Source organism: Temnothorax americanus, unplaced genomic scaffold, assembly GCF_048541705.1.
Source record: "Temnothorax americanus isolate GAGA-0224 unplaced genomic scaffold, ASM4854170v1 Scaffold202, whole genome shotgun sequence".
In the NCBI taxonomy this organism is placed as follows: domain Eukaryota; kingdom Metazoa; phylum Arthropoda; class Insecta; order Hymenoptera; family Formicidae; genus Temnothorax; species Temnothorax americanus.
Window position 1 is genome coordinate 469 of NW_027509342.1, and position 72,089 is coordinate 72,557.

A 72,089-nucleotide genomic window follows, 5' to 3' on the forward strand; every position below is an offset into this window, starting at 1 on the left:
CCTCCTGTGGTACCGAATTCCTACATCTCTCTCTCTTTATCTGCTCAACTTCAAACATATGTACTTTCCAGAATAATGTTTTATTGTATCTTTAACGGTTGCGATTTTCAGGTCTCTACGTATAATTTTCATTGGGTACAAACCAAGGCGCGTTTACTAGTATTTGAAGGACTTTGGACTAAAATCTTTCTAGGATTTCTATGTTTGAATTCGAGGCCGATCCCCAAAGTTGAATTCCGTATGTCCACCCCGGAGTTAAGATTAATTTGTAGAGCAGTACTTTATTGTAAAGAGAGAGTTTGGATATGCGTCCTAGCAGCCAGTACATCTTTCTGATTTTATGATCTAGTTGCATCTTTTTTTTTCCATATGTGAGTTTTCCACGTTAGTCTGCGGTCCAGATGCATACCTAAGTATCTGACTGATTTATATTGCGGAATTTCCTTGTTGTTTAGTTTGATCGGCAAGCATGTATCTTTGTTCAGAGTAAATGTTACATGAACAGATTTTTGCTCGTTTACCATTATGCGCCAGGTTTTAAGCCATACTTTATGTAAGGATAGAAGAGCTGTATTGTTAGCAAAAGTGAATGTAGTTGTCTGTTGAGTTGTTGGTAAATCGGATGTAAATATGAAATGCAGCAAAATGTCCAGAACACTACCTTGTGGGACTCCGGATTTGATGGGCCGCAGTTCTGAGTACTCTTCCTGATGTTTTATTATGAAGTATCTGTCTGTTAGGTATGACTTTAATAATAGATACAGTTTGTGTGGCAGGAGTTTTTTAATTTTATAGTTAGTAACCCCGGATGCCAAACTTTATCAAAAGCCTGGGTTATATCTAAAATAACGTCTTTCCGATATGAACATTGAACATTGTGTGAATCCGACAAACCAAGTTGGCTCACAGTTTTTCAATGTTCATATCGGAAAGACGTTATATATATTGCCAGTCAGGTCGATTTAAATTACTCTAATTGTTATTTTATATACTGACGAAAAAAATTTATTATTCTGTTTATACATATAGTACTGGAAAAAAAAGGAAAAAGGTGATCGTCGCGTTTTTTTTCACAGAGACGGGCAAACGTGAAACTGATTGGGTTCACGTTGCCCGACTAACTCAAAAACTCGGATGCTACAAAATATCTAGTTTTTATCTATCGGGACTTTAGGATGCCGCGAATGCTGATATCAAGAATAATTATGATTTATCTTAGTGGAGTACGTACATCTTTTCGGCTTAGAAACAAAGACGATGACGACGATGACGATCAAACAAACGCTTCCGTTCTTGTCCCAAAATTGTTTTCGTTTTCTCTTGTAGCGAACGTTTCGAGGAATTTGCTTACGACGGTTTGTTAGCATATATGTCTCGCGGTAATTAACGATTATACGGAGCCGTCATATTTTCCACAACGCGTAGAGAAAAAATTGAATGGTTTCTAATATGTATTCAGAGAATGTTGATTCATCATATTATTCTTTCAAACTTGCTTTCCTCCTTTTGAAAATTTACACCAAGATTACTTCATACTGATTTTTTTTAACATCTTTATTTCTTAAAAGGGAAACGAAAACCGTAGAAGAAAATTATTAAACTTATCTTTATCGTGTTGGGAATTCATTCAATTTTATCGCTACGTGTCTCAACTTCTCTTGTTAAATACAAAAAAATAATTTATAGCTTTTGATTTTACATATAATTGTTAAATTTTAGTTTTGTCAGATACGATTTGTGCGAGCTTATTTCGTGGAGCAAATATTTTGTTGCGTTTTCGAGAAAGTATTTATCCGATCATTAGCGAAGCAACGCGATGCATTTATAAACAATCACGAGGGACTATGCGCAAATTTTCGCATTGTTTGCGGATTTTATAACTTTAATGACGAATATAAAATTTAAGATCTTTCGCATAATTGATTTACGATTAAACTCGCGCTTTATTGAGATGTACACCCGTCTGTATCACGTCAATAAAAATCTGGCAGCAAAACGTCATGAATTCATTCGTTTAGCAAAGGATGCGCGTTGACCTTAGAAGCGCACGTTGGAATTTCATCCGGAGGGAAAAAAACTTTGTCGCGTTTTTTTAATCTTTCTGATTCTCAAAGTAAATTCTTCGTGTATATTTTTTTGTGCTCAAAATATTATTTGATTTTTGCAGATTAATTTTCTTTTTGTGAAATATATTTTGGCAACTATGCCGTCTATTGAAAGAAATATGTCGGACTGTGATAACTTGGACCACGTGCGTTTGTGACGTTTAGATATTAGTGAAATTCGGTTAGTGATTGAATTCTCTTAGAAAACAAAAAATTACCTGTCTCGTTTCTTGATAGACATTCGAGATGGTAAATACTAATTTATTGGGTGTTATCCTTGTTTTACACCTGATGAGCGATAAAGATAGAATGATGCAATAGCGCTAATAGCGCGCTTCCCGAACGCAGCCATTGTATTATAAATTCGACGTTCGCTTGTCGTGTGAGACTGGCATCGGCTTTCTATCTCGCTAAACGGGCCTTTTTCAGTCGGATATGTTTCTTTCATTTTAATATAGAGAGGAAAAGAAGCTAGGGATAGGTATAAACATACATTTTGTACGACAATATCGAGGGTTTATCGTTTGTACAATTATTTTTTCTCTGGGCCCGGGGCCTCGATCGTCCACGATAACGATGTCGCGGACACGGGGCGTCTCCAGGATAGTGCTCCAATTACTTTGTACTAAGAATAATTCTGCATAAACTCCTTTTGTGCTTTTATATCATATGTATTTTTCAAGCAAAGTTCATTTGCCGAATTTACGCGATGGAAGATATATACATATACATATATAAACACGTGTGTGTGTGTGTGTGTGTGTGTATATATATATATATATATATATATATATATATATATATATATATATATATATATATATATATATATATATACACATCTTCAGTCGCGTAAATTCTGCAAAAGTATTTTGTTTGAAAATTGCATATGATATAAAGGCACAAAAGAAAAATTTATGCAGAATTATTCTTGTACAAAGTAATTGGAGCATGATCCTGGAGACGTCCCGTGTCCGTGATATCGTCATCGTCAATGGGGCCTGATGGGTCCCACAGAAAATCTAATAAGAATGATATATGTATGTGCGTATGCGTATGTATGTGCGATTACGTATGCGTGTGCGTGCGTGTATGTATATCTATGTTCAATTGCATTTATCGCCCTAGTTTTATGTAATATTATTTACTTTCGACAGTAACAATAAAAAAAATAATATATTTCATTTATATATGTATTTTCGTTTATATTTCCCAACATTTTATCAACGAAATAATAAACGAAATAATAAAAACGAGAAACGTATGCGCAAACTCTGCTCTAACAGAAAGGCTGCAAATTAATTGGCTATCGCACAGTTTTTAGCCAATAAGCTTGCAGCTTTTTTATTAGAGCAGAGTTTACGTATACGTTTGTCGATAGAGAATCGGCCCCTGTACGACATATCTGTCAAAGCTCGTTCTTTGAAACGGCTTTATAGATCGCAAAATCCTTTTACAGGAGTAAAGTTTAGGTACTAATGAGGGGTGGAATTGTAAAATAATTAGTAATAATTGAAAAAAAAGTAAAAATGCCTAACAAGATATCTGTACCACATTATCTTTCAAAGCTCGTTCTTTGAAACGGCTTCATAGATCGCAAAATCCTTTTACAGGAGTAAATTTAGGTACTAATAAAGGGTAGGATTGTAAAATAATTAGTAATAATTAAAAAAAATGTAAAAATGCCTAACGAGATATCTGTATCATATCCCAAGCAGCATTTTTCGGTTAACTTTCCGACTAAGGACTACTTTTCTACTAATCACAACGTTGTAAGCGGTTCAAGAAAGTTATAAAATGTAACTTATAATTACTAACGTTTTTTGGACGTTGTCTAAACGTTAAAATTACGACGTGCTTTTTTTATCACTTTCCCAACGTCAAATTCGAAACAGTTTAAGTCCTATTACCCGACGTTAAGGTATTTAACGTTCACCTGACGTTACTCTGCACTACACTTTTCGAGCGACTTCAATACGTAATTTCCAACGTAAACCAACGATTTGTTATCAAACGTTGTAAAACGCAGATTACTGCTGCGTCAAGCGGGCATCGTCGACGGCAATTCGCGGCGTCGTGCGTGAGCTACGAGGACTATGCGACGAATGTTGACGATCCACGGCCGAACCGGTCCATCTCATCTCACGCGGTTCTCGTCGCGTCGTCGGGAAACAACGCGCGCGCGCCGCGCGGTTCACAGCTCGAGTGCGCGTTCGCTCAGCTGCACGGCTGCCATAACCATGCTCTAGATCACCATATAGATGGTATTGCATAGGTCGGATTTGGTTAAGATATACGACTCATTCGCAAATCTAGTATAGAATTTTCAACTAATTGATACTTTATCGACATGTTAAGTCAATTTGGCGACCTTGTTAAGACTTTTAGTCAATATAGGTACAATTTTGCCTAGAGTGGTATACTACTTAGTTTGGAAAAGTCTGAAAAAGTTAATTATTTTATACAAGAAGACAAATTTTAGTAAAATTTATCGCACCTTTTACTACGTAAAGTTTGATATAGTGTGGAACGCTGACTTCGCCATTTTCATTCCTTAAAGAGGAAGGCAAATAATCCGCCATTTTCCAGTATATTTAGATTTATATTTTTTAACGCATTTTATTAACAATTTAAAGCATTTATATAATATCTGTTGTTAAGGTTTTGACAACATATTTATCTTAAAAGTAATTTTAATGAAAAAAAAATTAAAATCTACACTTTGGAAAATTTTAGTTATTTATTAGAATATTTAGTAAATTGGAATATTTTAGAAAAGATTCGTCTAATTTCGACCTATCATTTCCACATTTATCAATAAAGTGGGTTTTGTTATATAATTTCAGTGCTGGGTTCGTGTATTTATGGCAAAATTACAATAATATCAAAGACTGCGCAAACTATATTTTTCCTATAAAACCATTTTATTTGTGCCAAATTGATAAGTACGTATTATGATACATTTATTACACCAATGCCGTCATATGGTTTGAATGGAAGCACGAAAACTACACCTAAAATGTACGTTGTGAAAAAATAACCTCAGGTCTAGCAGAGTGTACAAAATCAAAGTTTACATACCAACGTTAAAACTGGTGGAAAAAATGTAACCTCAATTTAACTTATATAAGTCGGATTCCAACGTTGGTACAACCTAAATTTGATTCCCCAAATTAGTGCAAAAGAAGTTTGAAACGACGTAGCGAAAACGTTGGATACCAACGTTAAGTGTGTTTATCTTAACGTCGGGCGGACGTCAAAATGCTGCTTGGGATATCTGTCCTGGTTCGATTGCTGTGTAGGAACCAGACAATGTAGCCAACCCCGAAACTGCCCACAGCTGCGTGCGCCATCGCGCCATCTCTCGCAAGATCCGTGAACTACTGCTGTGACATGATTGCTGCTCTGCGTGAATATTTTTGTGAAAAATATACACGATCGTTTCAAAGCTCTCATTTTTATTCCAGGCTTTCAATCTCAATTTCAAAGGTACGTTATTGTTTGTGCACGTCTTCTGAAGGGTGGGAAAGTTTAATTTTGTACTTATTCCTTATACAACTGTTTATATTAGAAAATAAGGTTATGAGGCGACAGCATTTTTTTCAATTATTACTAATTATTTGACAATCCTACTTTCCATTAGTACCTCTACTTTACTCCTGTAAAAGGATTTTGCGATCTGTAAAGCCGTTTCAAAATGAGACCTTTAAAATGTAATTGTCGGTAATTTGGACGGCTTTAGCATCTCCTTAAGAATAACTAATATAATAGACTCCAGATCAAAAAAACCTCTTCCATTATTTTTCATTGAGTTACAACAACAAGATAACAATAAAGACATCTATGAAATTAAACAACTTCTAAACACAATTATAAATTTTAAACAACCATTTAAAAAAAAGGATATCCCACAATGCATTAGGTGTCAGGCATTTGGCCACACAAAAAACTATTGTTTTAGACGCCCGCATTAAATGCGCGGAAAACCACCTGATCTCCGACTGTCTTAGGAAAAACAGATCTAATGAAGTAAAATGTCATAACTGTGGAGGCAATCACCCCGCTAGCTACAAAGGCTGCGAGGTCCGCAAACAATTACAACAAAAGCTTTTTCTCAGATTAAGAAAAAAAAAGAAAGAGAAACTTATTGCAGGTACGGAAGAACCACCAAGCAGACCAACAGTTAAACTCACCCAGCCCAACGTGAGTTATGCACAAACAGTAAAAGAAGGTAAAGCGTCAGCGCAACAACAATATACGGAAAACAGAGACACAAATAATAACAATAATAACCAAACTAATATAAAACTAGAGGAAATGATCATTAAACTAATGGAAAAAATGGACATTATGCTCAACCTGCTTGCTACAGTAATTGCTAAAATAAAATAATGGCTAGCATACTTAAAATCGGTGTATGGAACGCTAATGACTTGGCTCAAAGAACTAAAGAGTTAAAATACTTTCTTTACGAACAACACATAGATGTTATGCTAATCTCAGAAACTCATTTTACCAAAAAAAATTATCTAAAAGTATATTATATACGGTACGTATATTTACAGTACGAGTACAGAACATTCGAATGATATCATGTGCTATATGGGCAATTTGCTTCAAACAATGATTTATTTAATATTCGTAAAATTTTTTCAGCAACAATTTATGCCCGGAGGTTCTATTGGTGTGTTCATTGGTGTCATTGGTGTTCAGTTTACATATTATTGATGGAAATAAATTACATATTGTTGCTGCAAACAGTTTGCAGCAACAATTTTCATATCTTTGCTGTAAAAGCATCATATGTATGAATTCTAAACAATATACGATTCATGTTTACGCAATGTTTGTGGCAACAACACATAAATTGTTTTCAGTAACACGTTTGCATGATTTTGCACACTCATGTTTTGCTATCAAGGTAACTTCAAAGTATTCTCGAAGTGTGCCGAAGTGATCGAAGTGTTATGCAAATATCTTTTTATTTAGAATTAGCACGCAAGAATTCTCAACGTGTCAATTCTCAACGTTTCTTGCTTCTGATAGTACAGGCGAGATACAGGAAAAAGGGGTGGTAAATATTTCTTTTTACACAGCCAACCTCGATGATCTTGACCTTGACATATGTTGTCAAGGGCATGATCTTGATTAAATTTTTCTTATAACTTAATCGTCACTCATTGCTTGTTTAAAAGTTATGAACAAAAAAAGTTTGAAAAATATACAAATTTATGTCACTATTAAGGGAGGTAATTTGCTGATATGTGTGCTGATGTGTGTATAGACAGTACACATATAAGTGGGAGAGGGCGGTGCCATGTTTAATACGTTGCTGAATGATTGTAATTAACGTATTTGCAATATGATCTTTTACTGGAATAATAATTGTGCAACTATGTTACAAACAAGGTCTATTATTGTACAGTTTGGGTTTTCAACTTTCCACGCAAACCGAGGTCCACCCCTACCCCCTGCTTGCGGGGGAGGGGCAGTAGTCTCATTAAATATGCACCATCTTCTTTCTCCAAGAAAATCTGCCATAAGCCTGCCCTCCCTATTCATTTTTTGTCCTTTGATCGTCTTATTCCTAGATTCCCTGTCCCCTCATTTTCGTCCTTTTCGCCTACCTCCCCCTTCCTCTTCTGTCCTCGCGTTAAAATTGCCCTTATCAGTGTTCTAACTCCTGCTTTTTTCTGTCCTCCACCCACTGCTTCAAACCCCACAGCGCCTTTTCAATGCCCTCTCCTGCATGAACTCCCACTATTCTCTATCTCTCCTCCTCACTATCCCTTACCTCACTCTACCCATCATAATCCCATCTCCATCCCTACAATCCTTTTTCTCTTCTCCACCATAAACACACACACACACACACACACACGCACACGCACACGCACACGCACACGCACACGCACACGCACACGCACACGCACACGCACACGCACACGCACACGCACACGCACACGCACACGCACACGCACACGCACACGCACACGCACACGCACACGCACACGCACACGCACACGCACACGCACACGCACACGCACACGCACACGCACACGCACACGCACACGCACACGCACACGCACACGCACACGCACACGCACACACGCACGCACACCGCACCCACACACACACACACACACACACACACACACACACACACACACACACACACACACACACACACACACACAACTTCTTTGTAATACCCATAACCATTCCTCCCGTAGCTTTTTTCTTTCTGTTTTTTCTCTTTGCCGCTTGCGCTCTCCACTCACCTTCCTGATAACTTTTTTTTTATTTTTTTTCACCCTCTATCATCTAGCCATGTTTCCAACAAAACCATTACATCCCATTTCTTCAACACTGACCAAAACTCTTTATCTTTATTTTCTAGCCCTGCCACGTTCCAAAAGACAACACTCCACTCTTTTCCTCCCTACCTCTTCTCTCCCTTTCTCTCTCTTCTCCACTATTCCTACTCTGCTCTCCCCTCTCTCCCCTTCATCTCTTTCCTTCTTTTCTTTTCTTTTTCATCTTTTAAAACCTCCTCTTCCTTATCCCGTTTCCAGCATTGCTCATTTATCCATAGCTTTTCGTATCCGATCCTCACCCTTCTTCTCCTTCTTTCCTCCTTTCTCGCGATTTCCTCTAACCTCCATCTCATTTTTCTCTCTTTCCACGTCCAGTCTTCTATAATCCTCTCCTTCCTATCTTTCAACTCTCTCTCTCTTTTTCTTCATAATTTTCCCCCTTTGTTCTTCATCCCTCATCCTTACCAGAACCATCTCCCTATCCTCTTCTCTGTCTTCCCAATTCTTTTAACCTCTTCTACGTTTTTTCTCATCCTTAAAACGCTTAGCACCTCCTTCACCGTTCTTCTCTTCTCTTCCCTTCTTTTACCTCCAAACCTTTTATTATTACATTCTTCCTTTTCTCTTCACGCTCCTTCTTTTCTAATCTCCTTTCCAACTCTCTTATCTTATCCCCCATCTCCCCCCTCTCCTTTTTTGCTTGCCTTATCTCCTTTCCTTCTCCTCTCTCTATTTCTTTCCAACTTTTCTACCTTTCTTTCTAAACCACTAAATGCAGTTCATTATTTTCTCCCTCTCCTCTTTCTATCTCCTCTCCTTCTTCTCAGCTCCTACATTTCCTCTCTCAACCCCTCCCCTGCTCTCTAAATCCCTCCTTCACCTTCTCAAAGATTCTCCCCAGCGCGTCTGGTGACCGCAAGTTGAACTGACGTAAATCAGACAGATTTAAATTGTCATGTAAAAGCTAAAATTCGTAAACGATGAATACTAATAGCTTTTTGGAGCAAATTCTTATTTTTCCCACATCATGTTATTTTAAGATATGAATAAAGAGAAATTAAGAATAGTTTCTTTAGTAAAGAGAGTTATAATGGAAAGTTGTAAATAAGGATGGTACAAACCAAACTTTCAAAGGAACAGCTAACTAGTAGTGAGCATTAACATTAAAAGATATTTTGTTTTGGGAATGTTTTATTGTACAAAACTTACCAATTTTATATCACATAACTAAATATTGTTATAATCTTTAAATCAGTGGCAACCCTAAAGCAGTACAAAATTTTTTAAATATTATAATTACACATTTATTAAATTTTCTAACACAACTATTTGTACAATTTAATTTGATTTTATTTAATTTTATTGAAATTTCAATTTTATTTCTTTTCATTAAAAGTAAATAAACTTATAGTATAAAGTCATAACAATTATTAACATAATTATGGCAAACATCTCATCAAATTTATTTATTATTATGATTAGTGGTGCAATATTAATAGAAATGTAAATAAATCAATAAAAAAATTAGGAATTTATTGATATTAAAATTTGTAATAGTATGGCTATGAGAGTCAAACGCAGTTGTCTGTGCGTATAGATGATCAGAATCACTGATTTATTCCAAATCCATTCCAAATGAATTACAATTGAACGTTTCAGCTCATAAATCGAGCCATCTTCAGCGATATCAAACGACAAATAAGATTAAAATATTGAATTTCCAATTTCGAGAGTCCTAACTCATTATTTTATTGATATGAGTTGAACCACAACTAACCTACGAACAGTCTGTCTGTTTTACGCCAGTTTCACATTTTGCCACCAGGAGCGCTCGCGAAATCTTTGCGTCTCCAATAACTGGGGAATTTCATTGATAAGCGATCACTTTTTGTATTACTTTGAATCATTATGGGTCCTTACTTGACACAAGGAAGAAAAAACTGACGTGCAATGCGGAGTACGGTTGAATTGCGCGAACATAAATGAACAAGAAAGATCAAGTCAAACCAGGTATTTTCTATCTAATCACCTCACAATTTTGATATATTATATATTTGTGTTACAATTTATTTATTATAACATACATGTTTTTATTTGCAAAAATAATGTTGTAACGATGCACCCCGTTGCGCCAAGCATCGTTCCCGGCTAACCACCGCCAGATGCCGCCCGACCGACGATCAGTCGGGCGAAGACCAGGGCGCGGTGCGCCCACATTTTTATTTTTTATCCAAATACACCGTATGCGCGGGCCAAGCGCGGCACTGGTGCCTCCCGACGAACGACGACGGAAGCCGAGCCTCACTGAGGACGAGCGCGCGGCGTCGCGCCGCCCCACCACAGCGCCCGACGATCGGCCTCCCTCCTAGCGAACCCGCCGCGCCGAGCGCTATATAATCCGACGCTCCGGCGAGAGAGACACTTCGTCTCATATCCAGCGTACCGCTATTCCGGACGAAACCTATCCCGATTCCTAGGGAACACGCCAACAAGGTCCGGTGCTCCGAGCCTCGACTGAGGGCTCTCAGGTGTCCCCGCACTCCCTCAGAACTAACCCCGAAGGCACGGTTACGCGGGGTCGAGCACGCTCGGCCTCGCAACGAGGGCTCTCGCTGCCGCCGCCCCGGGACTCCGAAATCCTCTGCTTATACACTACGCGGTCCCACACGCGCTAGCAAGCAATTGTAATACCGCGTTTCCGCTACCGCGCCGCGTCGCGCCAAGTGCGCCTGCACTACCCCGCCGTTGTAATATACCGAGTCCATAAGATATTGTAATACCGCGTTCCGCTATCGCGCCGCATCGCGCCGAGTACACCTGCACTGGGTAGTGCAGGTAGGTATTGCGGTAGGGTTACCGTTGTAATATACCAAGTCCGTAAGCAATTGTAATACCGCGCCCCGCTATCGCACCGCGTCGCGCCGAGTGTGCCTGCACTATCCCACCGTTGTAATATACCGAGTCCGTAAGCTATTGTAATACCGCGTTTCGCCTTATATCGGTTAACCCCGCCCGTTCCGGACGCGTTCGACCAAATACCGCGCTTACACCATTTTGTAAACTAAACAGAATAAATCATTTCGCATGCAATCACACTGATTATTGTCTCTGGGCCTTTCAGTCGAACTCCCGTCCCAGCGAACCAGTCTGCGTTCGACGATAAAGTTAGGCCGTTACAATGTTAATAAAAAATATTTATTTATTTAAAAAAAATTGTTTTAATAAATAATTTTTTTAAATTGTTACAACAATGCATAAAAATAATTATAGCACTAATAAAAATTAAAACAATATAGTAATCAAATGCGTATACATTGCATAATTCATTTCTTTGATTAATATTAACCAGATATCAGTTTCTTGTAAATATCTCAAAAATTATAAATTTTAAGAAAAAAATGACGAAGTACGTTTTGTAGATCTCGATCAGATCTACAACTTTAATCTCTTGAGTTTTTTTATATTTTTCATAGTTTTTTAGAAAAACTCATTTGTTTACATTTTCACGTATATTTTGTCTTAAAAACATAGAACGGCAAAGGCGATTTTGGTGGATTTTGGATATGTTATTCAGTATATTTTTCTGAAAATTTTAAGCCTAAAAACGCGCGTGATGCAATTTTTTCGGGTCAAATCGTATCTCGCCTGTACTATGACGTCATCAAACAAGAATATAAAAGCCGCGAACACCCAAGAGTCTGAAACAACCTAGCTTAATTCCGAAGCGCGGATTTAGCTCGCGGCTGGTCAGGGTTCGGAGTAGGCGCGAAGAAAGACACAAGACTCGGTTAAAATATAACAAAACAGAAAGGTTTATTCAATTATATGCGCAGATACATAGAGATGCTCGCGGGAGCGGCGAGTATGTACACAAGATCGCGGGCGCGGTTTGTAACGGCGGCGGTATGTGGAGATCGCGGAGTCGATGGGTACGTACAATAGATCGCGGACGGGGTTGTTAACGGCGGCGGTATGTGGATATCGCAGGGTCGCTGGGTACGTACAATAGATCGCGGGCGCGGTTTTTAACGGCGGCGGTATGCGGATTTCGCGGGGTCGCTGGGTACGTGAAATAGATCGCGGACGCGGTTACACGGGCGGTGACGTAAAGGTATCGCGGAGTTTACGGACGTCGGGGAACGCGGAGTCTCGTGGACCGGAGGGCGCGCGGACTCGCTGAAGTGCGGGGTATGATTTCGGCGCGGGTGACGCGGAGTCGCGGCTGGGACAGCGGCGGCAGTGAGGTTGTAAGGCGGTTGGATCGCGATGGGACGTGATATCGAGCGGCTAAGACCCTTAGCGGAGATAGAGAAGTACTCTCTAGCCCCTGGCGCACCGATTCGTGTAGGCGGGAGGCGGCACCGGGTAGCCAAGACCCTTGGCGAGTAAGAGAAGAACTCTCTTACCCTGGTTCACTCCGGTGTTACAGGTGTGCGTATGGAAGTTCGAGTCAACCGCCCAGATACTTTACTCGGCAGAGGCAGAGAGCTCTCTCTACCTCCGGGTTGTTCGACTGTGGGATTTCGGGATCCGTGAGTAGCGGAGAATCGGTCAGATCGGTTTGCTAGCTCACGGTGGAATCTAAAACTAAGCAACATTGCTCGGTTTATATACGCCCGCGATGGCGTGTTGGCGTAGCGGGGGTATACGCGACGGCAATCGCGCGCGCCGAGATGGAGCGGTGGAGCGTTCGGGAAGTACGGCGTCCCGACGCCGCGACTGCGTTCGGCGGCTCTCGGCCGTTTTCGGCAACGCTCGGCGCTCCGAGTCAGTTGCCGCGCTAAGTCCGTTTGTGGACTGATACCACAGTATATACAGTAGCGCAACTCTCTGTCGGCACCTTTGATGTTAGTGTTGGCCAAAATGGAGTGCGCATGCGCGAAATAAAGCAGTATTCTGTCTCACTTCTTTCTTCATCATCTCTCTCCTTCCTACTCGTTCAGTCCATATTGAGGTTAATTTAACGCAGTTGGCGCGAGATACAACCGTGTCTGTTAGTTTCAATAAAAATTATGCAGAATTATTGTTAACAATGTACAATGTCATGCAATGCGCGCGTAAAAAAATGAAAGAAATTAAAATATTAAAAAATATTACATATATAATAGATGAATCCGTTAATGATGCAAAATAATGACATATAAAATATTAATATATGAAATATTATACTAATAATTAAAATAATATAACAGTATGTTATATAAATAAATAAATATATATATATATATATATATATATATATATTATATGATAAGTCAGGAATAAATGTAAAATATAAGTATATAACATATATAATATATAGAATAATTTTCTCGCATAAAAGTATACACACAAAGAAATTATGTAAACATTTAAAATTAATATAACACTTTTTAGTTTAAATGTATACATTTATATATTTTTATAAAATATGTCACATTTTACAATATATTATTTATTAAATATATTATACATTTTGTGTGTGTGTGTGTGTGTGTGTGTGTAGTAATATAAACTCAATTTTTTAATGATACAATAGTATGTGGTCAATATATATTGATAAAATTTTTACATTTTATTTTATAACATATATGTAGATAAATTTTTACAAATAATGAATATATATTATTGAAAACTTTACTGATAATGCTAAGCTAATGCGCAAAAGAAATTGCATTAATAATATTAAAAACTTATTAATATTAAAAACTAAATATATGTATAATTCGCGCATTGTAATACTAATAAAATACATAAACTTCTTCAGTTTTTTGAGTTATGTGTTAATTTAAATTTAATTTTTCTAATATTTTTATAATAAATGCAAAAATAGCTTACAAATTATTATTTTCATTTTCCATTGATATTACATCTGTTGATACTGTAGAAGCTGTAGTACACTGCTGTAAAATATTATATTTTTAATTATTTTATATTACTATCAAAAATATTTTTAAGTATCAAAACTAGATTTTTCCAAATAAAGAGTAATTAAAACTAATATAAATGAAAACTTACTTATTATTGGTAAACTCTAAACATCTTGTTGGTACAGCATCTGGATGAAGGCGAGCTCGACTTTTGACAATTTTATACTGATTTTCTTCAAAATGTACATGACACAATCCACAATTGCGGTGAGCATACTCGGGGCCTTTTGGTATTAAATCCAATCTTCTGCATGCTTGAACCCATGCCAACCACCTGTGTATGTCAGAATAATTAATTAAACTACGCAAATAATGAAATAATGATGTAAACAATTATTAAAATAGTATTGTACCTATCATGTTCTTTTGGAAAAAGGAAGAAGTGTCGTTTTTCCACATTTATGGTGCTCATACATCCTGTCACTGCACACCAATGACTTTCTTTTTTAACGCCTTTAATAGTTTTTTCCATTTTCTAATTCCTTCTCGTAGCAAAAAATCTGAAACAAAGCTAAGATCAAAGTGCTTTCAAAGAAAAAGAAACCTGTATAAAATTTATACAGGTTAACTTTCCTTTCTATACTTCCAATACACAAATCACTTCACAATCACTTCACAAATCTCTTCACAATCACACACTTTACAATCACACAATTTACACAATTTTTTTCCGACTTTTATCAAGTCACTCTATAGCTGTCTATAGCACTTTAACGCCTTAGGCATTTAAATGTGCCTCTAAATCCGTTAGAAAAGGAAAGACAGTAAGAAGAAAAGAGACAGAAATAGTGCTTTATTTCGCGCATGCGCAATCCGTTTTGGCCAACACGAAATCAGAGGAGTTGCGCTACTGTATATACTGTGCTGATACGCGCGATAACTCGTTTAAAAAAGGGCACATCGTGCCTTGTCTCGCCCGGCGGGTGTTCGGCCGGGCGGCATTCGGCTGATGTTTGCCGGGAATGATGCGTTTCGGGGCGCATCGTTACAAGTCTTAATACTTTAAAGTAATTAAAGTTTATATCGTATTAAAGTATATATCGAACGAAGATACTCAAATCAAAGGGATCAAGTAGCACAGTTGAATTTATTGCAATTATACATTCTCCTTAAATACAACATTGATGTGGCATATCCCAGACAGCACACGATATCCTATGAATGTCTTTTTTATGTCCGGAATGCCCATGGACGTTATATGAATACCCATAGGATATTAGTGCTGGGTATATTTCACACAAATCGTTTTAAAAAAACAGGATAAAAAGTTTTTATTGGTTCATTTTGTACATTATTTTATTTTATTAGTATGACAAATTCGCTAATCTTAATTTTAATCTTCTTTAGCATTTAATTGGTCTATTGTTTGTAGAGCATCGAGCGGCAATTTTGTTTTTCAAACCTTCATTCTTTTTATACAAAAGATATAGCGAATAAGTGCACATCAAAATATAAGATAAAGGACCTAAACTTAACATTTATTCTTTGATATGTAAAATGATGATACTACATAATATATACACAGAGATTTGATTTATGAAGGATTTATACTAAAATGCAAGCGAGTCATCTATATCAGTAAAACCGCAAATTATTTATATCTTTGATAAGCTTAACTTCTCGATTTATAAGAAAAACTCTATTTTTAATCAACAACATTTGGCAATGTCGTAACAATTCGACCCAAATCCTATGGTCGAAACATAATGATTAATCCGACCATATGGTCGAGTTGTCACGACATTGCCAAATGTTGTTGATTAAAAATAGAATTTTTCTTGTTAATCACTTTTGGCGGAACAAACATATACTTGTTTGTGATTATACACCGTTGACCTAAAAATCGGTGTTTCCATCTTAGTATTATTCATCTTAAGATGTGTTATTGCGAAAAATATTACCACATGCCTCAGTGGTCAAATTGGTACGACGCCCTACACGGAATGAGGGAAGTTCCAGGTTCGAATCCTGGCTGGGTAATATTTTTCGTAATAAATTTAATAATTTAATTTAATAAAAATGAGATGCATATACATAAGTATGTAGGATTATATCAATTTAGAAAAGACCAAATCCCATAGTCGAAACGTGACGATTAATCCGACCAAAACCAATGGTCGAATTGTCACGACATTGCCATATCCGTCCTTGTCTAACTATTGATATCTGTCCTTGTCCGATTGCCACGCCATTCTCGCTACACTGCTCATCCTATCAACCTGCATGTGCCTCTGTTTAATAAAACTTTATTAAAGAAAATCTTTTTTTCTAGGCTTTGAATCTTAATTCTATTTGCACAATATTGTTTCTACGTGTTGTCCCTAGTGCAATTGGGTATCATTTTGTATATATAAACTGCAGTATTTTTGTTTAAGCAAATATTGTCGGCAGGTGACAGCTGTATGTGCTCAAATTTTTAATTTTTTTTTTGTTTTTGATATGAAATCCTGTGTTATGCCCTAGATTTTTATGCGTACTTTAATTTTATAAAAAAATTTTGCAATTCTGTAAAGCCAATTTAAAGATTTTTTAAAAAATAAAGAAATGTCAGTAATTACTGCCACTAGATAGATAAATGCATACCTTATTTACCTCAAGGGATCTCAAAGGGCGTTTTTAAAGGGACGTACCCAACCCTGTACATTTCATACATTCTTATTTCCTTTCCTGGCCTTTCTGCGATCTTACAACTCATTTACAAAAAATCTAAATCTAAATTTAAATTTAAAAATAAATCTAAATCAAAACCAAAATCAATCTCAAAATTTAGATCAAAATCAAAATAAAAAAATCAAAAACATTGTTTAATCCGGCCGTATTCTCCCATAATCTCCTCCTCCTGACGTTTGCTAGATTTCCTTCTTCCTTATTCGTTCTTTGCTTTCCCTTTCTTCCTTTCTTCTTCATCCTCGTCTGTGTCCATCAGCAGGCTCTCCTCTAGTTTGCTTGTTATCTCCTTTTCCGCAGATCTTCTTAGTCTTCCGCCATCCTCCTCCGTCCTTCCCTTTCTTTTTTTCTTCTCCTCTTCTTCTCTGAGTCTCCTCTCTATAGATTTGTCCTCGTCCATTTTAACCTTTAGCCTGCTCCCTTCCTTCCTCCTCGCGCCTAACACCCTCCATTTATCCTCCTCGCTTCCCATCCTCACCAGCATCGTCAGCCATTCTCCTCTCAGCCCTATCACGCTTACTTCCTTCACTTCCACCCTTATCCTCAGGCACTTTGTAAACAGCTGCTTCACCTTCTCCCAGTTTCCTTTCCTAGCCATCTGTTCTTCTCTATCCCTATTATCACGTTCTTCTTCCTTCTCTCGTCATCATTCTTCCCATCGTCATCGGACCACCATTTCCTTTCCTCTAGCCTGTCCCTGCTCTCTTCGCTATCGTCTCTTTTCCTTTTCCCTGTGCCTTGTTCCAGTTTACGTACTTTTCTTACGTTACTCTCTCTGATCCTTTATTTCTTCCTTCAGCCCACTCATTATCTCATTTGTTTGTTCATTTATCAACTTTTCCAGTGTCTCCTTCTCTACTATCACCTTCGCTCTGCACTCCATTCTTTCCCTTTGTCACGTACTCTCCTTTTTTCTGACTTTATCTGTAATTAAACGATTATTCTTACCATCTACCAAGTAACCTCCTTTTCCTTTCTCCTCTCTCCGCCCTGCCTCATCTCCTCTATTGCCTTCATCCATTCTTTCCCCTCTCCCTCTTCGCCCAATATTCTCTCTACCATCGTCCTGCCAACTCTCTCCATCCTAAATCTCCCATCTTGAACACTTTTCCCAGACATGTTCCCACGTCTCTTCCTCCTTCTCACATATCCTGCATTTTCTATTTTTCTCGTTTCCCTAGTATAGTCCCTCCCTAACTTCGTTGCCTAGTCTAAACCTTGAAATTCTGTTCCATCTTGCTTCCTCTTATCCTTTCTTTAGATAATCCGGAATCCCGTCCTTCCTTATAAACTTATACCACCTATTGTATCTAGATTCCATGATCTTTTCTATTCCTTCATGTCTTTGTTTCGATTTCTCCTTATATTCCAATACCTCCTCTACCAACTCCTCCTCCCTTCCAACTTCTACACCGATCCCTTTCAAGTAATCTTTTCTCTCCTGCTCCCATCTGCCTATTATTCTTTTCTTCTTCCATCTGTCTTTTATTTCTTTCAAACATTTTCTTGCTATTTCTCTTCCCTTACCTTCTTCCAGCTTTTTTTCGAAGTTTCATGCTTTCTTGCTTGCTCTGGCTCTCATTTTTTTCCTTTCCAGTTCATTTCTAACCATGTACCCTGGGGTTTTCCAATTTAATCCGACTATTCATCTGATATATTTCTCATGTATCCCTTCTACCTCCCTCCTTTCCTTTTATCCCCATATTTCTGCCCCGTATCCCATCACCGTCCATATCAAGGTATCGTATAGCCAGATCCTTTTTTTCCAATCTTTTTTCCACATCCTCTTTCCTATCCCCCAAACTTCTCTTATTACTCTCTTGCCGCCTTACTTCTCCTTTCTAATGTCCGTTTTCTGCCCTCCATTCTCCTTCAATGTGTACCCCAGATATTTGAACTCTTTAACTTTTTCTAATTTTTTTTCCTTCCATCTCTAATCATATTTCTTCTTCCTTTCTCCTCCCTTCCTAAATCTTATTATTTTTGTCTTCTTTATATACTCAGCGTTAAACCCTTTTTGTCTAAATACCCCTCTAGCTTGCTTATCATAGATCTAATGTCCTGTTCCTCCTCCGCTAGTACTGCTATGTCATCTGCATACATTAAATCTGCATACATCCACCCTTTTTCATGTAATCCTCTATGTCTGCAATTAGTAAATTAAACAGTAACGGGCTTAGCGGGCATCCCTGTCTTAATCCCTTCGCTACCCAGAATGAGTTCTCTCTTTTTTCCCCCCTTCTCACGCTGCTTTTGGTTTTTCTCAACACTTCCTCTACCCTGTCTATCAATCCTTGCCTCACTCCTCTCTCTTTCCTTGCCTTAATTAAGACTTCTTTATCTACTGAATCAAACGCCGCTTTCAAGTCTACAAATAACACTGTCATCTTCCCTTTCTCATTTCCCAGTTGTCTGTTTATCAGGTAGTTCAGTGGAAATATTTGATCCATTTCGTCCCCATTTCTTTTCTAAATTCTGCTTGGTTGTCGGGAATCAAGTTCTTCGTTTCTGCTTCTTTCTTTATCTTTTCTGCTAGAACCGCCGTGTATATCTTGTACATCGAAAACATGATTGTTACCCTCTGTAGTCCTTCACCTTTCTTCTTTCTCTTTTTTTTACTATTGGTATTATCTCACCTTCTTTCCAATGTTCCGGCCAGCCTTCCCTCTTTCATACCCGTTTACATATTTCCCATATCCATCTCACTATCTTTTCTTCTCCAAATTTCCATGCCTTGTTTGGAATTCCGTCCTTGCCTATTGCCTTCCTTGTTTTCAATTTTTTATTACGTTTCTTACCTCCTCCAGTTCTATCTGTTCCTCTTCTTGTCTGTTACTTCTTTCTTCTCCTTTCACAACCCTGTTCTCCACGCCACCCATTAGCTCCATGAAGTATTTCTTCCACTCTTCCAGCTTTATCTCTTCGTTCATCCTTTTCCTTTTTTTCCTTACTCTACCTATCAACTCCCATACCTTAACTTCCGTTCTCGCTTCTCCTATTTCTCTGATCATCCTATCCTTCTCCTCCTTTTTCTTTTTTTTTACATACTTCTCTATACTTCTTCCTCCCTTTTCTATATCTTTCCACCTCTCCTTTTCCTTTTCTCCATTTTCTTAGTTCTCTCCTCACTTTTCTCTTTTTCCCCTTGCACTCTTTATCCCACCATCCTTTTCTGTTCTTGTTATCTCCTCTACCTTTCTCTTTTTCGTTCTCCTCTAATACTCTTCTTATCTTCGACGTTCCTTCCTCTATCTCATCCTGCAACTTTCTATTTCCTCCTATCTTCCATAGCTTCTCACTGAATTGCATTCTTCCTTTTTCGCTCCATATTCCTTTTTTTCTTATTTTTTCCACCTCTTTCTTTCTCTGTTTTCTCCTTGCGCTACCTCTTATCCATAGTATTAAATGGTGATGGTCTGAGTCTACCCTTTCTCCTACTTCTAATTTTTCCACTTTTCCTCTAATATCCTCATCTCCTATAATGTAGTCAATAACTGTTTCACCTTTTCCTCCTGTGTATGTGCATTCTCTTTCCTCATCTCCTTTCGTACCTCCATTTAAGATCATCCATCCTCTTTCCTCGATAAATTCTAGTAGTGTCCTGCCATCCTTATTCACCTTCTTGTTTTTAGATTTTCTCTTTCTCTCTTTCCCTTTTCCCTCGACTTCCTCCTCCTATCCTCCCTCCTCTCTCGTTTTCGCATTAAAATCTCCACCTATTATGGTCCTTACTCTTATTTCTCCCTCCTCCGTGCACTCCTTCAAGCCTTCTAGTTTCTTATCTATATCTTTGTTTACATATACTCTTATTATTCTCCAGATTTCTTCTCCTATTCTTCTTCTTATCTTAACTTCTATTTTTCCTTCTTCTTCTTCCCTCTTTCTTCCTTCCTTTATCTCTTCTAACCCACTCTTTATTCCTACTAACATGCCTCCGCACGCTCTAGCTTTCCTATTCCTCTTGTTCGCTATCGTACTTTCTATCTAAATACTTTTGGTAACTTTTCTTTTACCTTCTCCCATCCTTTCTTATCCATCCATGTCTTCATCATAACAATTACATCCCACTCCTTTATCCCTTCCCAGAAGTCCTTATTTTTATTTGTTATACCTGCTACGTTCCAGAAGACCACGTTTCACGTCTCTTCCCCCCTCCTGTTTTCTCCTTTTTCTCTTTTTTTATTTTCCTCCTCTTCCTCTCTATCGTCTCCTCCAGTAGCTTTCTCTTCCTCCTCGTTTATACTTCCTCTGTTCTCCCTGACATCATCTGTAGTGTTCAGTCTTTCTTCTGTTTTCTTTCCCCCTTCCTGTCTCCCCTCCTGTGTCTCCTCCTTCCTTTTCTTGTTTCTTGTGCTTTCCATTTTTTTGTCCTCTTTTTTTTATGCCCTATGAAAGTCATTCCTCTCCTCTAATCTTCTTTACTCTCGTTCCATTTCCATTCTTTGTTGTCCTCCCATATCTTTTGGTAACCAATCGTGATTCTTTTTCTTTTCTCTCTCTTCTCCCTTGCTATCTTTCTTATCTCTGTTTGTATCTTTTCTTTTTGGTGAGATCATCATCCAAAAAACTTTCATATTTCATTCCTAGTTCCTTCTTTTTCTTCATAATGTCTTTTTTGGATTTCCAGTTTTTGCATCCCCGCAACCTCATTTTATTGCCTCCATATCCTATTTCTTGTATTTCTTCAATTATCTTTTGTTTTGTTTAATTCTTCCATCAGCTTTTCGAATTTTTCTTTCCTTTTCTTGTCGTTTCCTACCTTCTCTTTTTTTACGATTATGTTGTTTCTCCTCTTTCTTCTCTCCGTCATCTCCATACTTCTTTCTATCTCCTTCATTTTCCCTATCAACTCCCTGCCTTCATTCTCTTCTGCGTCCTTCACATCAATCTTCTCTATCTTCTCTTCTAGCTTTTTTACCCTTTCTTCCAGCGCTTTTCTTTGCTTCTTCCATATTTCCTCGCTCCTTTTTAATTCCTCCTTTAATCCCTTAATTTGGTTTTTATTTCCTTTTTATCTTTTTCCTTTCCTTCTCTTGTTCCTCCATTTTCCTTAACATTTCTTTTAACAGATCTTCTGCCGCCATGATTTCTTTACCCCCTTCTTCTTTTTTAATCTTAGCTGGCGGTGATCTGTTGACCCTTCTTGCTTCGTTAAATTTTTCAAAAATTTCTTTCTCTGCTCTAGCCGTTTCTTCCTCTATCTCTTTTCTTTTTCTTTTCTGGATAAGATCTTTGACCAATCCTAGGCTGTCCGTTCTTCCTCTTTGTTTGGCAAGCTCCTCCGCCTTTGTAGGCCTGCCTCTTGCTTTCTTCTCCCCTTCGCCTTCTCTCCTCTTTCCTTTATCTCCCTGCTGTTTACTCTCTATTTCTATTTCCTTCTCTATTTCCATCCGCCGCTTTTACCTTTGTCTATCCTTCCCACTCGTTATCTATCCTATGGCTGAAAGCACTTTTAGTAGTTATCCCTTCTATATCCGAACTAGCCTACGCTCGCTTGCGCATCACTGCTTTCCGTTTTATCGTCCTTCTATATTATCTCACGTATATGTCGTAACGGTCACCTCTCTCCCGTCATTTTCTTTACCTTTTCTCCTTTTTATTGTTTTCACCCCTTCTCAACCTTATTGTCTCCGCCTTCTTGCACCTCCACACCTCCCTACTCTCTGCTCTCGTTCTCTCCAGCTCTTTCCAGACCGTACTTTTGCCACAATCTTTCGTCAGCGTACCGGCAATATAATTTCAATTACTGCCACTGTAAGATCCCTTTAAATACTATATATTATTAAAGTTTTGGACCGTTTTTTTTTAAATATCCTGTAGAATTATTTGTATATGTGGATGCATATCATAATGCAAATTGCAGGTGTCGCGGCAATACCGGCAGACAGCTACACAATGCCGATAGCCTATGCGGTCGGCAGTATATTGGTGATCCTGATGTTCTGTCTGATCTGTCACCGTAGACTGCGCCGACGATCGCATAACATCCCGATCAATGAGTTATCGCCGCAGCGAGTGGTTGATGATCGGGGCCATTGCTACCATCATCATGACCTGCTATATCATCAGCACCAAAATCACGCATCAAGGCAAAGCTTTAATCAATATCAACTAGAACAGCCAAGTCCATCAAGCGAAAGTGACGAGGGTGAGGCAGAAGAACTCGAGCCAGACTGCGACCAAGAGACCAGCAGCCCTGATAGTGTGTGATATTAATTACAGCGTCCTATGTGCAAATTATTATTATCATTGTTACACGCTGCAAAAAAGAAAAGTCAAGAAAAAGTGGAAAAAATTAGTGTGACATTTATCGTTATGTATGCGTTTTATAACAGTGCATTGTAAGTTTTTTATGGTACACGACGTATGTAGTACGTGTGCATGCGCGTGCGTATGGTACATACATATAAATATTTAGTAAGCAAAAGACTAGCAATATGCCAGTAGTTCGCCAACAAATTTAAACAGAATATTGTGATAGATTGTAGTATCAACAGCGTTCATTAATCTTATGTTGTGCCAGCAAAGTCTATTGACATAATCTGATAGTAGATTTCCAGCAGAAACCGAGCAGAATCTGTCACTTCATAATTCATTTAAATGAAGTGAACTAAGTACTGCAATCAATTTTATTATATTCTGTTGAAGGATTTTGTTATGTTCATACTGATTTGTTTTCCCAACAAAGTTTGTAGCAGACATCGTGTATTTGTTTTTATTAGATTTAGTTATCTGGGTGTATATGTTAAAGATATTCCACACTTAACTTGAACATTTTAAATACCTTACTTGTTTTTAATGATACTAAAAAATGTCAAAAAAATATTATATATTATTTGTTTATATTGTTTTGAAAGGAAAAATATTATAACAGGCAAAAAAATTGTTCTCAAGGTCATATTTTTCGAGATTTCAGGGTTATCCATATTTTCTTAAATAGGACAGCATTATCGCGTTGTAATAGCTGAAATAAAGATCAATCCAGTGATGATCTATAACAACATGATTCGACTTTTATGTGACTTTGAGTATGACAAATCCAAAAATGTATAAGAACAGAGACATAGGCAATGAAATAATTATTTTAGAAAGGTTGGTAAAAAAAATTGATTTTAACAAATGCTCAACTTAATGCCTTTGATACATTTTTGTAGATGATAAGTGATCGATTCCTTGATTTCTCTTACAATTTCCTGATTAATATTAGCATATGCAGTTCTAATATATTCTTTTATTTTTAAAAAAATATATAACAATATATATAATATAATATATGTAGAAATATTATTATAAATGACTGCTTTGGTAGTCCTTCTCAGAACACAGAAACTAAGGCTCTATAAATGTGAGTATTCTCGTTCCGCCATTTTAGATCCAATCGTCTGTGAAAACATAACCTTTTTGTAAACGTCAATACGCTTTTCGGTCTCGGGATTAATGTAAAAATTTAGCTGAAATATCGATTCTGTAAAATTGAAACTGAAACTGAGAATACGAGACCGAAAAGCGTTTTGACATTTACGAAAAGGTTATGTTTTCACATATGATTGGATCCAAAATGGCGGAACAAGAATACCTACTTTTTTAGAACTCTACAGAAACCATGCGGTAGCGTAAAATCAAATAAAGGCGAAAAGACTATGAAATATATAAATTATTTAATACAGGCTATAAATGCATTATGAGCTGGATATCCATTGATACTACATCTGATTTCTTTGAACTATGGAAATTTTTTGTAATAGTTTAGGTAACTCCAGTGGTCAAAAAGTTTACATATTTTTGCTCATTCAAAATGTTATTAATACGATAATGTAATCAACACACAGAGATAATTTTTTCTTAGAATTTACCTTAAAATCATGATAATTGTGGGACAATATGTTACTATAAAGAATTTTATGCGAGCTATTCTTATCAATATCTACCAATAAAAAATATTAATATCTATTACATTAAAATATAAAATATGTTTGATTAATTTTACTAAAATATATCTAGGAAATTTCAATAATTTTTTAAAACATACCAATATGCTTGGTAATTTTTATCACATTGTTTGTAAAATGTTTTTTGTATATTTCAAAAATTCCTTAGTTGCCATCAAGTTGTCCCAAGTTTGTAGTAAATTTAATGATAAAATATAACAAAAAATTCTCTTAGTGCGAGAGTACCACAGCATACATTTATACTCTACGGACGCTGGTGTACAACTTGTCAAAACTATTTTGGGTTTTCAAAGGAACATTAATGTATATTGCTTCTTCATAGAGGAAGCTTTGTTTTTGTAAACTTCGTATATGGACCTTTGATCGCGTATAAAGCTAGGGGTAATCAACCAAATCTTAAAGAATTACATAGGGTGTTCTAGGGTTAAATGTCCTAACTTAAAATATAAACTTAGAACCTCAAACAAAAAAAATTTCCTCTAGAGGTATGCCCGTAAACGCTTTGTTTAAGAGATATTAACATCTAAACATTTTCATTATAAAATTTTATGAAATTTTTATCAGGTTATAATAAATAATGTAATAGTGTGCTTCAACTACTTTATTACTAGAAAATATGAAAATTTTTACATAATTATAAATTTTGTTCAATGTGACGGCTTTGAACATTGTGACAGGCTTGGCGTCTTTCTATGACGGCAACCGTAGCAGAGCGGTACTTGTGAGTAGCTGCTATTATTTTACATGCTTGAATAATTCTTCGTTGTAAAGAATTAATATAAGTCGTTTTATTTCGACCCAACTGGCCAATTGATACAAGAATTGCACGACGTTTTGACCGAATTCCGGTCCTTATCAAGTGCTGTTATATTTTTGTTGGAGAATTACGCAGGGATAGAAACAAGGCTACTCGTCAAGTTATTACTTTAGTATAATTACGGACTGTATTTAAGACAATAATGGATTACAGAGAGAGACCGTATATAAGTTCCCGCGCTCGTATCGAGATACGTCCTATTACTAGCCGGTTCCGAACGAGAGTGTCGTTCCGCACGCGCACGCGATAACACGGTCCCGCAATCCCCCTGCTTCGGATCGCTAATTGGTTCCTGCCGATAGTCGCGAGATGTCTCGCGAATGTCCTTAGCCGGTTTCGATCTCGCAGCAGTTAGACCCGCGTTTGAACGCCCAATATACAACATCTCTTCCCCCTGTAAATTGAATGTCAATAAACATGTCTAGGGGTAGAGCTGTTCGACACAAAAGACTGAAACTTGACAATATTTATCTTAGAAGCTGTTCAAATAAGTTCCGTATCTTTCTGGAGGCTTCCTAATCCGCTGAGGTCTGCCTTTATTTTCGGAATTTACGATGTTTTGGTTACCTTCGGACGTCCGTTCGATGATGTGTTTACAAGTGGGACACTGGCTTCCACAGTTTCTCCTTCCTCGAAGTCTGTTGACTCTTTTTCTTGCGAGTCATCCGAAGCATCAGAGATGAAATTCTGCGGCTCCTGTTCTCACTCGCTATTTGTTTCGGAATTTACAATGTCGTAGCTTGTATGCCATCGCTTATCATAGTCGCTATCGTTATCGCTTTCATATTTGGTAATGTCTTTTCCTAAACCTCGCATTTGATTTATGTGGCGTTTCCAAATTTTTCCCTTGTCTAATTTGATTTCATAATGTAATGTACCTAATTTCTTTATCACATATCCAAAACGTATTCTCGTACCGCAACTCTTTCTCCCTTTGTAAAAACTTTTGACACCTTTATTTTTGACATATTGGACACCTTTTTATCGGTTTCCGGGAACATTAGGTCCAATCTGCTTCTTAACTTTCTCCCCAACATTGCTTCCGCGGGAGATTTCCCAAGCTCTGCGTGGGGAGAGTTAATCTATAATGAAATAAAAATTTCTGCAAATTGTTTCTAATGTTTCCGTCTGTTACGTTTAATTTGCGTAAAGCCTGTTTGAGTGTCTGTACAAATCGTTCTGCTAAACCGTTGGTTGCGGGGTGATAAGAAGCAGTGCGCTTATGACAAATGCCGTTGCTTTTAACGAATTCTTGGAATTCTTTCGAAATAAATATTAAGTATTAAATTCTGCGTGTTTATTTTTATTATTAGTATGTAGCTTTGAGTTTGCGACAGAGCGTCGATGGAAGAGCGCCATAATGTGTTCCATGCGGGCGCGATTGTATGTGTGTAGCATATATATTGTTTTTTCGCTCAGTGCTTCTTTCCGCGCGTACTTCCCGCTAATTCTTCCGCCATCTCTCACACGTACAGCCACGCATTTTATATACACCTTTATAAGTCTCAGTTCTTTTGCTATTATTGTTACTTTTGCTATAATAAAAGTGATCACTACGGTCAACAGTTCTCTAGTTATTCCTTCGCTCTGTACAAGTGCATACTCCTGAGATCCAGGAAAGATAATCTCTACAGGTTATGGGCCCAGACCACGCGGTATAAGCGAAGAGAAAAAGTACGCGTCGTGAAATCGTTTCATCGTACTACAAGGACAGCGAAAATGAGCGCATCCATCAATCTCAAGAATGTGGCCAAATTCGATGGCATGAATTTTCAAGCATGGAAATTCCAGATGAGGGCGATCCTCATAGCGAACGACATTCTAACCATCGTGGATGGATCTGAGAAGAAGCCGGAAAAACAAGCACAAAAGAAAGCATGGATTCAGCGGGACGCCAGGGCCATGTTTATTCTCTCCTCTTTAATGGATACCTCGCAGCTAGATTATCTCATCACATGTGAATCATCGGCAAAAATGTGGCAAAAATTACGTTCTATTCATGAACAGCAAAGTGAGTCTAATAAATTAATTATAATAACTAAATTCCATGAATACAGAATGGCCACAAGCGACTCGATTACGCAGCACATTGCGAAGGTCGAGAACATGGCACGGCAATTAAAGGACCTAGGAGAAACGGTTTCCGACGTCACCATAATGGCGAAGCCTGCTTGGCAGCCTGCCGTCAAAATTTAACGCATTAGTTACAGCGTGGGACAGCGTGGACGCGGACAAACAAACATTGCATGGTTTAACGTCGCGACTCATTAAAGAAGAGAATAGGATGACTGCAACTGATGAATCAACTAGTGCACTAGCAGTGGCGAACAAAAGTAAGTCACAAACCGCATCGAACGTCTCACACAAGCCTGCTCAACATAATCGACAGTCAGTGGAGTGTTTCTACTGCCACAAAAAAGGACACATGGCAAAGAACTGTCGAAAGAAGGAGAGAGATCAGAAGCAGAAGCAGACGCAGAAATCGGAAAAGGACAAAACGTCGGCAAACGTAAGTGCCTTTATTGTAATGGGAGATTCTGCAAACGTAACTAACCTAAACGAGAACTTTGCATGGTATTCGGATAGCGGGGCATCTAGACACATGACCTTCCAAAGAGAATTTTTTCAAAATTTTGTTGAAAGTGGCAACGCGTATGTATCTCTTGGAGACGGAGCTCCATGTGAAATTAAAGGTCATGGAACAATAAATATCAAACTGAATATCAATGGAACCTGGTCTGATGGAAAGCTTGAAGATGTGCTATATGTACCCTCACTCAATAAAATTTTATTTTCAGTGGGAGCATGTCTGAAAAAGGATTACACTGTTGTTTTCGAACATGATGCCGTTAGAATAAGCTCAAATGGCGTTCTCAAGGCTGCTGGAATAAGAAGAGATAATAATCTATTCCAGATGTTGTTTCGTGCTGTCTTAAGAAATGAAAATTGTGTAGCTACCGTCCCTGATCTACAGATATGGCACGAGCGTCTCGGACACGTGAGCTGCAAAACCCTGCATGAGATGAACAAGCAAGGATTGTTGCAACTAGGTGACATGCCTGAAAATGTTAATTTTTTTTGTGAAGCCTGCCATTATGGCAAACAACACAGACTTCCGTTCAAAAAATTTATTCCTCCAAGAAACATGCAACCTGGCGAACTCATCCATTCTGATGTGGGCGGACCGATGTCAACAGAGTCTGTTGGAGGATACAGATTTTATGTCAACTGGATAGACGACACTTCGGTTACAGACATCTATACTTCATGAGACACAAGTCAGATGTCTTCGAAAAGTTCCAGGAGTTCCACGCCATGATACAAACTAAGTTTGGTCGATCGATAAAAATCTTAAGGATGGATAACGGCAAGGAATATATTAACAGTAACATGTTACGCTTTCTTGCAAAAAATGGAATTCAACTAGAGACCACTGTACCATACACGCCAGAGCAAAACGGAAGATCGGAGAGGGACAATAGGACCGTTGTTGAGTCTGCAAGATCGATGCTGCACGCGAAGAATCTTCCTACTCGATTATGGGGAGAAGCCATGAATACAGGGATCCGGAAAAAGAACGTCATTAAGTAAACGAAGCGCGAGGCCATCACCTAAGAGACAGAAATAAGATAAAAAGGCCTGAGAGATACAAAGCTAATCTGGTGGAGTTAAGCGAGCCGATGACCTATGAAGAAGCAGTTACAGGTGAGAATGCCGAACAATGAGGTAAAGCGATCAAGGAAGAGTTGCACGCACACGACAAAAACAAAACCTGGAAACTGACATCTCTACTAAGAGGTAAATCGACCATAACATGCAAGTGGGTATTTAAGATCAAGGGAACATCATCCGAGAACAACCTACGCTACAAGGCTAGACTATGTGCAAAAGGATTTACGCAGAAACCTGGCATCGATTACGAGGAAGTCTTCTAACTGGTGGTTCGATACGAATCAATACGAACTCTCCTGGCTATGGCAGCAGAACGAGACCTGGAAGTAGAGCAGTTCGACATTAAAACTGCGTTTCTGCACGGGGATCTCGACGAAAAGATCTATATGGACGCACCAGAAGGTATCAACGCAGACAAAGGTCAGGTATGCCGACTACAGAAATCATTGTATGGTCTTAAGCAAGCCTCGAGAAAGTGGAACGACAAATTTCGCGATTTTTTAAAATCTTATAACTTTGTACAAAGCAGCGTGGATCCATGTATATATATAGGGCGTTTTAAGAATGTTTTTGTTTTTCTAGCTCTATTCGTTGATGACGGGTTGCTACTTGCCGAGTCAGGGGAGGCGCTCGATGAGGTACTTGATGCACTTAGAAATTCTTTTGAAATCACTGAAGGAAGTCCGAGTTCATTTGCAGGTATGCAGATAGAGCGCGATCGAGAAAAAAGGGTAATCTTTGTTCACCAACGTTGCTACATCGAGCGCATCCTTTCTCGGTTTGGTATGATTGATGCAAGACCTGTGTGTACGCCAGCAGACCCGCATACTATTGCCTCATTAAACAGCGGAAACGATAGTGATAACGAAGTAGATTTTCCATATCGTGAAGCGATAGAATCCTTAATATTCCTCGTACAGTTAACACGTCCAGATTTAACATACATTGTTAAATAATAATAAGAGAAATAGGATCGTAACGATATACAAAAGATTAGAATCAAAAGCCATGCGATCCAAGCTTAGGTCTATGACAGCCTTATATTAGTTTCTGTATACATATATGTCTATATATATACATATAATTTTTCCAACAAACTGCGCGCCGATTATTTGTCGGACTTAAAACACAGTAATTGTTAGAATTAAAAACCCTTTCCTCTCCGGAATTAAATCGACTCGATTTAATTATCTAAAAACTGTAAAGAAATTTATTGCGAAAAATATTACCTCAGCCAGGGTTCGAACCTGGAACCTCCCTCATTCCGTGTGGGGCGTCGTACCAATTCGACCACCAAAGCATGTGGTAATATTTATCGCAATAACCGGTTAATAATAGTTTGAAACGTTTTTCTCAGGCGACGTGAATAAATAATAATAAGAGAAATAGGATCGTAACGATATACAAACGATTAGAATCAAAAACCATGCGATCCAAGCTTAGGTCTTTGACAGCCTTATATTAGTTTCTGTATACATATATGTCTATATATATACATATAATTTTTCAAACAGGTTTTTGTCATGTCCTTCAGACGAACATTGGCGTGCCGTAAAAAGGATTTTCCGCTATTTGCGTGGCACGATGAACCTTGGAATCAAATACAAGGGATGTGATAATGATGTAACGTTGATAGGGTATTCGGACGCAGACTACGCAGGAGACACTGTAACCAGGCGATCTACTACCGGTTACATTTTTATGATCTCAGGAGGAGCTGTGTCATGGACGTCACAGCGCCAGAACATGGTTTCCTTAAGTACAACGGAAGCCGAATACGTTGCGGCTAGTGCAGCTAGTAAAGAATTAGTATGGCTGCGACGATTACTGAATGATATTGATTGTCAATGCGTTAAACCATTTTGCTTGTGGATAGTCAAAGTGCAATAAGGTTAATTAAGAATCCAGAGTTCCACAAGAGAACCAAACACATCGACATTTGATACCACTTCATAAGAGAAAGATACATTAGCGGTGATCTGACTGTGAAGTATGTTAATACAAACGAACAATGTGCTGACTTCTTAACAAAAGTTTTGTGTAAAGAAAGATTGAAAAGATTGTTATCATGACTGGGGTGTGTTCAAACGCAGAGTGATATGACTACCAAATACATTTAGTATATATATATATATATATATATATATATATATATATATTAATATATATCCTTTCTTAGGCTAAAGATAAAAGAAAACACTTAAATAGTGGGAGTATTAAATTCTGCCTGTTTATTTTTATTATTAGTATGTAGCTTTAAGTTTGCGACAGAGCGTCGATGGAAGAGCGCCATAATGTGTTCCATGCGGGCGCGATTGTATGTGTGTAGCATATCTATTGTTTTTTTGCTCGGTGCTTCTTCTCGCTCTCTCTACTTTTTCTAAAATTTTGAACGGTACCGTACGGCTTTTTATGAATATCGGCTTAGCGTCCGGTTTCAATTTCAAGTGCGCTTTATAATTTTTAATGCAAGCAAATTTGTCACTTAGGACCTTACTGTATTTTTCCAAAAGTCTATCCAGTCTTTTTTCATTGGATTCTTCCAACAATTTAATGTTTTCAATTTCTTTTAAGCTACTTTTAAGTTTCTTTAATACATTTAACTGGTTTATCCACTCCCGGCATAACAACGGGTCTCTATCATATTGTACAACATACATGTTTAAATCTTTAACTTTGTCCACATCGCGAACTTTAACCACAGTATATACAGTAGCGCAACTCCTCTGATTTCGTGTTGGCCAAAACGGATTGCGCATGCGCGAAATAAAGCACTATTTCTGTCTCTTTTCTTCTTACTGTCTTTCTTTTTCTAACGGATTTAGAGGCACATTTAAATGCCTAATTGTGTAAATTGTGTGATTGTAAAGTGTGTGATTGTGAAGAGATTTGTGAAGTGATTGTGAAGTGATTTGTGTATTGGAAGTATAGAAAGTAAAGTTAACTTGTATAAATTTTATACAGGTTTCCTTTTCTTTGAGAGCATTTTGATCTGCTTTGTTTCAGATTTTTTGCTACGAGAAGGAATTAAAAAATGGAAAAAACTATTAAAGGCGTTAAAAAAGAAAGTCATTGGTGTGCAGTGACAGGATGTATGAATGTATGAGCACCATAAATGTGGAAAAACGACACTTCTTCCTTTTTCCAAAAGAACATGATAGGTACAATACTATTTTAATAATTGTTTACATCATTATTTCATTATTTGCGTAATTTAATTAATTATTCTGACATACACAGGTGGTTGGCATGGGTTCAAGCATGCAGAAGATTGGATTTAATACCAAAAGGCCCCGAGTATGCTCACCGCAATTGTCGATTGTGCCATGTACATTTTGAAGAAAATCAGTATAAAATCGTCAAAAGTTGAGCTCGCCTTCATCCAGATGCTGTACCAACAAGATGTTTAGAGTTTACCAATAATAAGTAAGTTTTCATTTATATTAGTTTTAATTACTCTTTATTTGGAAAAATCTAGTTTTGATACTTAAAAATATTTTTGATAGTAATATAAAATAATTAAAAATATATTATTTTACAGCAGTACTACAGCTTCTACAGTATCAACAGATGTAGTATCAATGGGAAATGAAAACAATAATATGTAAGCTATTTTTGCATTTATTATAAAAATATTAGAAAAATTAAATTTAAATTAACACATAACTCAAGAAGCTGAAGAAGTTTATGTATTATTAGTATTACAATACGCGAATTATACATATATTTAGTTTTTAATATTAATAAGTTTTTAATATTCTTAATGCAATTTCTTTTGTGCAATAGCTTAGCATTATCAGTAAAGTTTTCAATAATATATATTCATTATTAGTAAAAATTTATCTACATATGTTATAAAATAAAATGTAAAAATTTTATCAATATATATTGACCACATATTATTGTATCATTAAAAAATTGAGTTTATTACTACACACACACACACACACACACACAAAATGTATAATATATTTAATAAATAATATATTGTAAAATGTGACATATTTTATAAAAATATATAAATTTATACATTTAATCTAAAAAATGTTATATTAATTTAAAATGTTTACATAATTTTTTTCTTTGTGTGTATACTTTTATGCAAGAAAATTATTCTATATATTATATATGTTTATATACTTATATATATATATATATATATATATATATATATATATTTTTTTTACATTTATTCCTGACTTATCATATAATATATATATATATATATTTGTATATATAACATATTGTTATTATTAGTATAATATTTCATATATTAGTATTTTATATATCATTATTTTGCATCATTAAGGGGAGATATACACCTAGCATAGTAAAAAAAAATCGATTTTTTTTTGCATTTTCTTGAAGCTTGAGGTCTCAAAAATATCTGGTTAAAATTGCAAGTCAATATCTCGATAAATAACGAAGTTACAGCCGAGAGAGTGAACCGTCTCCGAGAGCGCAACAAGCGAAAGCTAAAGGAGAACTGAAGAACTTCCGTCACGATTATTCAGCATTGCCAAAAACGGTGTTAGATTCCATCAAACCAATTTACGAAAACCTCAGCAATGACAAATTGTTGGAACGCTGTGTTGGCGGATACACACAAAACAGCAATGAGAGCTTCAACCAACTGATTTGGAAGATAGCTCCAAAAACGATGCACAGCGGGGCCAAAATTATTAACATTGCTGCATTTCTTGCAACATGCACGTTCAACAATGGTGTCACGTCATTGTTAGAAGTCATGAACGTGTTAGGAATATCGGTCGGATCGGGCGCGCACTTGTACGCTGCGCAAGAAGACGAAACTCGCATAGCGAAAGCCGAGCTGCAAGCGCAAGAACAGACGAAAGAAGGACGAATACGGCGCCGACAACAAAATTTAGCCAATATGAACATTCCGTTGACTGCAGAAGACCTACACTATGGAGCTGGTATCGATGATTCCATGTAAGTTGACAAATTTCATGATTTATTCATTCCCAAATTTTCAAACGCGTTTTTCTCAAAACCACGTTTTTCAAATCGGTACCCAAAATTTCTCGAAAACCAATGAACCGATCGCCTTGAATTTTTTTTGTGGTTATTCTATACATCATTATCTAGTACTTGTCATAGGATTTTTTTTTCGTTGCTTAGTTTTTGTTTTATAGGCAAAATAATAACTGATTTTTGGTCGAAAAATCGCTATGTTATGTTCAAACGTCCGCCATTTTGTCATAAATCGATATTTTCAAAATCGGCTATGACAAGTACTAGATTATAGTATCTAATTTAATAATCTTTTTGTTTTTTTTGTTTCAGATGATTTTTGAAGAAACGCCAGTGGGTACCGTTTACCCGGATTTTTTTACGGCGCTCCGAAGGTTATACCACAACCTCGTCAATTTTTGATTTTTTTTTAATAAAAAAAATTGGACATATTCTTGAATGTGTATACTTTTAGATAGAAAAACTCCCAATCCGAAATTTCAAATAGTTTTCCTTAAAAAAATTCGCAAAAATGACCTTTTTTTCGGCCTCCTAGGTGTATATCTCCCCTTAACGGATTCATCTATTATATATGTAATATTTTTTAATATTTTAATTTCTTTCATTTTTTTTTACGCGCGCATTGCATGACATTGTACATTGTTAACAATAATTCTGCATAATTTTTATTGAAACTAACAGACACGGTTGTATCTCGCGCCAACTGCGTTAAATTAACCTCAATATGGACTAAACGAGTAGGAAAGAGAGAAATGACGAAGAGAGAAGTGAGACAGAATACTGCTTTATTTCGCGCATGCGTACTCCATTTTGGCCAACACTAACATCAAAGGTGCCGACAGAGAGTTGCGCTACTGTATATACTGTGCTTTAACCTTCACGTACTCTAAAGGCACAAAATTTTGTTTACAGTAAGAGCGCAATTTTAAACGCGTTTCGTGCCATGCCACATTCGGAAAATTATGTCTAAACCATTTTCTGCTTACCAAGGTAACCGCCGAGCCGCAATCTACGTCAAAACTCACTTTTCGATTTTCGACATGCAAGAAAGCCGTGAATTTCCCTCTGTGCTCCGTGAGTTCTACCCCGTCTACGCGGCACATTTCTTCTAACATGTTTGTTTGGTCTTTCTTTTTACACACTTTTTGGAGATGCCCAAAACCTCCGCATTCTCTGCACTTGGCACTTCGAGAAAAGGTACAACTATGCGCATAATAAGCCTGTCCACACCTGAAACAAGAAATACTGTTATTTTTAGAATTTTGTCGCTTCGGTTTATAACCCGCATTATTTTCCGCCAATGTTAACTCCTTTCTGTTTCCCGGGTTAGTGGACTTCGCCCTCCGTTGTTCTCCTCGGTCGTTTCCTCGGTCCTTGGTTTTTTTTTAGTTCTTCGATCCTGCTCCGACAAAGTCCACGGCTAATTCCGCAACTTCCTCCTTCAACTTGTTCACCCCCTTCTCCGCCAGCTCCATCCCGCAAGTGATTTTTAGGGCTGAGTCTCTCGTCAAATTTGCCGTTTCCAACAGCCTGGATTGGATTCTTTGGTTTCTCAAGCCAAAAACGAATTGATTCCGTAGTTCCGTTTGCAGATAGTCCCCGAATTTACAATGAAGGGATAGTTTTTGCAGGGCGGCCATATATTCCTGCGTGCTCTCGTCCGGTCGTTGCATTCGCTTCCGAAAAATGTATATTTCGGCTATATCTAGCGGCTCGGGCGCGTAAAATTTTTTTAATTTGCCGACTAGTAACCCATAGGACTGCGCGTACGGGTCTACGGGATCCAAACGGTCGCATAAAATCCCGAAAGCTTTCACGCCCACAAAATGTAAAAGATACGCCGCTTTATCTTTATCTTCTGTTACTTGAAACACACGAAACGCGCCTTCCAGGCGTTGTAACCATCGGACTAGTGGTTGTCAGTTAGGCTCGAAGAATTCCACTTGAATTGGATTCGCAAACGTTACGCCGGCGCTAATCGTCTCTGTACCGTCTCTCGACATTCTCTCGGTTTTTGTTTGCATTAATTACTTACTTGTAATTAATTTATCCAGCTCTCTCTCTCTCTCTATCTCTATACATCCGCTTTTCCTCCAACCTAGCGTCTTCTCCTTTGTCTCTCTTCCTGCCGCGTGGTCTTCTCGAACCTTCCAGACTTCCTTGACTTCCGGTTTGCCACGTGCCTCCAAAACTCTCCAAATTATCCCATCCTCGTCGCCACTGTTATATTTTTGTCGGAGGATTACGCAGGGATAGAAACAAGGCTACTCGTCAGGTTATTACTTTAGTATAATTACGGACTGTATTTAAGTCAATAATGGATTACAGAGAGAGACCGTAAGTTCCCGCGCTCGTATCGAGATACGTCCTATTACTAGCCGGTTCCGAACGAGAGTGTCGTTCCGCACGCGCACGCGATATCACGATCCCGCAATCCCCCTGCTCCGGATCGCTAATTATGGTTACTGCCGATAGTCGCGAGATGGCTCGCGAATGTCCTTAGCCGATTTTGATCCCGCAGCAGTTAGACCCGCATACACAACAAGTGCTTTTATTCAAGTTACACCGATCTGCATAACGAAATTAATTCCATCGTTGACGTGGTGTCTTGACTACATCAAGACAAACGCAAAGCTAAACAAAAGAGAGAATTTATACATTTAACAATAGTCAACACGCTAGTCAAAAACAATAAAATCAATTAACATTGTAAAATTAGTTAAAAGCTTTCAACTCTTATGCGTTCCAAAACAAACGGTGATACATGAAATCAAAACGTCACCAGCCATATCGAGGCACAACGTCCGAACAGTAAGACGGTCAAAGTCGAACTGAAGTTGTCAACGTAATCCGCGAATGGCAAACAGCGCTCTGGTGGAAAAACGAGCAGAACCGAAATATACATGAAGAGCAGACTAATGCCGTTTTCGAGTGAATGCTCTCAGATTGCTCTGAGAGCAAATCATATGTTCGAGTGGCAATCACGGGCAACTCTCAAACAGATTTTGGATCTACTCTGTTTGCATAAAAAAGCATATTAATTGCTGAAAAATTACAAAAATACATGTTTTACGAACTCATATGACCATAGAATTAACTCCTTTTATCCATTAACAATTTTTAATATAAAAGATTTATCTTTACTCTAGTATAAAACCATAAACGTAACAAAATTTGTGATTTTTCATTTAAAATGGTCTGTTAGCTGTTTTTCGACTTTATCGACGGAACGCTACATTAACGAGTTCGCGCCGTCGAAAAAAACGCTCGAGTTCTGTTCTAACCTGCTCTGACTCCGGGGAGCAGGGCAACGCAGAGCAGTCAAAACAAATGGCGGCACCAATTAATCAATTACGTGGATTACGTGTAATCGAAATTATGCAGGATTTGTTGTCATCAGACAGTTCTGATGATGACGATGATATTATTGATGTACAATTATTGAGGAATAATGCCAGAAGACGCCGATGGGGTGAAGTTCCCAAAGTTGAAAATTTTATTCGCGATGTAATTGACAAATATTCAGAGCCAGAAGTACGTATATGTTTATGCTACTTTAATATGACAATTACAAATTTAGGAATAATATCAATAATATTAATTTATTCTTACAGTTTAAAAGTGATTTCCGAGTATCTCGTGAAACATGTAATTATTTAATTGAATTGTTCGAACAAAGTGTATATTGTCCCCGAGGAGCACCTTTTGGCGGTGTTGAAGCGAAAAGTGCCGAAGAACACATTCTGTGTTATTTATGGTAAGAATTAAAGATAAGATATTGGTAAAATAAATTCAATGTGTTTATAATGCTTGGGTAACACTAGGCCTTCTGCTACCCTGGCTGATTGTTTTACCTTGACATATATATCGAGTTCACATGGAATACGTCAATATAGGGAGCTTTTCAGCAAGCGACACAAATACACAAGTCGACATAAGCATCGTTTTATCTTTCTTATTTGGCAATTAGTAAAAGATAAAACAATACTTGTGTCGACTTGTATTGCTTGCTAGAAAGCTCCGATAATGTGCCTACTTCACACTCTGTTGACACTCACCTAAAAATATTTTTATTAAGGTCTGAGTAGTTAAAAATGAAGATTTTTAGCACCAGAAGAAAAAAATAAAGTAACAGAAAATATGGAATAATTGATTCCATAAATTAACGACTTAAATTCTATTTAAAATATTTTTAGTATATAATATATTTAGTTAAATATGTAAATAACTTGCTTCGTAAGTTTTTGATACAACTAATAGGAATTGTTTGTCAATTTATGGAAAATATATTTTTGTTCTGTATAGTACATTCTGAGTCCGCTCCTGTTTTACCGATCCACGTTAGCGTGCCCGCCATCTGGGCGCTCTCGGGCTATCCCGCCTAACTACGACTGCGCTCGCGATCCGCGCATCCCCCCACTGCCGCTAGCGGTCGGCAGAGACCAGAATCCCCGTGATCCTCGTACAGGAAGCACGCGCCGCGCAAGTCGAGAGATAGACCGAATTTGTACCACCTCAGTGAATCTCAATAAATTTAGTCAACGCAGGGAAGTGATTATTTTCCTTCTCGACCACGCCCGATCCTGAGGAGGCAGCCACAAGATCAACTGCGTGGGGGCCACTAGGCCTATTCACAACAAATTGGTCCTTCGAGCCGGATATCCAAGACATCCGCCACTCGAGGTGGTCAGCAAGCATCCGGTCGCAAGCAATATCTCGGCCTCGGTGCATTGCTACGACGATCCCAGCACCGAGACACGACGAGCTTGTCGCCAGACTGCGAACACGCCGTCGAGAAATCGTGGGCACGAAAGCCCGCCAATCCAGGGCCCGCCATAGAAGGCCCGCCAGCGAACTACCAGTCGCAATTCGCGTCCTATCAGGACGAGCAAGAATACGCCTGCCGAGGACATAACGCAAGGGCGCACAAAGGTACCAGAGGCGCCAACGCAGCCTTACGCCACACGCCATCGCCTGTTGCACCACGACAGGACCAGGGATTCTTCGCAGCCCGACGTCGTACGTGCCACGCCCCGCAGTACCACGACGCACCGAGAGGTCCGCAGCCCAGCGACATCGCGTCCGGGCACCAGGAGGACCACGCCAGAGCCTCGCCGAGAGGATTAGCACTCGCTTGCGTTATCAGGTAGGGGTGGCAACCCAGTGTTCGCGTCGGTTCGGTACAATTGCGTTTCATACAATCGTTCTCGAGAAAGCTTTCGCGCCATAATTTCAAGATGGCTACCGAGCGAGATCCGACCGCGTTGCGGAAACAACGCGAGATTATCAAGTCATCCTGCACGCGGATAAAAACGTACGTTGACAGTATCGACGCCGCCAATATCACTCCGTCGGTAGTAGCTCAGCTCGAGGAGCGTCGGTCGAGGTTAGATAACAACTGGCCAGAGTACAATTCAGTGCAGTTACAATTAGAAATGATAGACGACGCTGAACACAACGATCGGGCAGCATTCGAAGAGGCGTTTTACAATCTTTCCGCCAAAATGCGGGAACTTCTAAACTCGCATCGTACCACGTCGCGTCACGCCGCGACACCGTCGCCGTCGAGCTCAATGGTTTCTGAGTCGTCAGAGTCCGCAACTCGCGTACGTCTGCCCGAAATAAACCTTCTGACATTTTCCGGTAAATACGACGAATGGTTCCCGTTCTTCGACGTTTTCAATTCGATCATACATGCGGACCCGTCGTTAAATAATGTCCAGAAGCTACAATACTTGCGAACGTCCGTAACCGGCGAAGCGAGCGATGTGATCGAGTCCCTCGAGACATCAGGTCTCAATTATCCAATCGCGTGGGACCTTTTAAAAGAGCGTTACGATAACAAGCGTATAATCGTGCACAAGCACGTCGAAGCCATCATGGAGCTTCCGTCTATGAGTAAGGAAAACGCTCGCGAACTAAGGCAAATTGCCGACGGCGCGTCAAAGCACATACATGCATTGCAGGCATTGAGACGTCCGACATCTCATTGGGACGATCTACTCGTATGTATGTTAAGCGCTAAACTCGATCCAATAACAGCGCGATCATGGCGGAATTCGTTAACCGGACACGAGATTCCAACATTCAAGCAACTCGTCACCTTTATTACACATCGTTGTCAGGTTCTCGAAGCTACCAGCAAGCCAAGTGCTACTTCTACAAAGAATGCTAACGCGCGGTCAGCAAACGGAAAGAACCGAGCAGCGTGTGTCGCAACGCTGAAATTTAAGTGTTCTTACTGCAGCGGGGAGCATTCTATATATAATTGCAAGGACTTTTTAGCTCTCCCTGTCCCTCGTAGAAATGCGGAAATTCGTAAATTAAAAATTTGCCACAATTGTTTACGCTCTACAACTCATGTCGCGAACAAGTGCCCATCAGGTAATTGTCGAGTCTGCAAGGCGAAACATAACACGTTATTGCATGCATCGTCGGATTCCGAGACAACCGAAAGTGAGCAAGGGAGTAACGCAAAGCCGGCTTCGACGGCATCGCCGACTGCGATAGTGGCACACGCGTCGCATCTTTCGGACAGCAAGTACGTCATGCTATCCACGGCTGTCGTATACGTCTACGACAATACTGGCGCGCAAAAACCGTGTTGTGTGTTACTGGATTGTGGTTCTCAGGCTAATTTTGTCTCGAAAAGTTTCGTGTCTGCTCTCGGTTTAAAACCGCGTTCATTAAACATTTCGATCTCGGGAATAAACGGCGCCAACACAAGATCTACTCAGATCGTTCGATTAAAAATGTCATCGCGCATAAATTCATACTCCTTCGACGCTGAATGCATTGTGACGGATCAAGTCACGGACAAGCTTCCATCGTTTACCCTTAATCGCGACGACTTAAACCTTCCTCGCAATTTGCCGCTAGCCGATCCCCGCTTCCACGAGTCATCGCACGTCGACGCTCTCATCGGCGCGGATCTGTTTTGGGAACTATTGTGCGTCGGACAGGTCAAATCATCTCAGGCACATCTGACGCTACAAAAGACGCGTCTAGGGTGGATCCTGGTAGGCAGGTTAGGCAATCCATCGAAACAAGCTTTGAAGATACAAGCCTGCCACGCAACAATAACCAACCTACAGATACATGAGGAGCTAGCGCGTTTTTGGCAAGAAGAGGACATCTCTAATCGAACAGCCAATTACACCATCGAAGAGGCCATCTGCAAGAAGCACTTCGCGGACAACGTCTCTCAAAATCAATCAGGCAGATACATCGTGAAGCTTCCAGTTAAGAAACACGTCATGGCCAAAATCGGACAATCCAGAGACATCGCGATGAAGCGACTGATAGCCATGGAAAGGCGCTTCAAGCGTGATCCAAACTTAGAGGAGCACTATGCGCGCTTCATGCAAGAGTACATCGCGCTCGGCCATATGAAATTAGTAAACGAGCAACCCAACGATGACCCGCCGGCCGTCTACCTACCTCACCACTGTGTGGTCAAGATGGCGGGGCAGTCATTCAAGATACGAGTGGTCTTCGATGCATCCTGCAAAACCAGTACTGGAGTATCTTTAAACGACGCACTCAGAGTGGGACCAGTCGTCCAACCAGATTTGATTTCCCTCCTGATTCGCTTTCGCTTCTTCCTACACGTCTTCGTGGCCGATATAATCAAGATGTACCGGCAGATTCTGGTGCACCCATCGCAGACACATCTTCAACGTATATTATGGCGAAGAAAGCCGGACCTCGACGTCGAGACATACGAATCTGTGGTGATCACCTACGGCACTGCAGCTGCCGCATACCTAGCCACGGAATGTTTCAATAACGTAGCCGAGAAAAACGCAACGAGATTCCCGGTGGGATCAATCCACATCAAGAAAGGATGCTACGTGGATGACGTCGCGACCGGGGCGGACACCAAGAAAGACTTGGAAATAGTTCGTCATCAAGTGATGGAAATACTACGACTAGGAGCGTTCGAACTGAGCAAGTGGACATCCAATTGCCCGGAACTACTAAAGGACGTCCAAGATCAAAGCCACGAGCCGGTAGAAATTTGCAGCGACGAAAATTCCCGCATTCTAGGAATGCAATGGGACCACACCAGAGATACATTTCAAGTCTCACATAACATTCAAGAGAGTCACCGCACCATCTCCAAACGCACGATATTATCCGGAGCCGCCAGATTATTCGATCCTCTCGGTCTCCTCGGACCTGTCATCGTGATCGCGAAGCTCATCCTACAAGACCTGTGGAAATCGGGCAGTCATTGGGATGAATCCATACCACAAGACGTCCATGCCCGTTGGTCGAGACTAGAGGAACAATTATCAGCTCTAAAACAAGTACAAGTTCCACGATGCGTAAAGTTCACCACGGATCCTCAACTAATACAAATACATGGATTTTGTGACGCCAGCCAGCAAGCATACGGAGCCTGTATATACGTTCGGACGAAGCTCGGCAACAGCTATCGCACCGAGCTGCTCTGTTCAAAATCCCGCGTGGCCCCACTCAAGGCCATATCGCTCCCGAGGCTGGAGCTACAAGCGATATTGTTATTGGCGGAACTGACGGATAAGGTCAGCGCATCGACCGACATAACGCACTACAAGAAATTCCTTTGGTCCGACTCTACCATTGCACTCAACTGGATAACCTCGCCTTCCCGGAGGTGGGAGGTATTCGTAGCCAACCGAGTCGGTAAGGTGCAACGCTTGACCAAGATAGAAGACTGGAGGCACATTCCGTCATCAGACAATCCTGCCGACATACTATCACGCGGACTTTATCCACACAAACTCGTGGACGCAAGTTTATGGTGGCATGGGCCCGTATTTTTACAACACGAAGAATGCCGCTGGCCAAACAAGAATATCACTCGCCTAGGAGATAATCTTCCCGAAAGAAGAAAAACAGTGGTAGCCGTCGTCACCATCAGTCCTTCGATCGTCGACGAATTAATCAAGAAACATTCGAACTTAAGCAAGATACACCGCATCATAGCGTATTGTCTCAGATTCCGCAAGGCACATCGGACAAGTCTGGACACCGAATCCGTCTCTCATAGCGAGATATCATACGCATCAGATGCCGTGTGCAAAGTAATACAACGGAGCTTATTCCCCGACGAGCACAGAGCACTAAGCACAGGGAAATTGGTTAGCGCGTCCAGCAAAATCCTCTCCTTGTCTCCCTTCATTGACGAAACCGGGCTGATCCGGGTGGGGGGTAGATTAAAGAATTCTGAGTTAAAATTTGACGCGTGCCATCCCATATTACTACCTCGCGATCACGAATTTACGAAGCGTATAATAAGGCGAGAGCACGTACGTAACATGCATGCCGGGACTCAGGCAACCATGGCCGCAGTCAGACAGAGATTCTGGCCTTTATCACTTCGTTCAACCGCGCGAAAAATTATTCGAAATTGCGTAACATGCTTCAAGGCCAAACCGAGCCAGTCGGAGGCCGTAATGGGCTCGTTACCTTCCAGCCGCGTCACAGTCTCAAGGCCATTCTCGCATTGTGGTGTCGACTATGCCGGACCCGTCTCAGTGAAGGAGGGCAAGCGACGCAACGCCCGCTTTCATAAAGCGTACATCGCCATTTTCGTATGTTTCGCCACGAAAGCCGTGCATATCGAACTAGTAAGCGATCTTACAACGGAGAGCTTCATTGGCGCACTTCGGCGATTTATGTCTCGAAGAGGCAAACCCGCTTGCATCTACTCCGACAACGGAACCACATTCGTCGGAGCGCATAAGCAAATCAAAGAGTTCCACGACTTATTGAACGACAGTCAAGTACGAGACGATATAAAACAGTTTGTTCGCGAACAGGAAACCTCCTGGTCCTTTATCCCGCCTAACGCGCCGCATTTCGGCGGTTTATGGGAAGCCGCGGTAAAATCGGCCAAGTATCACATGGCTAGAATCATAGGTAACGCGCATTTAACCTTCGAAGAGATGCAAACGGTATTTTGTGAGGTGGAAGCGATCCTGAACTCACGACCGCTCACGCAACTAAGCGATGATCCAAATGATTTCGCGTATCTTAGCCCCGGTCATTTTCTTGTTGGTACGCCCTTAAATAGTTTCCCTTGCCATGATTTACATGATATTAACGAGAATCGGCTTACACGTTGGCAAAGGGTAGAGCAAATAAAACAACATTTTTGGCGTAGATGGAGCTCCGAGTACCTTAATTCTTTGCAAGAACGAACTAAATGGAAGGTCAACAAGGGCATACAGTTAAAACCAGAGCAATTAGTGCTCATAAAACAGCAAGGCCTAGCTCCCTTGCAGTGGCACTTAGGGCGAGTTCAGGACGTTCACACCGGACCCGACGGCGCCACAAGAGTCGCCACCGTCCGAACAGCAAAGGGTGCCTTCATGAGACCCCTTTCTAGGCTCGCGGTGTTACCCATAGACACTTAAGCGTACCAAACCCGCGTGAATGTCAAGCCTCGCGTCTAGTTCTAGTTAGCATTAAAAATCGTACAAAACATTGGTTGCCACTCCTACATTATAAGCGTTTATTTAATCATAATTGCGAATACTATTTACTTTATACATTCAAGTCAATTATTTTAAGTTTGGTTTAGTTATACCACGTTTTGTACTATGTGTCTCCAATTCAAAGGAGTATTATGTAACCATTCTAATCTAAGCAAATATCCTTGTATTGCGTTCTTTCGTTTTGAAAGCAAATCCTTTCAAGGGGGGCGGCGTTGTATAGTACATTCTGAGTCCGCTCCTGTTTTACCGATCCACGTTAGCGTGCCCGCCATCCGGGCGCTCTCGGGCTATCCCGCCTAACTACGACTGCGCTCGCGATCCGCGCATCCCCCCACTGCCGCTAGCGGTCGGCAGAGACCAGAATCCCCGTGATCCTCGTACAGGAAGCACGCGCCGCGCAAGTCGAGAGATAGACCGAATTTGTACCACCTCAGTGAATCTCAATAAATTTAGTCAACGCAGGGAAGTGATTATTTTCCTTCTCGACCACGCCCGATCCTGAGGAGGCAGCCACAAGATCAACTGCGTGGGGGCCACTAGGCCTATTCACAACATGTTCGTTTATCCTTGTTTTCAGGAGTCTCCAATGTTCATTTACACCTACTGTACTAAATATAAATATTTAAAGTTGAGTGCGTAAACTATGTGTTTTGACGTACTTCCAGTGTAATCAAATCCACCAGCGCACTGCTCAATTTTTGTTTTATTTGTTAACAATTGAACAATTATTTTGTTCCATAGGTTTGCAGGTAACAAAGCAGTTTACCGGACCGTAGCTCATATTTTTGGAATTAGTATATCGACAGCACACAAGATGATAGATAGTGTAATAAATTTTTTAACTGACGAATTGGGCCCATCAGTAATAAAATTTCCAAGTACTGAGGAAGACAAGCAACAAAATGCAGAAGAATTCGAGCAGGTAATTTTTTTGTTACAAATTTTTGCTTAAATTTAATTTTTTATTTTACAATTAAAATAACTGTTTCTTTGATTAATTTCTTGTTCGAAAATATTGCAGGGTTTCCAGGAGTAGTTGGATGCATTGATGGAACATTCATCAACATTCGTACACCTATCCATAAAATTAAATCAATTTATGTCAATCGTCACGATATCACTTCATTAACTTTGCAAGCAATATGTGATGCGAACCAAAAGTTTTTGGATGTCTTCACCGGAGTACCAGGCAAGATCCACGATGCAAGAACATTTTCATTATCATTTATTCGGCCTAAAGTGCTGCAGATGGGACGAGACTTTCATATACTGGGAGATGCCGCATATCCAATAAATGAAAACGTCATGACGCCATATCGAGAGTATAGAGATTTGACAGAAGAACAACGAGAATTTAACTACCGATTTTGTCGTACAAGAGTTAAAATTGAAAATGCTTTCGGGCTCCTGAAACAAAGGTGGAGGCAGTTGATACGGACGGATATGTGGCGTGTTTTGAAAACATCAATATTTATAATTTCATGTTGCGTGATGCACAATTTATGCATTGAACGGAATGATTTTCTAAATGAGTTAGAAAATAATGCAAGAAACGACCAAGAAAATTTTGTAAATCATGACGACAATGCTAGACTTGGTCAGCTGAAACGTGATGAATTGGCTAGACAATTTGTATAAAAATTGACTCAATCTCTACTACTAAACTTAACACAAAATGATGACATAATTAATATTGACATTGTAAAAGAAAATGTATTGTGAATTGTAAAGAATATATAACGATTGAATATATGGACCAATTAAAAACATTTATTTAAAAAAGTCTCTTTACACTTTTTTATTTATGATGATTTCTTCATCTTATTCAAATTTAACAAATACAACTTTTAATTTGTTTCTTCCTTCATAATAGTTTAATTATACATAGCAATAAAATTATTCGCAAAAACTTATAAAAACTTATATATGGTCTTTATCAAGTATTATTTTACCATAAAGCTTCAAAAAATAAATTAAAGGTCAAGAGTCGAAATATCTTAAAAAAATATCACAGGATACATTAAAAACATCACAGCACAAAATATCACAATATAAATCCGACATGGCACTGAAAAATAATTAGTCTTTCAATTAGTCTTTAAGTGTTAAGTATAATTGCTTCCAGTGCGATCATTTTCTAGTGCCACGCTTCCTTTATACAGCATCAAAATATCAAAAAAAAATATCACAGTTTTTGGTATATGGATATTTTATAGCTTTGTAAATTTTGAACATTTGAAAAAATGTATCCTGTGATATTTAATTAATGATATTTCGATGAAACTGTAGAAAAGAAATTTCAAATTTGTATAACATATCAAAAATTTTCATAAAAAATTTGACAAGTTTACATTATCCTTATTATGTAGATAAATAGATATTAGAAAAACTCTATAATAACGAGATAATATATTATAATATATACTATAATATGAAATGCGCTATGACTAAAAGTTGACTCCTCAAGTTTACTCCTTCTTACTCAGGAAATCTCGCAACAATGCAAGTTTTTCTTCATGCCTACGTTGCCTGTTGGCTTCTCTCCTTTCCTGCGATTCACGAAATGCAGTAATAAGTGGATCTTCTGTTTTCTTTTTCTTGTTATCCTGACGAGATTGTTCTGCTAGACACTTTTGAGAGTTGTTTTTCAAAACTTTAATGCTACCAGGACTCACAAGAACTTCAGGTTTAATACTGTCATCCATACTTTTAATTTCATCAATCTCGTCTTGGTATGGAACTTCCACGGGATCATTACCTGATTGTTTATTATGCTTTACAGCACCAGTCTTACGTTTTAAGACATTTTTGAAACGAGATTCGCATTGAATTCCGCTTACGTAAATTTTAAACTCGTTTGATATATCCGTAGCAATACATTCCCACATCAATTTTTTGTTTCTGAATTTTTTCATTGGTCCAATTTTCACCACGTTCTCGTTGTATAAAGCAAGCATTTTCTTCGTCTGACCATCAGTCCATTTTATTGAAGCAATGGCTTTGTTACTTGTTCCTGGAAGTATGACTGCAGAAGAAGAAGGAATCGCAGGACTAACCCTGTTTGTAATAAGATCATCACCCTTTCCAGAAGTACCAGCTGTATTAAAATCCTCAAGATTTTCTTTATCTAAAAAAATATAAAACGTAATCAATATCACTTTCATTGTAATTTGACAAACAGATTTTTTAAATATGCGTGGTATGAACTGACCTTCGAGGTTATCCGATGTTTCCTCCATGCCTAAAGTCTCCCTTGTTAAATACGCCAATTTATATTCTTCAGCTATTAAAAAAAGAAGATATTTTTTTTAACGTTTTCAATTATAACCCAAACACAAAATAATCACATATAAAAACAGATTAATAATAAAGGACAACACAAAAAAAAAACAAAGTATTCTGATAAGTTAATGTTCTTACCTGGTCCAATCGCAACTTCACATAGGATACCTTCGGAAGTTTCGATTATTTGATCATTTTCATCAAGCACCATTCCTCGGAATTTTATTTCTTCTGAATTTAGAGCCATTTCTGATTTTTTAATTTTTTTACTATTTATTAATGCACAGAACAATGGACGTCTTTATCAACAGAATAACCACGGAATAACTCTAGATGGCGTCTGATGACGTCAACGTGCGATCGCATTACACTCGAACATGATTTAGAGCATGATTTGACCCAAGAGCGATCACGGAGCAATTCTAGGGCGAATCTCGAGCATTCACTCGAAAACGGCATAAGTAATACCAATGACACGGTTATAAATAGATGGCAGGAAAATTCTCTCTTTTGTTTAGCTTTGCGTTTGTCTTGATGTAGTCAGGACACCACGTCAACGATGCAATTAATTTTGTTATGCGGATCGGTGTAACTTGAATAAAAGCACTTGATAAGGACCGGAATTCGGTCGAAACGTCGTGCAATTCTTGTATCAATTGGCCAGTTGGGTCGAAATAAAACGACTTATTTTGAATTATTTGCTGGCGTTGTTTAAAGAATTAATGTCAGGACCTGTTTCAGGAACAATTTCATAAAATGTGTAGAAGAGGGAGATTGCAGAGATGTTTTACATAAAAAAAAAGAACAAATGAGACACTGGAAATCACAATAATCCACTATACGATAGAATTATAAGAGCTACTTAATAATTTTTCTCTATGTGTATGTTTTTATTCTGTTGACTTAGTCGCTTATTTATATTTCGGGAATTAGTCAGTCGCTGTCTTTCGATTTGGAACGATGTGTCACCTGTCAGTTCCGTTCGCATTATGATTACGGCTCTCTCAATTGCGACTCTTTTTTAAAATGTTTGGCAAAGTTTTTAAAACTGCAAAAACCTTACGTGTGGCTAAAGTAATTTCGTGAACTTGATGAGATAGGTAGATATTTCCTTTTTACTTTAATTGTTTCTTGTGCGTCATTCGTTTCTGTAACGATGTGCTTCTAATGATTTCGTTATTTATACTTTTTAGAAATCTCTTGATAAGGACACAAAACTAGTATCGAAACGTCGAGTTAATGTAATGTAAGAATCTTCGACATTAAAGTCAGTTTGGTCAAAATATACAACTTGTTAATTTTTCACTGACGAAGAAAAGAATTGATTAATTTCATAAAATTTTATAATGAAAATGTTTAGGTGTCAATATGTCTTAAACAAAGCGTTTACGAGGATACCTCCAGAGGAACATTTTTTCTTGTTTTGAGGTCCTAAGTTCATATTTTAAGTCAAGACATTTAACCATAAAACACTGTGTATGAAATAGAGGTAAAAAAAACTAAAGAATATAAAAAATTAGAAAAATTGCTAATAATAAAGAGGTTACCGATTTCTGTCTAAAAAAATCTACGTAATTGCTCTAATTTCCGCAAATTTTGAGATATTAAGTTTATTTTTTCTATGGATAAAGTAGGGGAGACCGGGGTTCCTTTATCATTAAAAGTGGTATTGACTTTGGCAAGGATCGGTGAAGGGGTGACCGATTTTTGCCTAAAAAGCTTATATAGAGTATTATTAAAGAAAGGTTGTTTTGAATTTGGCGAGGTTCGATGAAGGAATTACCGATTTCTACCTAAAAAATATATAAGTTATTTGATGGATAGAGTATCATCAAAGGGGGGTAGGTTGGTATTGAATTTGGCGATGATCGGTAAAAAGGTTCTTTCTTTATAAAATTTTGAATTTTTTGAGAAATGTTTGTGATTGCTCTAACTTCTGCCAATTTTGAAAGATATCGGGCTATTTATAATTCTATTATATTCTTCAGTCTTTTCTACCTCTACTTCATATATAATAATAAATTTTTTAAGATTTGGTTGATTAGGCCTAGCTTTATACGTGATCAAAGGTCCATATGCAAAGTTCATGTATGGACCATGTAGCCTAAACTCCCAAAGTCAACATTAATTTGAAATTGCATCGATTGTAAAACCCTTGTGCTACAAAATTGACCCTCTATCAATTTATAAAAAGATTAAATTTAAAATTAAAAAAGTGTGCAAATTAGAAACTTGCACATTGCTTCCTCATCATTACAGATCGCTACCATTGCTCCTATTTTATTTCGCTCATAAAGCTTTCTCTAAGCTTCCTGAAGAAGCCAAACTAATAAATACTAATAAATTATACATTAAATAAAATACAAGCTTTCTCACAAAAGGAGCTTTCTGAGCAAAATAAAATAGGAGCAATGGTAACGGTCTGTAATGATGAGGAAGCAATGTGCAAGTTTCTAATTTGCGCACTTTTATACATATTTAATTGCCCATGGCTTGGAAAAGTAGATTTATTTATAAATGAACGTCGTAAAAAAGTTTGGTTTTGTTTCTTTATATTTGATACAATGCCAATTTAAAATTAAATGAAAAAATGCGATTCTGAAAATCAGTGTCGTGAAGATCCTGATATAAAAACATGTGGAATAGATAGCATTTATAATAATTATAACATTAGACTATTGTCATAATCGAACTAATCATAATGAAACTTCTTTTTAAATTTCCTTTCTAAACCGACTGTAATAAATCAAATCAGAAGCTTATTAATATTTACAAATTATAATAAGGAGAAATGTATACAATTAGTTGATATTGAGACTACGAGAAACGTATTTAATAATATCAAGTTTAAAATAATTATCATATTATTTTCTTAGAAACATAAAAGAGGACCAAAGAATCGCTCATTTGTTGTCTATAAAAATATCGAAATTAATAGGTTTGTGAAGTTGGGATCCCAAAATGCAAATTTTTATAAAATGACTTAAATGTTTACAAAATTGATATAGCTGATATAGCATTAATTGTTCAGAATTTGTCCACATCTGTTCATAAATAATCGTTTTTTGTCCACTTTGCAAAAAAACTGAAAATAAAAAAAAATTGAACAAATTTTATCGTGAACATTCCTAAATCTTTTTTAAAATTATATATTATATAGATTTTGATTATCTACTATTTGTCCATATTTGTCCATAAATAATAATTTTTTATTTAGCTTGCAAAAAAACGCGCGTATGTGTATATAGAGTATCCTTGATTTAGCGTAACAATGGCGTAAAGATGTTCTGAAGGCACTGTCTTAACTAAAAGTATACAGGAAATATTAAAAACACCGATATTAATTCTCCAGGGATCCAAAGACAAAAAAATGTAGGTACATAAATAGTTACGGCAAATCTAATAGAATGTAAAAAACGTAGATTTAGTGACTGTAAATAACTGTTACTTTTTTTTTTTTCAAAAAAAAATTTTTTTGTAAATTGTTTCAAATTTTGCTATATTTTTGTTTATTGATAATTTACTTGTGTGTAAAATATTATTATATTGGTAGCATTTTTTAATGTTTACACTTTTTCTTTTTGTAAAACTCGGATATTCAAAAATTAACTTTTTATTTAAATTTTCGATCTGAATCGATTTGAAAGGGCCCGAACTTTGAAAGAGAATACAGAATATGATATTAAATTTTCATCAACTTTGTAGCATTTTGACAAGCTCTGTATAACATCTTTAATGGCAGATTCCTATAGAGTCTTTTTAAGATAAAAAAATTCTAACACTAAATTATATAATAATTTTTAAATGAGAAATGTTTAAAGTTTACCAATCAAATTGTTTAAAAGCGCTTTGATACATATATCATACGATAGTGAAAATGTAAGAGACATCATTCATTATTTATGATATCTACGTTTTATGTAACATCTTTGATAGTTCGGTATGTATTGTGTTTCAAAGTCAATATTTTTAAAAAAATTATGATTTGTATCTTATTATTATTTTTATTAAAACATTCCACGTTTTAATTAATCAACCTTCAGTTACCTCACGTGGCCTTAAGTGACCCAAGGCGTATTTAAAACTCGCGCCCTTTCTGAACGCGCAGTTGTGGAGATTTCGGACCCGGGGGGGGGGGAGTTTGAAGGTTGTAGCATTAACCTGTCAGGCCACTTGCGAGACTCAGTCCGGTTGAAGCAGCCGCGGCAGAAAGTGAGGTGGGGTCACTTAGACCCAGGTGAGGTAATATTGTGACAAAAACGATTTTTGTCAAAATACAAGTAAATAAGTAAATCTTATTAAAAATAGTGTATTTATGCAATATATAATGATAAAAAAAATATTCTGTATGTATAAAAAGTAAAATATTGGATTTTATTGGTTTACAGAATCAAATAATATCTAGTAGCTTAGCATCAAGATATTAATTTTACGGCAGCTGCAACATTCTTAAGTAAACTCTAGTTGTTCGAGAAGTCGAACATGTGCCGCGCGCGCCTGACGAATGCGCGCCCGGCCAACACGCGCTTATCAGATTTTACGGCTCGCCGCGGCGCGTTGCCGGCTCACGTACACTTACTCGCGTTTAAAGTACGCTCGAGTAGCAATTTAAGGCGAGCTGCGCACAGACCAGCATCGAATCCTACCGCTATACTCTACGATCTCGTATCGAGGAAGCGTTGAGAGAATCGAAACATAATTATTTTGTCGCGTCGAGTGAGATTCCCTCTCCTCCGCGCAGTACTAGTCGAACGTAGAGAGACTTCTCCTCCGCTCATTGCACTCTTGTGAAACCATCGTGGAGATCGCGGCCCCCTCCAAGCCGGATGCCCCTTCCGGGCCCGGTACTGTGGAAGCGGAGACACCGGCCCTTGCGAAACCTCGCTTTTCCAACCAGCCAGTGCCGCAGGAGCGGCAGGTGACGAGAAGGGAGCTTGACAAGGGACAGGCGATACGTCCGTAGAAGCTCGTTCCACTGGAGCTCCCGGAGGTGCGTTGCACCAGGTCTGCGGGACTGACCCTCCGGAAGCGAGATTGCCGCATTTCTCGACCACCGGTTCTCCACCTGATCCGCGTCAAAGAAACGCGAAACACGGCGTGTCAGACAGTGCTCACGCGAGCTCTCCTGGCTCCCTCATCGCCAGTGGACCCACCGGATCAACCGACGGACAAGCCACCTCTCACTCCGGGCTCTAAACTCGACCTGAACAATAACTCAGTCCCCTTCAAGCCTCTTGCAAAGAAGGCCATCCGCCAAATTAACTTCTGAAACCGTGCGTTAGCACTTATATTTTGATTAGGCGCCTTCAAGGCGCCGCCTCAGACAACGCAAACATAATGTATGTAATTTAGACACAGAATATATTGTTCTGTTATCAAATCTTGTCTCGATGACTCACCGCCATCGCCCTGATCCCTATTGCGACTCCACGATATCGAATATTAGTAAATATTTACAAAACTTTTTTAACCGAAACTGTTTCATTTTTTTATTATAAAGATTATTATTATTATTATTATTATTATTATTATTATTATTATTATTATTATACAGAAATTAAGACAAGGTCTCGCACTTGGTCAACGGCCAATGTGGTACAATCTTATGTGTAACGAACATGTCGCAAAAATATGCAGCACTTGCCCGTCGCAATATAATTTTTTTTATGTGTCTATTTTTAATAAATAAAGTGTCTTTTCATGCATTTTTATTGCATTTATTTCAACATTTTTACCGATTTTATACAAAAAAACATGAATTTTTACCTCTCCATAGTACGCCATATGAAATTTTTTGAAAAATATTTTGTTATTCTTCTACATGTTTATATTTCATGCCTAAGATCGCAAATTTTACGATTAAAAAAAAATACGTTTTTTAGAGACAATAATATTTGATCAATTTTCTTCAAAATCATAAAATTTCACTTTGCAAAAAAATATACTTTTTGGAACCAATTGTTATGACACTAATTTCTTCTTAAAGTACAATTCTTGACCTTTCGAATTATGTATTATAAAACCCTTATATCTTTTTTTAGTCAGTACTACGTCAATTTGAAAGAAAAGCAAATTTTTTGCTTCTTTAAAAAAACACGTTTTTTTTTAAATAACATTTACATTTTTTAATTTAGAATAATCTAACCTACACAGTCTTGTAGATCTTTAAAAGATGTATTAATTAAAAAAATTCAAATTCAAAATTCAAAATTCAAATTGATGCATTTGTCTTAAAGATACAAGCTGGAGAAGACGCCAGGGTTTCTCAGCTCGTCACGTAATATCGGGGTCTAGAACTGAGGGTTAATAATCAGCCTATAAATGTTTACGGATAAAGTTAAGACGCAATTACAACAAAAAAGTATGCAAAATTATATTGAGAATAAGATTTACATAAGAGGACATCTTTACTACAGTGCTGTATATCGTGCCTGTTGAACACGACGCAAATTTCAAGCAATTTAAGTCAATTTCAAACACTTTTTTTATTTAAAAATTAAGTATTACATTTTTTTGACATTTTAATATTAAGATTTTTACCTCGAAATAATCTTAAGAGTGTTAACTATTGTATTGTTAGTTAACTATTGTCACCTAAAGTCTAGGATATTCTGTATGTATGCATGTATGTATCTGTATGTACATGGTGTTTCAAAATTCGCGAATCAAAATACTATAGCAAAGAAGTCGACAAAATAAGAGTATAATTGCATATTATATCTTACCGCTTTTTTTGATCTTGTATATTCCTTGACATAGTATATTATCAAGGATGTAGTTTTTACTAACTTGCAAAAGTTTTAGGGGATTGCTCGTTGTATATTAAAAAAATAATTAACAAATATAAAATGAACCATACGTATGTTGAATACCATAATTTATGCTTTATCGAGTATAAATTCTTCGTTATGTGCACATATATGAGTAGTTATACTAGGCGGGTTCCAAGCTGGGAGCTCCGAGAGGGGGTAAGGGAGGGGGGGTATCGGATTACGCGGGGGGGAATGAGGGGGTGACGGAGGGGGGTATCGGATTACGCGGGGGGGTGAGGGGGTGAAGGAGGGGGTATCGGATTTCGCGGAAGTAAGGGGGAGGGGGTATCAGGTTACACAAAAATATCGGATTTTTCGCGGGGTGGGGGGAAGGGGGGGTTGACCTTGACATACCACCGGGATGACTCACCGGGATGAGTCACCGGGATGACTCACCCACGCCGCTGGTCTGCGCCGCTGGTCCGCGCGGGGGGAGGGGGTCCGCGTTCGCGTTCGCGGTCGCGCCGCGGGTCCGCGTGGGGGTTCGCGGGGGTCCGCGGGGGCCGCGTGGAGGTCCGCGGTTGCGCCGCGGGGTCCGTCGGGTCACGGGGGCCTCGTTCGCAACGACGCCGCCAGGCGGCGTACAATGGGTAAGACTAACTCGATAGCGCACTGTGTAGGAGCGTGTATTTTTGTCGATGACGCATCGAACCTGTCGGGACATGTTTGTCGTAAACAACATTTTTCTAGGAAAAAGGGGGTGTTATCTCGTAGACTAAACAATTTCGCGCTATTTTTTACGACGTAGTAAACAAAGGAAAAAATGACGTCATTGGGACGATGATCGACCCGATAACGCATCGAACCTGTCGGGACATGTTCGTCGTAAACAACATTTTTCTAGGAAAAATGGGGTGTTATCTCGTAGACTAAACAATTTCGCGCTATTTTTTACGACGCAGTACGTAAAAAACAAAGGAAGAAATGACGTCATCGGGACGATGATCGACCCGATAACGCATCGAACCTGTTGGAACATGTTCATCGTAAACAACATTTTTCTAGGAGAAAAGGGGTGTTATCTCGTAGACTAAACAATTTCGCGCTATTTTTTTACGACGCAGTACGTAAAAGACAAAGGAAGAAATGACGGATGGACATGCACACAAAGAAATTACATCGTTTGTTTAGTTGAAAAAAGCCTGTTTATTTAACTCTTTTTTACATAATATATATTACATACTAAAAAACTAAAGCTGCGAGCTCACAATCGACGATCTGATTCATATTGAACGCATCGCTAGCGTATATTACATTTGACGTTTCCTTGGGATCCTTCACAGTGGACGCGATATCGGAGAACTGCGCAAACTTTGCATCGACCGTCGCAAGTATTCTGATCAAACGATCGAATCTCGCATTGATGCACCGATCGAGATCGAACATACGATGCATCGTCGATTTGGTCATTCTCAAGCATACGTTTGCAGATTCGAGACGTATGAGTTTGATGTTATTAACCGTACAAACTCTCACCGTTAGCGGTCCAACGTTTATAAAACTATGGATATCTTTGAAGTCATTGCGAAAGAAATTCTGAATATTTTGCCGTTGCTCGTATAGTGCCTTCCACGTTTCGAGAGACAACAGCAGTTTCTTTCCTCGGCGAGGATCTCTAACGGCGATCTCCACGTAGCTCGGTGGACCCACGTTGATACCTATTTCGAGGAATTTGTATTGTATGTAACTAAAATGTAACTAAAAAACTAATCAACCAAATCTTAAAGAATTATATATGGCATAGGGGGGGGGTAAAAAAAATTGAAAAAAACTCAAAAGACAATCTATTTTTTATAATAGAAGATAATAATTTAAAATGTATCATATTTTATACTAATAAACCTCTTGTTTATGAGTTTAAGATTAAGATTTTTAAGATGCAGCAGCATCATTTATATAAAAAATTATAAAATGCTCATTATTATTGATATATTAAATTGATTATCAATTTAATGATAAATTATTTATGAATTAAACAAAATAAATATTATAAGATTTGTTAATGGTGATTTCTGCCATTATTTAAACTTACATTAAATGAAATTTATTTGCCGACTTATAATTTAAATTTGCACACATATACTAATTGCTGACTTTTGTCCTGTGCATAAACATTGTGTGCAAAAAATAATTTAAGTAATAAAATTATAATATATAATGATTATGATGGACTATATGGTACGAGCTTTTTTCGTAAGAGAGAAAATGTCTTTCGTTTTCTTAATAAAATTTATTTCATAACCTGTATTGTTATCTCGACTTCTGTTTTAACGTTACTGCTACGCAAATCCGTCACAATTGTATTGCAACTTCGGGCGCTACAAAATCCATTTTATTGTAAAAAAGATATGCGAGTGATTATATAGGTGCGATGCACCGAAGTCAACGCAATTGTGAACGACCATGCGCGCCTGCTCGAATGGGCAACCCGCCGTACCGCTCTGTATCGTCATGATACACCTACATATGAATGTATGTACATATAAATATATATGTATGTAATGTATGTATGTATGAATGTATGTATATATGTATGTATATGTATAATGGAAGGAATATTAATCAACCATATACTTTTATATTTTATATTATAAACATTTATTCAATAAAAAATTTTTATACAATATTTCCATTTATTATTTCCTTAAACATTTTGTTCCTAAAGTACGGCATGTCGTTCTGAGTAAACGTAATTTTTTTTCTTGCACGGACATACTCGGCGAACATGCAAGAGAATACACCACAATCGCTGCCGTTCGTCTGTTGCGGAATGTTCATGGCGGAATAAAATTCCCAATCACTCATATCATAAGATTGTTTCTTTTTATCAAGACTCTCATCTTGTAAATATAGTTTTAGCGTAGCCAGACATTGCGAATTATCACCGCCCATACTGTCGTAATAAACAATCGTTTTATCGCGGAAATCTACTATTGACATACACCAGTGAACGTTCAGATGTATAGGGATAATAATAAGATCCTGCGCAAATATGTCCACCTTCCTGGTCCATCGCTTCAGAGATGAGTGACCGATCGACAAAAGTTTCGAGTAAAAGAACGTGTTCATCGCGTGAACTTTCGGATACTTGTTCGAAGATGTACCTCTGGCGATCAGCAAATTCATATAAAAATTAATAACTTCGTCGTTGAGCCAATTTAAACCAACCATCGTGTGAAGATCCTTTTGCTTAAGCTTCAGCCCCAAACCTTCCACAACCACTGCCATGCTGTGGAAACCCTTGGCAAAAAAAAGTATGGTGTTATAAAATTATGGTGTCACAAAAAGTATGTCACATCACATTTCAATAATTTCAAATAATAATAATTTGCACATTTACCAGATGAATTGCTGCACAGATGAATCGCTGCACACAGATTTTAATGTTTCAATCAATGCACAGATGTATCACCGAGGTGTTTAAGCTCTCAAATCATACTACTGTGGCTTGATGCATCCCTCATTATATACCCTTTGCTTTCTCTCTCGCTCCAATTGAATCTTGATCATTATTTTTTTATCTGTTTTGCATTTCTTCCTTTGTCTCACGTACTGCGTCGTAAAAAAAATAGTATGAAATAGATACGTCTACGCAATAACACCCCCTTTTTTCAAGAAAAAAATGTGTTTATGGCACCACGATGAACACGAAACTCACAATAGTAGATAACGTATTATATTAGAAAGGATATTAATAAAGATATCGTATATATTTCAAACATTTTATATGTTGCATACGTCTTACATATTTTTATACATTGGATATTTTGTATTTAATAGTTTTTTACATACTTTATTTTTTTATATGTTTTAAAAATACAATCTGTACGAATTAAATAACATTGTTCTTGTGTATCCAAGAGTTGTGCGATCCATCGAATCCCAGCCATTTCACGTAAACCTCGTCGCCCCTTCTGCGCAGTACTTTCTCCACGATATACACGTCAGGATAAGTCGCGCGATGCAACTCGTACTCGTAGAACGCTCCAGCGACAGATTTTCCACGATAGTCCTCGAGTAGATAGGTTACGGGATTGGTACGCTGCACTTTAACGATCTTAAACACCTCGGTGGTCCAATTCGGCGTGTAACCCTTCTCAAAAATTGTCTTGTATTTGCTGACGCGTACCGAGTCGCCCGCTTTAAACTTTGCCGGGCCCTCGATTTTTATCGCGCTGTACACCGTAGCCAAGAGTCTTTCGGCGATCGCGGGGGTAACGTCGACGGGTCGCATGCCAATCGTTCGATGCTTGCTCGCGTTGTAATCCGACACGAGTCGCGGCAAGGCGTCGACCCACTTGTAATTTCCATTGAGCGTAAACATCTTCCACATATTGTTTTTTAACGTGCGTTTGAATCGCTCAACAACCGACGCCTTCATCACCGAATACGTGGAATAATGATTGATGTCGTGTTTTCTCACGAGACGTTGCACGTCGGTGTTGTAAAATTCCTTCCCCATGTCGGTTTGTAGATTACTAGGGCACCTCTCGCTATCTCGATTTATCTCAGCGATAGCGTCAGCTGTCTCGCTGCCACCTTTACCCTTGAGCGGCACGGCCCACGCATACTTGCTCAACACATCGATGACGGTAAGTATGTAGTGGTAGCCTCCGTTGAAACGTGAGTACGGACGCATCTCGACGATGTCAGCCTGCCACAGGTCGTCGTACCCTCGCACTATGACGTGTCTGCGGGGAAAATTTCTTTTCGCCAATGCGTGCAATTCGTCCACCAACCGTCGCTTTTCGATATTTTTTCCACATCGGTCGATTTTAACGGTCTTATGTTTTGCTGTCACCGTTTCTGCTTCTAATGCATCGTTTGTAGCAGTTTCTGAACAGTTCGTAACCGCTTCTGAACCATTCGTGAATCGTTCGACAGTCGGTCGACAATCGTTCCTGAATCGTTCGTTGCTTTAATAAAAAACTATATCTTTGACAGTCTTTGCAGTCTTGAAATTTAGCAAAACCTACATGAGAAAGCACCCAGATAGCCAAGCGTGTCTGAGTAAAATTGCGCAAACCTGTGATTGCTTATGATGCTGGCAACTTGCCGTATATTTACTTCAATTGGTTTTGAGTAATTTAATATTTGAAGCAACACGCAGCCAACAATATATGTATTGCCAGCCATTTATCGGCAAGAGAGCAGCATATCAAATTTACTTAATATGACAGCATTGTGTGATTCTATGAATTATTACAGCAACATGACAGCAACAGCTCGAATTTTGAATTAGACGTTTTTAGACTGCAGCATAAGTTACCGACAAGTTGCTGGCAAGTTGTTATACAAAATTGTTATATCGTAAAAGCATCAACTTGCCGACAAATGCGGACTCAGTTGCCACAATTCTGATAGCAACACATACTATGTTGCCGGCAATATGCCAGCAACAATGCAGATACGTTGCTATCTGGGCAGATTATTTCGTGCTTTATTACAGATTATTATTATTATACAGTAAACAAAAAAACATCTTACCCAGTTATTCCAAACGGACTGATCAGAACGGTCGTACCTGTCCAAGCTACGTGTTCAACAACGTTTATATACCCGCAATAGTTCGTATTTCATTCTTTTCGTATTATGAATCAAGTGAGCTGAGCGTGTTTCAAGCAACTACTACCGCTATCTATCATCAGTCAGTGAGCGATGCGATAGGAAATAATCAAATCATATATTATTATAGATTTCACTTTATATAAAAAGAAATATTTTTGCACTTTCATGTTGCCATCATCCGCATTTGCAATTAGCATTTTTCGCTTTTTATTACATTTACACACATCACGTGTAAATTTTGCGCTTTATATTGGTTCTATATGTAATTTGCTTCTATTACGGGATGATGTTATTTTTCACAGATATTTCGTGGAAATTATATACATTTTAGTTTACCTTACTTAATTTTAATTTGCTACATTAATTATCAGTTAGCAAATAATTATATTTTAACATTTTTATGGGGACAAAATAGATTGCAAATGGATTTTTGAAACCTAAAAGAAATAGTTCGTAATGTTAGTAAGTACATGTATTATATTGCAACATAATGGAATTCTAAAGTAACATTTCACTATCACGATAAGTCGGCTGAATTATACTTGGTCGGACAATAAATTTTCTGGAAATTTATCGCTGTGCTTGCGCTCGCGTTGACTGAAATTCTTAACATCGGAAACGAGCCGGTCTTTGACGATCGCATCGTCAAGATCGAGACTCACACGTACAACCCGTACGCCAACACAACGTTCGAGTACAGCGACGAAATACGAATACCCATACAACAGCAGGATCTGTATACGTTACTGTCTGTATACGAAGGAACATTGACGGTATATGTTAGCAACGTTACTAATTGCTGATTATCCAAAAATCCTTTTGAGATAGCAAGCGCAAGAACTATTTTTTTTACATAATTATGATATAAACTTCCCGCTTCTTTTATCTTAAGAAAAACTACGAGCTTGATGTGAGTATGAGTTAAAAGTAATAAGTATATTTATTGGTTATTATACAATGTGTGCACATAATATACATTTTTTGGATAATGTTTTTATCATATATAGATGAATTTGGAATTGATTTCTTTTTTTACTGAAATCTAGTTTACTGCAAAAAATACACAAAAAATCCACTGCGCAGTTCTATAAACATTATTTCCCCTTTCCCTTTCCCTTTCCCCCGCCACATCATTACTTTGGGAATACTCGATTAATTTTATATGATCAGTTTTGTCGCGATCGTTTCTACTGACGGTCAACTTCTCAGAGCCTAGAAAGCGAAAATGTTCTCCTTTGAAGGATGCAATAGCAGCAGCAGCAGCAACAACGGTGCAAAACGCATGAATACCATGAATTATTACGTGCCGATTCACAACGTTGAAACTCAAACGTATGAGAAGAAATGTAATAGGTAAGTTTCGTTTAGGATAAAAAAAAAAAACATATAGAGCTTACCCCAGTTTTTATATTTTAGCAAATTGTAATACTTACGATAAATAAAACTAATTTCATTTATTTTATACAGCATTTTGTTGGATCGTCGCGCGGTTCGTATACTCAGCAGACAATACGCGCTGACAGCTATGGAATACAAATTCCTCGAAATTGGTATCAACGTGGGTCCACCGAGCTACGTGGAGATCGCCGTTGGAGATCCTCGCCGAGGAAAGAAACTGCTGTTGTCTCTCGAAACGTGGAAGGCACTATACGAGCAACGGCAAAATATTCCGAATTTCTTTCGCAATGACTTCAAAGATATCCACAGTTTTATAAACGTTGGACCGCTAACGGTGAGAGTTTGTACGGTTAATAACATCAAACTCATACGTCTCGAATCTGCAAACGTATGCTTGAGAATGACCGAATCGACGATGCATCGTATGTTCGATCTCGATCGGTGCATCGATGCGAGATTCGATCGTTTGATCAGAATACTTGCGACGGTCGATGCAAAGTTTGCGCAGTTCTCCGATATCGCGTCCACTGTGAAGGATCCCAAGGAAACGTCGAATGTAATATACGCTAGCGATGCGTTCAATATGAATCAGATCGTCGATTGTGAGCTCGCAGCTTTAGTTTTTTAGTATGTAATATATATTATGTAAAAAAGAGTAAAATAAACAGGTTTTTTTTACAACTAAATAAACGATGTAATTTCTTTGCGTGCATGTCCATCCGTCATTTCTTCCTTTGTCTTTTACGTACTGCGTCGTAAAAAAATAGCGCGAAATTGTTTAGTCTACGAGATAACACCCCCTTTTTCCTAGAAAAATGTTGTTTATGATGAACATGTTCCAACAGGTTCGATGCGTTATCGGGTCGATCATCGTCCCGATGACGTCATTTCTTCCTTTGTTTTTTACGTACTGCGTCGTAAAAAATAGCGCGAAATTGTTTAGTCTACGAGATAACACCCCCTTTTTCCTAGAAAAATGTTGTTTACGACGAACATGTTCCGACAGGTTCGATGCGTTATCGGGTCGATCATCGTCCCGATGACGTCATTTTTTCCTTTGTTTTTTACGTACTGCGTCGTAAAAAATAGCGCGAAATTGTTTAGTCTACGAGATAACACCCCCTTTTTCCTAGAAAAATGTTTACGACGAACATGTCCCGACAGGTTTGATGCGTCATCGACAAAAATACACGCTCCTACACAGTGCGCTATCGAGTTAGTCTTAGCCATTGTACGCCGCCTAGCGGCGTCGTTGCGAACGAGACCCCCGTGACCCGACGGACCCCGCGGCGCAACCGCGGACCTCCACGCGGCCCCCGCGGACCCCCGCGAACCCCCACGCGGACCCGCGGCGCGACTGCGAACGCGAACGCGGACCCCCTCTCCCCGCGCGGACCAGCGGCGCAGACCAGCGGCGTGAGTGAGACATCCCGGTGACTCATCCCGGTGGTATGTCAAGGTCAACCCCCCTTCCCCCCACCCCGCGAAAAATCCGATATTTTTGTGTAACCTAATACCCCCCTCCTCCTCACCCCCGCGAAATCCGATATCCTTGTGTAACCCGATACCCCGCCCTTCCCCCCACCCCTCACCCCCGCGTTATCTCCTTGTAACCTAATACCCCTGTGTAACCCGATACCCCCCTCCCCCTCACCCCTGTGAAATCCGATACCCCCCTCCCTCACCCCCCGCGTAATCCGATACCCCCCTTTCTCACCCCCTCATTCCCCACCGCGTAATACGATACCCCCTTTTCCTCACCCCCCCCCTCGGAGCTTCCGGCTTGGAACCCGCCTAGTATAACTACTTATATGTATATACAGGGTGAGTCATTTTAATTTACCCACTCCAAAATTTTTATTTTTAATTGTAGAAAAAAATGCTTCAGATAACAATTGTTTGATTTGAAGGGGGCACATGATTCTTACATAAGTCACATCGTAGAGATGTCATTGTTTTCAAGAATTTAAAAAAACCGACTAATTTTTTAAATAGAACTTGATTTTTTTTTTTAGATAAAAGTTATATGTCTTGTCAAGACGTTTTCAAAACTCTATAATCAAGTTCTCTTTCGTTAAAAATTTCCTAAAATATTATAAATTTTGTCATAATATTTTAAATTTTATATTATAAAAATATAAAATATGAAATATCTCGTATAGTACTTCACTTTTCGATTACTTTACCTTGTACTTTTGTACATAGAATGAAAGAAAGCGACCAATAAAGTTAATTTTTACATTTGCAATTTTGCATAATTGAATGCGCTTGCAAAATGCAGTCGAATTTTTTAAAATAATTTATTTTGTTCTTTTTTACAATTGATTTATTTTATTATTTTTCTGTTTATTATTTTTCGTATAAAAGTATCAAGATAAAGTCATCGAAAAGTGGATTAATACTTTATGAGATATTTCATACTAGATTTTTCGCCCGCGCCTCGCGCGGGCTCAAAATCTGTTCCCCTCTCTCCAAACTCACCCATTTATTAGGAGCACCAAATTTGATATTCTTTCTCCTTAAACTCTAACTTACATCTTTGAACTCTTTTTTAATAAATAATAAATAATAAATAATAGATAATATTATGGGCGGCGGTGTGGTCTAGTGGTAGAGCGCCAGACTCGTAATCTGAGGAACCAGGTTCGAGTCCACTAGAGCCATGTAACATGGAAAAGTTTTTTTCCGAAAAACCGCGCCCTTCCGTGCAAGATGCGGAAAAAACTGGGCTCCGTCTTTCGGAAGAGTTGGTCCAAAGGAGGAAACAGTAAGGTATTGGATGAATTGGAGGTTAGGGTTGGGTACGTCCCATCAAAACGCCCTTTAAGGCCCCTTGGGGTATATAAAGTAAAATTCTTTATCCTTTTTAATAGATAATATTATAGATGCAGATTAGCATATTGTCAAATCATACCTATAATATAAAACCCGACTGTTTGTCTGTCTGTCTGTCTGTATTTCAAAAATGTAATCCCCTATATTGAAGTCTTTAAATTTAATTTTTGCTCGCACCTCGCGCGTTTTCATCCTCCGCTGATCCGTCATTATATTGACTCTTTCATTTTCTTTTATTTTATTTTTTTTGTTTCTCCTTTTTTCTATTTTGTTTAAAAATTCTACCGGGTTTAGTTTTACATTTGCTGCTTTTCTGTTCTAATATCAATTCATTTATTTTTTTTCGCTTGCGCTTTGCGCGCCTTCACCCTCTAAAAAATTATCCATTAATAAAAAATTAAACTTATCCTCCAAAATTAAAAAAAAATTTTGACATTGGTTTCAAGAAAATCGGGCCATTAATACTTATTATTGGCATAAAAAACTGAAAAAATAGCACCGGTTTAAGAAAATACGTTCATTACTGAAAAATTAAACTTGTCGTAGCCATTCCCGAAAACTTAGACAAAATTTGAAACCGGTTTCCAAAAAATCGGTTATTAAAAATTATACACATTTTCGTCATTCCCGAAAAATTAGAAAAAATTGGGATTAAAAAAATCCATTAATTGAATAAATAGTTTGCAATCAGAAAAATTTTAGCACTTGCAGTTTCCAAAAAATCGGTACATTAATGAAAAATTAAACCCATATGAACAATTGACCTTCACTACACATCCTTTTTTTTTTATCATCCTTAGCGAGTGGAATATATATACACACATACAGACTTTTGTAAAAAGGCATAAAAAACTGAAAAAAATAGCATTGGTTTTAAGAAAATACATCCATTACTAAAAAATTAAACTCATTGTCGCCATCCCCGAATAATTAGAAAAATTTTGGAACCGGTTTCAAAATTTTTCGGGGATGGCGATGATGTGTATAATTTTTTATAACCAATTTTTTGGAAAGCGGTTCCAAAATCAGTAACGAAAAATTATCCATAAAAAAATCAGCTTAATCAGATATCTTAAAATTCGCGGAAAATTAGAGCAATCACGTACATTTTTTTTAACAGAAATTGGAAACCTTTATATTATTAACAATTTTTCTAATTCTATTATATTCTTTAGTTCTTCCTTGTTTCCTTGTTGTTTAGGTGTTCCTTGTTTAAAAGCATTGTCATTTACAACTGCATCGAATAACGTCAAGAGAAAAACCGATTTCCAGGTAATTCAAATCACTATAATTTCTTAAGATTTGGTCAATTAATTCCCGAAAAAATGGAAAAATTTTGTAACCGGTTTCCAAAAAGATTGGTAACAAAAAATGGTATGCTTTATGGCATTCTCTGGGACATTCTACCCTTACCTCATATACAATTCTTTGAGATTCGGACAATTAACTCTCGTAAAATTTGAAAAAATTTCGGAACTGGTTTCCAAAAAGATCGGTAACGAAAAATTAACCACATCATGGCATTCCCCGAAAAATTCTAAGACAAACACTCGGGTTTTATATAATATAGTATAGTAAGTATAGTATATATATATAATTTTATATTAAAAATATCATGACAAAATTTAAAATATCTCAGAAAATCCTTAACAAAAGAGAGTTTTATAGTGTTTTATCTTAACAGTCCTATTACTTGTATCCAAGTGTAGTGACTTCTCTTCATATACATGTGTTGCGCACCTGGATCATACACATTGTATATGGGACCTACAGTTTAACGCGCCGATTCCAAGCGATTTTTTTTTATTTTTTTTTATTTTTATAAAGAAGTTCTCGTGGCAAGACATACTTTCGGTGGTTTGCCATTGCCTTCCGAGAGGAAAACGAGCGAATAAAATTTTCTAGTTCTACCGGGAATCAAACTCGGGACCTTTGGCTCAATAGACCAGTGCGCTGTCTGCTAGGCTAGCTCGTCCATAGTGTTTTATAGTGTTTTAAAAATGTCTCGACGAGATCAACAACTTTTATCTCAAGAAAAAAATAAAGTTTTACTTAAGAAATTAGTCGCCTATAAAATTTCTTGAAAACAATTTCTACGATGTAAGAATCATGTGTCCGTCTTCAAACCAAACAATTTTTGTCTGAAGCATTTTTCTACAATCAAGAATAAAAAAGTTTTTGAGGTGGGTAAATTAAAATGTATGTGTGGGGGTGAGTAACATCCTGTATATATATATATATATATATATATATATATATATATATATATATATATATATATATATATATACAGGGTGTTCGATATAAAAGTAACCACCCGAATAGGGGGGGTAGATTGGGTCAAACTGAAAAGAAAAGTCTCGTACCATTTTGCAAAATTTGCAATAGTTAACGAGTTATTAAATAAAACGTCTGAGCGAATGAGCGCACAAGGAGCGATAGAGGCGGACCTCGGCGGCTGGCTGGGCTGGCACGGTGCCCGGCGCGCGGCGAGCGGTGGGGGTCGAAAGACGAGCGGCGAGCGGGGCGCGGCGCGGCGCGGCGAACGTCGAGCGTCAGATGTTATACAATGCGGCGAAAAAGTATTAGAGCCAGCCCATACTAAATTTACGATAATTTCTTGGTGGTAAGTAAAAGAAGAAAGAAAGCAATTTTCTCTTGTTGTTTAAGTGAAGAAACATTTTTATTCATTATTTCCAGATCGGTTCATATTTCCTCCCACCGCGTTTAACTGGCAATATTTATGCCAATTTTATTGAGAACGAATTGCCAGTTCTTCTCGCGGATGTGCCCCTTCGTGTACAAGCGCAGCTAATTTTTCAGCACGACGGAGCACTGGCTCATTTTAGTCGTCAAGTGCGCGAAATATTAAACGCGCGTTTTCCGGATAGGTGGATGGGTCGTGGTGGCCCAATCGCCTGATCGGCACGGTCGCCAGATTTAAATGTATTAGACTTTTTGTATGGGGTCATATTAAAAGTCTAATCGAGCAGCGGCGTAATGGTGGAAGAAACGAGGTACGTTAAGCTATTGTTGCGGCCTTCGATATTATTACGCCGGACATGGCACACCGTGCGACGCGCAATATTGTACGAAGAGCCGAACTCTGCATACGAGAAAGAGGACGGCACTTCAAACAATTTTTGCATTAAATAATGAGAGTGGATTAGGCCTACCGGGGATACCACTATTAAAAAAACGCACCAAGCTATCTACCGCAAGGTGGTGTGGAAATGATAGCGTATCATTTTCCTGCCATCGAAAAAGGCGAGAGGCTAAGAGTCAGCGCACGTACATTGCCGTAGTATCTTACGCCTTACGTACAGAAATTACGTACGAAAATGTTGCGTTACGCGGCACATACCCAGCAAAAAATCGTGTGTATTGGTTAAAATTTCCTTGTGTTACCAAAATTTAATTATTACTTTAATGTAAAATACACAAACAACAACTATGTTATTATTTTCTTAACATTTTTATATGTTACATTTACGTCAACGTGATAACTGATAACTTAACATTTTATGCGTATGTCATGTAGAAATTAAATATTATTTTGAGTTCTTTTAATACAATTATTTTTTAACAAATAGAACGTTTTATGGTGCGTGCACCTGCGAGTAAAACTCTCGAGAGTAGCTCTCGAGATTGATTCTCGCAAATAGACATATTCCTGGAGAGTGCCTGACGGAGAATGAATCGCAGCTCTCGGCGAGCGAACTTGTCAAGACCTACTTGCAAATCGACACGACGTTATTTTACTCTTGGAGATTAGCTCGCCAAGCTCGAACGCTGTTCGTATTTTGAGAGCTACATGTTGAGAGTAAAAATCGAGATGGCAAAAGTTTGTTCTTTTGATGACACAAAGGAATTTATTGAACAATGCGGAAATCATGAACTATTGTGGAAAACGATACTTTATAACTACTGTGACAGAAATAAAAAAATTTAAAATTTTTATGTTCTGCGAATAAAGTGCAAAAAAAATCATAATTTAAAGAATTAGGTAAGAATATTTTTAATACATTTTTTAATTATTTGGTCAATAATTAGTTACACTTTAGTTTTACATAGTTTGCACGTTTTAGTTACAGTGCTGAAATTAAATACATTTTTACATTGCAAATTAAGTACATTTAAAAAAAAAAAGAAAATAAATATTTACATATAAAAATCTAATATCAAGGTATTTTGCAAACTAAAAACTAAATAATAATATTGCACTATGTATTCCACTTCACAACTTGTAAGTCTGTAGAAACTTTTAATTGTTGGGAGTCTTCAATCTTAAGCTCTCTAATTTAGAGCAGATCCGGCACCTGCGATCAATCCATTGCTTGATCCAGAAGGTCTTTTTGTTGTTATTTAACAGCCTTTTCCTTTTTAAAATAATGCTAGCCACTATAGCAGCCGCAAGTTTTTTCGTTTACGCGACATTATGATGTCACCACTCTCAGACATCAACTAAAAAAATACGTAAGTGAATACGGTTTTGAGAGAACTCTCCGAAAGAATACTCTTTGGATTCTCGCGAGATGCTCGCGAGAATACAATGTCAGAAAAATTACTCTCAAATGGACAGTGTCAGAATAACTCTCGAGAGATATTCTCGAGAGTTTTAAGGCGCGTGTCCACCTGCGAGTAAAACTCTCCAAAGTAGCTCTCGAGAGTTATTCTGACACTGTCCATTTGAGAGTAATTTTTCTGACATTGTACTCATGCGAGCATTTCGTGAGAATCCAGAGAATATTCTTTCGGAGAGTTCTCTCAAAACTGTGTCCACTTAGGTACTTTTTTAGTCGATCTCTGAGAGTGGTAACATTATAATGTCTCGTAAACGAAGAGACTTGCGGTTACTATAGTGGCTAGCATTATTTTAAAAAGAAAAAGAGTGTTAAATAACAACAAAAAGACCTTCTGGGTCAAGCAATGGATTGATCGCAGGTGTCGGATCTGCTCTAAATTAAAGAGCTTAAGATTGAAGATTTCCAACAATTAAAAGTTTCTACAGACGTACAAATTGTGAAGTGAAATACATAGTGCGATATTATTATTTAGTTTTCTGTTTGCGAAATACCTTAATGTTAGATTTTTACATGTAAATATTAAATAATTTTTTTTTTAATGTACTTAATTCGCGATGTAAAAATGTATTTAATTTCAACGCTGTAACTAAAACGTGCAAAGTATGTAAAACTAAAGTGTAACTAATTATTGACCAAGTTATAAGAGAATGTATTAAAAATATTCTTATCTAATTCTTCAAATTATGAAATTTTCGCACTTTATTCGCAAAACATAAAAATTAAAAAAACTTTTATTTCTGTCACAGTAGTATTCTACAATGGTTCATGATTTCCGCATTATTCAATAAGTTCCTCTGTGTCATCATGTAGCTCTCAAAATACGAACAGCGTTCGAGCTTGGCAAGCTGATCTCCGAGAGTAAAATAACGTCGTGTCGATTTGCGAGTAGGTCTTGAAAAGTTCGCTCGCCGAGAGCTGTGATTCATTCTCCGTTATAGGTACTCTTTAGGAATATGTCCATTTGCGAGAATCAATCTCGAGAGCTACTCTCGAGAGTTTTACTCGCAGGTGGACACCATTAAAGTTATTCTAACATAAACAAAAGTTAAAGTAAAGCTTGTGGTAAACCTCGTAAACTTTGACATGCAAAATAATTAAATTTACTAAAATTAAATGTTTCTATTACACATAATTCAAGCTAAACTAATTAATATTATCTAAGGCGTAAGACGCTACGGCAATGCCTATGCAATACGTGTGCTACTTACTGTTACTACGTTTACGCGAGCGCGTTACTTCTGTAGTAACTTACGATAATTCACTCGCTTACGCAGAGTAAATTATTGTAAGTTACTACAAAATCCCGTTTACGCGAAGGAAAATCTCGTTTACGCGAAGAAATTATCGTAAGTTTAGTATGGGCTGGCTCTAATACTTTTTCGCCGCAGTGTATAACATCTGTCGCTCGAGGTTTGCCGCGCCGCGCCGCGCCCCGCTCGCCGCTCGTCTTTCGACCCCCACCGCTCGCCGCGCGCCAGGCACCGTGCCAGCCCAGCCAGCCGCCGAGGCCCGCCTCTATCGCTCCTTGTGCGCTCATTCGCTCAGACGTTTTATTTAATAACTCGTTAATTATTGCGAATTTTGCAAAATGGTACGAGACTTTTCTTTTCAGTTTGACCCAATCTACCCCCCCTATTCGGGTTACTTTTATATCGAACACCCTGTATAATATTACGCCCGTGCTGGACACTGAGTAGAGAAGTCCGGGAAAGCTGTGAAGCGCGCTCCTTGACAACGGGAGTTTGTTTATGGATTGATTGATTTTCTGTCTGGCGGATTTTTGGAATCCGCACGCGTTTTGTTTTACGAACTTGGAATAAACGCATTTCTTAAGTTCTTTTGAGTTCTCTTTCCTTTTGCGAGTTTCGCAAAATACGTGCGCGAGTGTAGAGTGCGCGATAGTGTTACGGCGGCGAGCTTACTCGACGAGCGTAACAATATATATATATAATGTCCTAAGTTTTTTCGGACAAACTTTAGTAGTATGTTCTAGCAGAAATAAGAAAAAAATGTGGTAAATCTGAAGAATAGTGGCCTCCTCACTGATTTCGTTCAACTTGGGCTTAATCGACGCGTTTTTGCACGAAACGACCGAATCTGGCAGAAAAAGTGTCGCTCTGCCCCGCGAAGCGAGATATTAACGGTTAAAGTTGACAGGAATCAGGTTATGATTCCTGTCATACCGACGAGATGTAGCGACTACGACCATGCCCTGCGGCCACACGCGCATGCTCAGTGGTCGCACGCGCATGTAGAACTGCGCCAATTTTAAATGAATCAATCGTGCAGAATAACCAAACATTTCGATTCAAGTAGTTAGGTCTCACGCTGGGAGTTTCATTAGTTTAATTATGCGTGGAAAGCACACACACACACACACACACACACACACACACACACACACACACACACACACACGGGGGGGGGGGTGCGAGGGGGGCTTTCGGCCCACCCCTCCCCCGCACCCACCTCGTTGGTAAGCAGCGTGGACGTCGCTTTACAACATAAAGTACATGCTAAGTTGTAAAACGAAATTATAAAGTACATGCTTGGGGGGGGGGTGGTGCAGGGGAGAAAAGTCTTTCTGTTCACGTGCGCTCACGCATGTAAGCCCCCTTGCACCCCTCCATGCATGTGCTTTATAATTTATAATTTCGCTTTACAACTAAGCATGTACTTTAAGTTGTAAA

The 72,089-nt window shown here is 38.3% G+C and overlaps 5 protein-coding genes across 5 annotated transcripts; 2 read left to right on the forward strand and 3 right to left on the reverse strand.

The window, feature by feature from the left end:
- Positions 1-14,060: 14,060 nt before the first annotated feature.
- On the reverse strand, positions 14,061-15,211 carry LOC143897586 (52 kDa repressor of the inhibitor of the protein kinase-like). The gene is made up of 3 exons (XM_077406396.1): positions 14,685-15,211; positions 14,420-14,605; positions 14,061-14,304 (listed from the first exon to the last, which is right to left on the reverse strand). The coding sequence occupies exons 1-3, from the start codon at positions 14,801-14,803 to the stop codon at positions 14,268-14,270; spliced, it is 342 nt and encodes a 113-aa protein (XP_077262522.1). The 5' UTR covers positions 14,804-15,211; the 3' UTR covers positions 14,061-14,267.
- Positions 15,212-22,400: 7,189 nt separating this feature from the next.
- Positions 22,401-34,737, forward strand: LOC143897585 (uncharacterized). Its single transcript, XM_077406394.1, has 5 exons — positions 22,401-22,785; positions 22,862-32,597; positions 32,677-32,862; positions 32,978-33,040; positions 33,865-34,737. The coding sequence occupies exons 4-5, from the start codon at positions 33,018-33,020 to the stop codon at positions 34,391-34,393; spliced, it is 552 nt and encodes a 183-aa protein (XP_077262520.1). The 5' UTR covers positions 22,401-22,785; positions 22,862-32,597; positions 32,677-32,862; positions 32,978-33,017; the 3' UTR covers positions 34,394-34,737.
- On the forward strand, positions 34,250-46,075 carry LOC143897584 (uncharacterized). Its single transcript, XM_077406393.1, has 4 exons — positions 34,250-34,389; positions 34,744-37,965; positions 38,046-45,840; positions 45,940-46,075. Exon 3 carries the CDS (start codon positions 39,669-39,671, stop codon positions 44,835-44,837), a length of 5,169 nt encoding a protein of 1,722 aa, XP_077262519.1. The 5' UTR covers positions 34,250-34,389; positions 34,744-37,965; positions 38,046-39,668; the 3' UTR covers positions 44,838-45,840; positions 45,940-46,075.
- Positions 46,076-47,386: 1,311 nt separating this feature from the next.
- LOC143897588 (uncharacterized) lies at positions 47,387-48,652 on the reverse strand. Its single transcript, XM_077406397.1, has 3 exons — positions 48,339-48,652; positions 48,130-48,201; positions 47,387-48,045 (listed from the first exon to the last, which is right to left on the reverse strand). The coding sequence occupies exons 1-3, from the start codon at positions 48,445-48,447 to the stop codon at positions 47,387-47,389; spliced, it is 840 nt and encodes a 279-aa protein (XP_077262523.1). The 5' UTR covers positions 48,448-48,652.
- Positions 48,653-58,844: 10,192 nt separating this feature from the next.
- On the reverse strand, positions 58,845-59,246 carry LOC143897589 (uncharacterized). Its single transcript, XM_077406398.1, has one exon. It carries the CDS (start codon positions 59,244-59,246, stop codon positions 58,845-58,847), a length of 402 nt encoding a protein of 133 aa, XP_077262524.1.
- Positions 59,247-72,089: the final 12,843 nt, after the last annotated feature.

What these genes read in the sequence shown, in the direction of transcription:
- LOC143897586 (XM_077406396.1), bottom strand. Translation starts at nt 14,803, where the DNA reads ATGGAAAAAACTATTAAAGGCGTTAAAAAAGAAAGTCATTGGTGTGCA. An exon ending in TTTCCAAAAGAACATGATAG is followed by an intron (nt 14,606 to 14,684) that starts GTACAATACTAT and finishes TGACATACACAG; the next exon opens with GTGGTTGGCATGGGTTCAAG. An exon ending in TTAGAGTTTACCAATAATAA is followed by an intron (nt 14,305 to 14,419) that starts GTAAGTTTTCAT and finishes AATATTTTACAG; the next exon opens with CAGTGTACTACAGCTTCTAC.
- LOC143897585 (XM_077406394.1), top strand. Translation starts at nt 33,018, where the DNA reads ATGGGAAATGAAAACAATAATAT. An exon ending in GGAAATGAAAACAATAATAT is followed by an intron (nt 33,041 to 33,864) that starts GTAAGCTATTTT and finishes TAAATAACGAAG; the next exon opens with TTACAGCCGAGAGAGTGAAC.
- LOC143897584 (XM_077406393.1), top strand. Translation starts at nt 39,669, where the DNA reads ATGGCTACCGAGCGAGATCCGACCGCGTTGCGGAAACAACGCGAGATT.
- LOC143897588 (XM_077406397.1), bottom strand. Translation starts at nt 48,447, where the DNA reads ATGGCTCTAAATTCAGAAGAAATAAAATTCCGAGGAATGGTGCTTGAT. An exon ending in TGAAGTTGCGATTGGACCAG is followed by an intron (nt 48,202 to 48,338) that starts GTAAGAACATTA and finishes TTTTTTTAATAG; the next exon opens with CTGAAGAATATAAATTGGCG. An exon ending in AACATCGGATAACCTCGAAG is followed by an intron (nt 48,046 to 48,129) that starts GTCAGTTCATAC and finishes ATATTTTTTTAG; the next exon opens with ATAAAGAAAATCTTGAGGAT.
- LOC143897589 (XM_077406398.1), bottom strand. Translation starts at nt 59,246, where the DNA reads ATGCGACCCGTCGACGTTACCCCCGCGATCGCCGAAAGACTCTTGGCT.